The following is a 72,089-nucleotide window of genomic DNA, read 5'->3' as shown; positions in this document are numbered from 1 at the left end:
CTTGGCTTTCATAGACTTTAGAAAGGTAGGTCAGGATGGATATAGGACTATAACATTTTGGGTCTAGAGTGTCACCCCCTTTGAAGAGGGGGATGACCGCGGCAGCTTTCCAATTTTTAGGGATCTCGGACGATACAAAAGAGAGGTTGAACAGACTGGTAATAGGGGTTGCAACAATGGCGGCGAATAATTTTAGAAAGAGAGGGTCCAGATTGTCTAACCCAGCTGATTTGTACGGGTCCAGGTTTTGCAGCTCTTTCAGAAAATCTGCTATCTGGATTTGGGTGAAGGAGAGGCTGGGGAGGCTTGGGCAAGTAGCTGCGGGGGGTGCGAAGCTGTTGCCCGGGGTTGGGGTAGCCAGGAGGAAAGCATGGCCAGCCGTAGAGAAATGCTTATTGAATTATCGGTGGTGACAGTGTTACCTAGCCTCAATGCAGTGGGCAGCTGGGAGGAGGTGCTCTTGTTCTTCATGGACTTTACAATGTCCCAAAACTTTTTGAAGTTAGAGCTACAGGATGCAAATTTCTGTTTGAAAAAGCTAGCCTTTGCTTTCCTGACTGACTGTGTGTATTGGTTCCTGACTTCCCTGAAAAGTTGCATATCACGGGGACTATTCGATGCTATTGCAGTCCGCCACAGGATGTTTTTGTGCTGGTCAAAGGCAGTCAGGTCTGGAGTGAAACAAGGGCTATATCTGTTCTTAGTTCTACATTTTTTTATGCTTATTTAAGATGGTGAGGAAATTACTTTTAAAGAACGACCAGGCATCCTCGACTTGACTTTCCAGGGCATAGACCTGGAAAGTATGACAGAACTTTTCATCTCTGCAGTAGATTGCAACTCCTCCCCCTTTGGCAGTTCTATCTTGATGGAAAAATTTTGTAGTTGGGGATGGAAATCTCAGAATTTTTGGTGGCCTTCCTAAGCCAGGATTCAGACACGGCAAGGACATCAGGGTTGGCGGAGTGTGCTAAAGCAGTGAGTAAAACAAACTTAGGGAGGAGGCTTCTGATGTTAACATGCATGAAACCAAGGCTTTTTCGGTTACAGAAGTCAATAAATGAGAGTGCCCGGGGACACACAGGGCCTGGTTTAACCTCCACATCACCCGAGGAACAAAGGAGGAGTAGGATGAGGGTACGGCTAAAGACTATCAAAACTGGTCGTCTAGTGCGTTGGCGACAGAGAATTAAAGGAGCCGATTTCTGAGCGTGGTAGAATAGATTCAGGGCATAATGTAGAGATAGGGGTATGGTGGGGTGCGGGTACCGTGGAGGTAAACCAAGGCATTTTGTGACGATAAGAGAGGTTGCATCTCTGGACGTACTAGTTATGCTGGGTGAGGTCACCGCATGTGTGGGAGGTGGGACAAAGGAGGTATCTGAGGCATGTTGAGTGGGACTAGGGGCTCCGCAGTAAACTAAAACAATGATAACTATCCTATGTGAACTATGTGAAGCATTTATTTGGGCTGCAATCTGAGGTGCAGTTAACTCTAATGAATTTATCCTCTGCAGCAGAGACAACTCTGGGTTTCCTTTCCTGTTCTTGAGTTCTCAAAATTTTCCCGGATTGAGAGTGTGCAAAGCTGTCATCAAGGCAAAGGGTGGTTATTTTGAATAATCTCAAATATAATATATATTTTGATTTGTTTAACACCTTCTTGGTTACTACATGATTCCATATTTGTTATTTCATAGTATTGATGTTTTCACTATTATTTTACAATGTAGAAAATAGTCAAAATAAAGAAAAACTCTTGAATGAGTAGGTGTGTCCAAACTTTTGACTGGTGCTGTAAGTCAAAACTATAACTTGGACATTCAAGAACATTCACTGCCTTCTTGGTAAGCAACTCCAGTGTAGATTTTTGTTATTGTTATGCTGAAAGGTGATTTCATCTCTCAGTATCTGTTGGAAAGCAGACTGAACCAGGTTTTCTTCCAGGATTTTGCCTGTGCTTAGCTCCATTCTGTTTTTTTTTATCCTGAAAAACTCCCCAGTCCTTAATGATTACAAGCATACACATAACATGATGCAGCCACCACTATGCTTGAAAATATGGAGAGTGGTACTCAGTAATGTGTTGTATTGGATTTGGCCCAAACATAACACTTTGTATTCAGGACAAACAGTTAATTGCTTTGCCACATTTTTTGCAGTTTTACGTCAGTGCCTTGTTGCAAATAGGATGCATGTTTTGGAATATTTGTATTCTGTAGAGTCTTCCTTCTTTTCACTCGGTCAATTAGGTTAGTATTGTGGAGTAACTACAATGTTGTTAATCCATCCTCAGTTTTCTCCTATCACACCCATTCAAATTGGCAACGGAGATAGGAATGACGCCTGTATCTTTGTAGTGACTGGGTGTATTGATACACCATCCAAAGTGTAATTAATAACTTCATGTTTAAAGGGATATTCAATGCCTTCTTTTTATATTTTTACCCACCTACCAATAGGTTCCCTTCTTTGCAAGGCATTGGAAAACCTCCCTGGTCTTTGTGGTTAAATCTGTGTTGGAAATTCACTGCTCGACTGAGGGACCTTGCAGATAATTGTATGTGTGGGATACAGAGATGAGGTAGTCATAAAAAAATTATGTTAAACACTATTATTGCACACAGAGTGAGTATTATGTGACTTGTTAAGCACATTTTTACTCCTAAACGTATTTAGGCTTGCCATAACAAAGGGGTTGAATACTTATTGACTCAAGACATTTTATCTTTTCATTTTTAATGAATTTGTAAACATTTAAAAAAACATAATTCCACTTTGAAATTATGAGATATTGTGTGTAGGCCATCGACCAAAAATCTTAATTTAATCAATTTACACTTCAGACTAACACAACAAAATGTGAAAAAGTCTGAAGGCATAATACATCTTAATGACATACTAAGTCATAATAATGAGATACTAATTAATAATAATGAGACACTTAAGCAATAAGGCATGAGAACCCAGGGATTGTCGTGTGATATCTCCCAATTAAGGGCTGTTCTTGTCATGGTTCCACCTGTCACCAAAGGTTGGCAGAGACCGTCCTAGAGACATTTAATGACACTCAGGTGTGTCCAATTTACTCATTATGATTTCCCTGTTAAAAGAGGTGTGTTTTCTGTTGTCCTTTAAAAAAGCTTGAATTGTTTACCATGTGCGTTCATTTCCTGATTGAATTTTCGAGACTTAGTGTTTGTTGGTTTTTCAAGCGTACTGTGATCTTGCGGATTGAGTTGTAGGCGTGCATGGCCACACAGTCATGAGTGAACAGGGAGTAGAGGAGGGGGCTGTGTTGAGAGTCAGCAAAGTGGAGGTGTTGTTCCCACCAGGGGGCGGCCAGTCAGGAAGTCGAGGACCCAGTTGCACAGGGCGGTGTTCAGACCCAGGGCACCGAGCTTAATAATGAGCTTGGAGGGTACTATGGTGTTGAATGCTGAGCTATAGTCATTGAACAGCATTCTTACATAGGTATTCCTCTTGTCCAGATGGGATAGGGCAGTGTGCAGTACGATGGCATTTGCATCGTCTGTGGATCTATTGGAGCGGTAAGCAAATTGAAGTGGTTCTAATGAATTGATTTCAATAGACTGATTTCCTTATATGTACTGTAACTCAGTAAAATCTTTGAAATTGTTGCATTTTGCATTTATTTTTGTTCAGTGTAGTCATTCAGTATCTCAGTAAGATTACAGTAATATCCTGGGTCAAAAGGAAGGCACTCAGTGACCTTACAGTATAGATCCCTACCAACAAATTTACATTTTTACATTTTAGTCATTTAGCAGACGCGCTTATCCAGAGCGACTTACAGTAGTGAATGCATACATTTCATGCATTTTTTTGTTGTTGTTGTACTGGTCCCCTGTGGGAATCGAACCCACAACCCTGGCGTTGCACACACCATGCTGGTGTTGCAAACACCATGCTCTACCAACTGAGGTGTGTGTGTGTGTGTGTGTGTGTGTGTGTGTGTGTGTGTGTGTGTGTGTGTGTGTGTGTGTGTGTGTGTGTGTGTGTGTGTGTGTGTGTGTGTGTGTGTGTGTGTGTGTGTGTGTGTGTGTGTGTGTGTGTGTGTGTGTGTGTGTGTGTGTGTGTGTGTGTGTGTGTGTGTGTGTGTGTGTGTGTGTGTGTGTGTGTGTGTGTGGAGCAGGATCAGATGATGCAGGACTCCTGTTTACCCATGAATGAAGAATACATTACATCACACACAGTTTTTTCTAACATTGCAAAATGTTAGAAACACAGTAGGCCTATGAGGCAAATGAGAATGATCTGCATTCAACCCGTAATAAATCATTCAAAATTGTGTATGCCCACTAATTTATAAATTAGTAGACAATAATTTAACAACAGTTTACAAGCTAAGACAAATTACATGCTCTGATTTAGATTCACCCGATAGTAAAGTACATTTTAGATTTCTAAATTTTTACCAATTCATTTGAATGATTTCTATCAAAGACTCAAAACCTGTAGCTTTCGCAAAACAATTTCTCCCAATTTCCTCCAGCACCAACTGTATCTGAGGTACAGAGGGAAGGAGTGAACGAAGGAGGGAGGGGATAAACTGGAGGGTGAGGGTAGCTCCATTTCACACTAAGGTCTGTGCTAATTTGCAATCAGACACTCTCTTTGAGTTCTCTCTCCATGCCTCCAGACAGTGTAAATGGCAGCTGAGACAAAGCAGCCATTCTCTGGGGCCTGAGCGGCCGACCAGTCAGGGCCCTAGCTAGCTCGTACTTTTATTTCAGGCCAGTGCTCTCAGACGGAGAGCATTCTGGGACTGGAGAGAGCCAAGAGATGTCAATGACGGCCGAGGAGGCGGAACCAAAGCAGGACAAACTGCCATTCTCTAGCCCTCCCTCCCTCCTCACCAAAGACATGCTGCAGTGCCACACCCTAGGGCCTAGGCAGGCACTGCGTGTTCAGGCCTCTGGGGTAGTTCTACTCTTTTAACATCTGATATCCATGGTTATGTCATCAGGTTTTATAGCGCTGCTCTGTTACAATATCTGGTATCCAGGTCGTGGAGTTCTTCTGTGCCTCTTGGCAATGCAGTATTACATTATACACTGTCTTCACATTGAACTGACGTTGTGAGGGAGAGCTCACCTCTGGAAAATAATTATCCTTGTTTCAGAAATTTTTGCAGAATAATTTGCGAATCACTTTAGATATTATACAGCTTGTTCATGTTGAACTGATATTATGAGGGAGAGGTCACTTTATGTCAGAAATCTACACAGAATAAACTGCTAATCACTTATTTCTTTAGAAGAACAGGGTTGTTAGAGGCCTCCCAAAAACATCTTCTATTACAATAGAATAGAATATATCTTTATTAAATGGACCTGCATCTTTAACTTTTCCATACTACCAAGAAACCATCTGAAAGTCAAATATACCCATAATAAAAACATTTCATTAGGACTAAATGTGGCAGACTATGACAGAGGAGGCCTAAGCTTTCACTGATAAGGCAGTCATAAAGTTTGTCTGTGTGATTGTCGATAACAGCTCACCTGTGCGTGTGTGCATCTCCAGTGCTGTCATTGCGCTGCTATCTGTTGGGTGTTTGCTGTAGTTCTGTTGCCACAGCTAACAGGTGAATGATTACCCAGGGAGCCCCGACCGAGGGAGGGTTTCCTCAGGAACAGGGCATGGCCTGGCCATCAGGCTCAGCACACTGTGACAGATACAGAGACACAAGCAGAACCATGCATTGTTGGGCTGTGGTAACTAAGCCGAGTGGTGCAGCGGTCTAAGGCACTGCATTCTCAGTGTTAGAGGCTTCACTACAGACACCCTGGTTCAAATCCAGGCTGTATCACAACTGGCCGTGTTTGGGAGTCCCATAGGGCGGCGCACAATTGCCCCAGAGTCGTCTGTGTTTGGCCAGTGTAGGCTGTCAACAAGAATTTGTTCTTAACTGACTTGCCTAGTTAAATAAAGGTTAAAAACCTTCTGACAGTAAGTTTAACTGTCTGATGATAACATATTTTTCATTTGTGTCTATTTGTTATTGTTAGCAAGGGCAATGCTAGCTGTATGCTAGTCTCATACCTTTTTTGTAACATACATGTTGTGAACCATAGTGACATTTTGAGGTTTTGCATTTTAAAAGTAAATTGAGCGTGTCTAGCTCTAGCTGATGTAATAGAACTGGAAGACCTTGTAGCAGGGGTATTCAACTCTTACCCTACGAGATCCGGAACCTGCTGGTTTTCTGTTCTACCTGATAATTAATTGCACCCACCTGGTGTCCCAGGTCTAAATCAGTCCCTGATTAGAGGGGAACAATTAAAAAAAACACCGTGGAACTGGTCCAGATTTGAGTTTGAGGGCCTTGTAGGATACATGAGGTAGCACACCCTACTACCTCATCTCCATATTGTTATTTATCCTCTTGCTCTTTTGCACCCCAGTGTCTCTACTTGCACATCGTCATCTGCACATCTATCACTCCAGTGTTGATGCTGAATTGTGGTTATTTCGCCTCTATGGCCTATTTATTGCATTACCTCCCTACTCTTCTACATTTGCACACACTGTACATAGATTTTTCTATTGTGTTATTGACTGTACGTTTGTTTATGTGTAACTCTGTGTTGTTGTTTTTGTCACACTGCTTTGCTTTATCTTGGCCACGTCGCAGTTGTAAATGAGAACTTGTTCTCAACTGGCCTACCTGGTTAAATAAAGGTGAAATAAATAAATAAAATAAAAAACATTATGTTAAAAGAGTCACAGTCACAACCTGGCTTGTACACAGTGGTGTAAAGTACTTAAGTAAAAAATACTTTAAAGTACTACATAAGTAGTTGTTTATGTACTTTTTACTCCATACGTTTTCCATGACACCCAAAAGTTACATTTTGAATGCTTAGCAGGACAGGAAAATGGTCCAATTCACGCACTTATCAAGAGAACATGCATGGTCATCCCTACTGCCTCTGATCTGGCAGACTTACTAAACACAAACGCATCTTTTATAAATGATTTCTGAGGGATGGAGTGTGCCCCTGGCTATCCGTAAATTTTAAAAACAAGAAAATGGCCCCATCTGCTTTGCTTAATATAAGGAATTTGAAATTATTTATACTTTTACTTTGATACTTAAGTATATTTAGAACCAAATACTTTTAGACTTTTACTCAAGTAGTATTTTACTGGGTGACTTCCACTTTTACTTGAGTAACTTTCTATGAAGGTATCTATACTTTTACTCAAGTATGACAATTGGGTACTTTCTCCACCACTGCTTGTACATTTTAGAAAGAGTCAAAGTCATAGTTACATTTCATGCAACAACAAAAAATAACACACCCCGAACTGCATCACCTTTCCCTTGGACTGAGTCCCACAGGTTGACATAGTTTTGGCCTTCCTGCACTGGCTCTGAGGCTCTCTGGGGCTCTCTTACTCAACTCTACCCCACTCAACACAATACCCCTCACACCGATACTAACATACTACAATGCCAGGAATGGGTGCGTACTTGCAGAAACCTATTCAGAAACATCCACTGGCCTTAATTAATTCAATTTCTCCTGCTGCCAAGCCAGCAAAAGCTACCCTGAGTAGAACCTGAGGACTCGACTGGAGGGGAGTCGGTCTACAACTGCAAGCAAAGCTAAAAGTTCATCTTCATCTTATAATCGTATAGTCGTTATTGCAAAGGACAAGGGAATTGATAGGGTGAGTGACTGGGAGCATTATACCCTTGAGGTGACCCCACTAGTGCAGCAGCAAAGAGACACACACACACACACACACACACACACACACACACACACACACACACACACACACACACACACACACACACACACACACACACACACACACACACACACACACACACACACACACACACACACACACACACACACACACACACAGGTCTCTGAGCAACAGTGAGTGAACAGTACAATTACTGTATAGCTTGCCTCAGATGGCCACAAACATGCATTGACACGACATACCGCAGGGAAAATGTACTTCTTATACCACTGATAGTCAGGGGATCGGAGCATAAACTTTAGCATTGCAACAACTGCACAATCAAGCTACAACCCTGTCGGCCTGTGTGTGTGCCCTCATTTAAAAAGCAATGCTTTGTGTTGTGCTGCTAGATAGGGTAGCACAAGTTCAGCATATTTACACAGTAACTATCCATTGAGCTTAAACAGTGATGATTTTGAAGATGCACATAGGATTTTGTAGATAATAAAATTGTTTAGTTATTTGCCCTCTAGGGTTGTTACTACTAAGTCTGAAAAAATTATAGATGCTGCATTATAAAGCACTATAAATGTGTACATCTGTATTTGTCATTACATTCAGTGTGTTCTTTATAAGAACTAACTTAATACTGGGCTGCAGGGCTGAAGAGGAGCAGTGGCTGGAAAAGAGTTCCCCCTCCCCCTCCCTGCTTTCTCTGCCCGTCTCCCTTCCCTTTTCCCTCTCTCTCTTAGATCAAGGATCCGCCTGTCCGCTGTCCTCATGCGCTGGCTTCTTTTGCTCCACCCCTCCACACACCCTATCCCATTTCTACATGACATCATCACACATCTGTCGTCCCAACAGGGTGATGGTGACAAGGCCCACAAAATGACGAGCCTCTCTTTATCTATATTTGCCCCTCTAACTCTCTTTCCCTTTCCCAGTCTGGCTCTCTTTCTCTTTCACTCCCTCTGCCTCTCTCTCTCACTCTGCCCTCGTCTCTCCCTTTCACTCTCTCTCTGCCCCACCCGGTTTGTAATATCAACTTATTTCAAGCAGACCACCATAATCACATGCCCAAGAAGGCCAAGGTGACCTGCCTAAATTACCATCACCCTGTAGCACTCACATCTATAGCCATGAAATGCTTTGAAAGGCTGGTCATGGCTCACATCAACACCATCATCCCAGACACCCAGGACCAACTCCAATTCGCATACCGGCCCAACATAGCCACATATGTCACTAATCTCTATTGCACTGCCCTCACCCACCTAAACAAGAATGCTGTTCGTTGACTGCTGTTCATTGACTCCAGCTCAGCATTCAACAACATAGTCACCTCCAAGCTCAGGACCCTGGGACTGAACACCTCCCTCTGCAACTTGATCCTGGACTTTCTGACAGGCCGCCCCCCCAGGCGGTGAAGGTAGGCAACAACACAGCTGACCATCAACACGGGGCCCCTCAGGGGTGTGTGCTTACCCCTACCTATATGCCCACAGTTACCTCAATTACCTCGTACCCCTGCACATCGACTCAGTACTGGTATTCCCTGTATATAGCCATGTTACTTTTACTCGTTATTGTTATTTGTTATTCACTGTGTATTTATTCCTTGTGTCACAATTTTTTCAATCTTTATCTTAAACCCTGCATTGTTGGAAAAGGACCTGTAAGTAAGCATTTCACTGTTAGTCTACACCTGTTGTTTATGATTTAGCCAGTCTCTCTTTCTCTACTGAGTTGAGTACTGCAAATAATCAGGCTACATACATTAGCATGTCTGCTAGTGTTTTCTCCAACATGTGCTTTGAGAAGCAGAAAATGGTTGTTAAAATTAATACAAATTACCCGTTCAGCTAACCCCAGAGTTGACCCATGTGATTATAAGCAAGCTTAATCAGCACTAATGCGACATGACTCTTAAAACTTTTGCCTAATGGGTTGAGCCATTAGAACCTGCTAAAACCTGTTAAGGGTTGCAGTGTGTGTTAGAGAGAGAGAGATATTGTCAGTATGTTTCAACAAAGAAACCCAACCCTGTGGACTAATGGCACTCAGTATTTTCAAGAGAGACTTACAGAAATCTGATATGTTTGATTCCCAAATCCCCTATTTTGGGAACAACAACCAGTACATAATGGGGACCAACGATCAGTACATAAAGATAACTTCACAATGTAATAAAAATGATCTGTTATAAAGGGCCTTTACTTTTCCTGTCCTTGCTTTTGACATTTTGCCCCAAAAAGGGACACTGCAAATAAACGTTTGCACCTTGCAGATAATTACATAAAAAGTGATTTAAAAAAAAAAACTGTTATAACCACACCTTTAAACGTCCAATACTATTTTCAGGAAGTAATAATAAGCCTAGTAGCCTACACACAGTGGACAAACACTTATTCAGCTATGAACTGGTTAGTTGAGTATCAATAATACCGATGCTCACTCTTGCCAAGGTGGGAATCAAAATGGCGGAACCACTGCAGAGTCTCTCAGTGCGGTGCAGTGGTTTGGAGGGTGTTCGACATCATGAGCTCAAGCACTTTTTCTGCAGCAAATATGGATGAGAAGAGACCCCAGGTGGACATTTAGAGCATTGCTTTCTCACAGAGACAATCCAGAACTTCATTGGCATCACACACAAAGCAGACAATGTAGATCTTGACAAGAACAAATACATATCTATTTTAATGTGGAATATATTGAAATTCATGGGTACTACATTAATAAAATCAACAATAAAATATGAAAGTTGAAACATAAGTGAAAACAATGACAATATGTATGGTGTCGAGATAAGGGAGAAGCAAAATGCGGAAGTTTAGCCTATATCATCCGAGCTCAGCCATTCTTCAGGTTATTGTCTCCCTCTATTGGTAAAAACCATAAGGGAGCAGAAATTCAAAACTGACCTTAGATCAGTTTCTGGGGGCAACTCACTTCATCATACATCATGGCACCATTTTCTTTCTCTGTCTTGAACTAAGAAATGTCTGGCACAATGCATGCTTATCCCGCATGATGTTTTAAGATTCAAAGGACACTTTTGGAAACTTAAGACTTTCCACTCTGATTAACTGTAATAACAGTACAGTAAATAGTTGACTTACCAGTGAACTACACGTGCCTATGTTAATATCCAAGCTGTATCACATCCGGCCGTGATTGGGAGTCATAGGGCAGCGTATGATTGGCCCAGCGTCGTCCAGGTTTGGCAGGGGTAGGCCGTCACTGTAAATAAGAATTTGTTCTTAACTGACTTGCCTAGTTAAATAAAGGTTCAATATTTTTTTTTTAATGTTATATAAAGAGTAAATATTTTACATTGGCCAAATGGGGTCTTTCTTGAACATTAAAACCCTATAACAATTGCTTACTTGTTTCAAGATTGTTTGTTTGTGAATGCATCTAGGTCACATAAATGCTAGCACATGCACTTTACACACATGTACATTGTAATATTGTTGTATGGTGGTATTATACATTTTGTATTGTAGATATGTAGTGGTGTAATAATGTTATTTGATGTACTGTTTTCTATTTTGTTTTATGTGTAATGTAAGTGCCTTAATGTGTTTGGCCCCAGGAAGAGTAGCTGTTACCAGGGCAGATCCTTAATGAATACAAATACAAATCTGGAACAGGTTTCAAACTCAAAGTGATATTTAAAATGCATAAATCCTAGCAATAGCTTGTATGGAAAGGGTTAATTTCCATAGACATTTACATGCAGCATATTAAACAAAATATGTTGTTTCCTATTCCGTTCATCTGTTTTTAAAAAGCTTCAAGATGCTGCAAGGACAATAACGGGCCAATACATGGATTTGCGGGTGTTTTTTACCCTCTTAACATTGCAAAGATTTTCCTCTATCAGTTTTTAGGATTTCACAGACTGTCTAAATAGTGTAAATTTGAATTGAGACTGTTTTTTTGTGGGTACTATTTAAGTCATTTAGCAGACGCTCTTATCCAGAGCAACTTACAAATTGGTGCATTCACCTTAAGATATCCAGTGGAACAACCACTTTACAATAGTGCATCTAAATCTTTTGGGGGGGGGTTAGAAGGATTACTTTATCCTATCCCAGGTATTCCTTAAAGAGGTGGGGTTTCAGGTGTCTCCGGAAGGTGGTGATTGACTCCGCTGTCCTGGCGTCGTGAGGGAGCTTGTTCCACCATTGGGGTGCCAGAGCAGCGAACAGTTTTGACTGGGCTGAGCGGGAACTGTGCTTCCTCAGAGGTAGGGAGGCGAGCAGGCCAAAGGTGGATGAACGCAGTGCCCTTGTTTGGGTGTAGGGCCTGATCAGAGCCTGAAGGTACAGAGGTGCCGTTCTCCTCACAAGCTGCCAGTTGAGGACTTGCGAGGCATCTGTTTCTCAAACTAGACACTCTAATGTACTTGTCCTCTTGCTCAGTTGTGCACCGGGGCCTCCCACTCCTCTTTCTATTCTGGATAGAGCCAGTTTGCGCTGTTCTGTGAAGGGAGTAGTACACAGTGTTGTACGAGACCTTCAGTTTCTTGGCAATTTCTCGCATGGAATACCCTTCATTTCTCAGAACAAGAATAGACTGACAAGTTTCAGAAGAAAGTCTTTGTTTCTGGCCATTTGAGCCTGTAATAGAACCCACAAATGATGATGCTCCAGATACTCAACTAGTGTCACGTTCTGACCAGTAAAGGGGTAATTTGTTATTGTAGTTTGGTCAGGACGTGGCAGGGGGGTATTTGTTTTATGTGGTTCGGGGTGTGTGTTTATGTAGAGGGGTATTTGTTTAGAGTTTCCGGGGTTTTGGTCTATGTTCTATGTTAGTGTATTTCTATGTCTGATCTAGGGTGTTTAGTTCTATGTTTAGTTAATTGGGATTGGGCCTTCAATTGGAGGCAGCTGTTTCTCGTTGCCTCTGATTGAAGGTCCTATATATAGGGGTGTGTTTGTTATCGGTATTGTGGGAGGTTGTTTATGCACTGCTATATTTAGCCTGCATTACTGTTTAGCTGTCGTTCGTTTTTTCGTTTTGTTGTTTTTGTATAGTGTGCGTCATAAAATAAAGATGAGCATTCACGTACCCGCTGCATTTTGGTCCACTTCCTACGATGGCCGTTACAGAACCTCCCACCAACAACGGACCAAGCAGCGGAGTAAGGAGCTTCAAAGGAATTATATGGACTATACGGAAACTTGGACATGGGAGGAGATCCTGGACGGGGCTGGACCATGGCACCAGGCTGGGGAATATCATCGCCCACCGGAGGAGATAGAGGCAGCCAAGGCGGAGTGGCGCCGGTATGTGGCTCTATACACACGGTTGGCATTTAAGCCTGAGAGGCAGCCCCAATAAATTATTTTGGGGGGGGGCACATGGGTAGTTTGGCTGGGCCAGGGTTGAGCCCCAGGCCAACTCCCCGTGCTTATCGAAGGCAGCCTATTACTGGTCAGGTCCCGTGCTATGGAGTGATGTGCACGGCATCGAGGCCGAGCATTCACAAGTTGGTGTGCGAGGTGCCAGCGCCCCGCATTTGCCAGGGGGAGGCGGGCATCCAGCCAGTAAGGGTGGTGCCAGTACTGTGCTCAAGTCCGCCAGTGCGCCTTCACGGCCCAGTGTATCCTGTTCCCGCTCCTCGCACTAGCCCTGAGGTGCGTGTTTCCAGTCTGGCACATCCAAAGCCAGCACCACGCACCAGGCTTCCAGTGCGTCAGCCCAGTCCAATTCGTCCTGTTCCTGCTCCTCGCACTAGCCCTAAGGTGCGTGTCTCCAGTCTGGTACCTCCACTACCAGCACCACGCACCAGGCTTCCAGTGCGTCAGCCCAGTCCAACTCACCCTGTTCCTGCTCCTCGCACTAGCCTTGGGGTGCGTGTCTCCAGTCTGGTACCTCCACTACCAGCACCACGCACCAGGCTTCCAGTGCGTCAGCCCAGTCCAACTCGTCCTGTTCCTGCTCCTCGCACTAGCCTTGGGGTGCGTGTCTCCAGTCTGGTACCTCCACTACCAGCCCCACGCATCAGGCTTTCAGTGCACAGTCCCCGTCCAGAGCTTCCGACGACAGTACCCCGTCCAGAGCTTCCGGCGACAGTACCCCGTCCAGAGCTTCCGGCGACAGTACCCCGTCCAGAGCTTCCGGCGACAGTACCCCGTCCAGAGTGTCCGGCGACAGTGCCCCGTCTAGAGATGGCCTACAGTCCGGAACCGAGTGAGACGGCCTACAGTCCAGAGCTCCCAGAGTCACCCTACAGTCCGGAGCTCCCAGAATCGTTCTTCAGCCCGAGGTCTACAGCGAAGCGTTACAGCCCGAGGTCTACAGCGATGCGCTTCAGCCAGAGGCATTCAGCGGGGGTGGACAGGTTAGGTGTGGGAATAAGGCCAGAGCCTGAGCCACCTCCACAGTAATTGGGTTGGAGAGGGGGAGGTGTAGCACAAGAACCGTCGGTGATGGTGGCCACCCTCCATTCCCTTCCTTTAGTTGGGATTATTATTTTTTTTTATTTTTTTGGGGGGGGGGGGATTATTTTTGTTTTGTGTGAGGGGCATATGAGGTCTGCACCTTTGGGGGGGGGGGGTTACTGTCACGTTCTGACCAGTAAAGGGGTCATTTGTTATTGTAGTTTGGTCAGGACGTGGCAGGAGGGTATTTGTTTTATGTGGTTCGGGGTGTGTGTTTTATTTTATTTATTTCACCTTTATTTAACCAGGTAGGCAAGTTGAGAACAAGTTCTCATTTACAATTGCGACCTGGCCAAGATAAAGCAAAGCAGTTCGACAGCATACAAAAACGCAGTTACACATGGAGTAAAACAACATACAATCAAAGATACAGTAGAAAGAAATAAGACTATATACAATGTGAGCAAATGATGTGAGATTAGGGAGGTAAAGGCAAAAAAGGCCATGGTGGCAGAATAAATAAAGTATAGCAAGTAAAACACTGGAATGGTAGATTTGTTATTTGAAGAAAGTTCAAAGTTAAAATATAAATAATATGGTGCAAAGGAGCAAAATAAATAAAATAAATAAATAAAGTAGGGGAAGAGGTAGTAGTTTGGGCTAAATTATAGATGGGCTATGTACAGGTGCAGTAATCTGGTAGCTGCTCTGATAGCTGGTGCTTAAAGCTAGTGAGGGAGATAAGTGTTTCCAGTTTCAGAGATTTTTGTAGTTCGTTCCAGTCATTGGCAGCAGAGAACTGGAAGGAGAGATGACCAAAGGAGGAGTTGGCTTTAGGGGTGACCAGAGAGATATACCTGCTGGAGCGCGTGCTACGTGTGGGTGCTGCTATGGTGACCAGTGAGCGGAGATAAGGGGGGAATTTACCTAGCAGGGTCTTGTAGATGACCTGGGGCCAATGTATTTGGCAACGATTATGAAGCGAAGGCCAGCCAACGAGAGCGTACAGGTCGCAGTGGTGGGTAGTATATGGGGCTTTGGTGACAAAACGGATGGCACTGTGATAGACTGAATCCAGCTTGTTAAGCAGGGTATTGGAGGCTATTTTGTAAATGACATCGCCGAAGTCGAGGATTGGTAGGATGGTCAGTTTTACGAGGGTAAGTTTGGCAGCATGAGTGAAGGATGCTTTGTTATGAAATAGGAAGCCAATTCTAGATTTAACTTTGGATTGGAGATGATTGATGTGAGTCTGGAAGGAGAGTTTACAGTCTAACCAGACACGTAGGTATTTGTAGTTGTCCACAAATTCTAAGTCAGAACCGTCCAGAGAAGTGATGCTGGACAGGCGGGCAGGTGCAGGCAGCGATCGGTTGAAGAGCATGCATTTAGTTTTACTTGTATTTAGGAGCAGTTGGAGACCACGGAAGGAGAGTTGTATGGCATTGAAGCTCGTCTGGAGGGTTGTTAACACAGTGTCCAAAGAAGGGCCAGAAGTATACAGAATGGTGTCATCTGCGTAGAGGTGGATCAGAGATTCACCAGCAGCAAGAGCGATATCATTGATGTATACAGAGAAAAGAGTTGGCCCAAGAATTGAACCCTTTGGTACCCCCATAGAGACTGCCAGAGGTCCGGACAGCAGGCCCTCCGATTTGACACACTGAACTCTATCAAGAGAAGTAGTTGGTGAACCAGGCGACGCAATCGTTTGAGAAACCAAGGCTACTGAGTCTGCCGATGAGGATGTGGTGATTAACAGAGTCAAAAGCTCTGGCCAGGTCAATGAATACGGCAGCACAGTATTGTTTATTATCGATGGCGGTTACGATGTCGTTTAGGACCTTGAGCGTGGCTGAGGTGCACCCATGACCAGCTCTGAAACCAGATTGCATAGCGGAGAGGGTGCGGTGGGATTCGAAATGGTCGGTAATCTGTTTGTTGACTTGGCTTTCGAAGACCTTAGAAAGGCAGGGTAGGATGGATATAGGTCTGTAGCAATTTGGGTCAAGAGTGTCACCTCCTTTGAAGAGGGGGATGACAGCAGCTGCTTTCCAATCTATGGGAATCTCAGACGACACGAAAGAGAGGTTGAACAGGCTAGTAATAGGGGTTGCAATAATTTCGGCAGATAATTTTAGAAAGAAAGGGTCCAGATTGTCAAACCCAGCTGATTTGTAGGGGTCCAGATTTTGCAGCTCTTTCAGAACATCAGCTGAATGGATTTGGGAGAAGGAGAAGTGGGGGAGGCTTGGGCGAGTAGCTGTGGGGGGTGCAGTGCTGTTGAATGCAGTAGGGGTAGTTAGGTGGAAAGCATGGCCAGCCGTAGAAAAATGCTTATTGAAATTCTCAATTATAGTGGGCTTATCGGTGGTGACAGAGTTCCATATCCTCAGTGCAGTGGGCAGCTAGGAGGAGGTGTTCTTATTCTCCATGGACTTTACAATTTCCCAGAACTTTTTAGAGTTTGAGTTGCAGGAAGCAAATTTCTGTTTGTAGAGGGGTATTTGTTTAGAGTTTCCGGGGTTTTGGTCTATGTTCTATGTTAGTGTATTTCTATGTCTGATCTAAGGTGTTAAGTTCTATGTTTAGTTAATTGGGGTTGGGCCTTCAATTGGAGGCAGCTGTTTCTCATTGCCTCTGATTGAAGGTCCTATATATAGGGGTGTGTTTGTTATGAGTATTGTCGGAGGTTGTTTGTGCACTGCTATGTTTAGCCTGCATTACTGTTTAGCTGTCGTTTTTTTGTTTTGTTGTTTTTGCATAGTGTGCATCATAAAATAAAGATGAGCATTCACGTACCCGCTGCATTTTGGTCCACTTCCTACGACGCCGTTACACTAGTCTAAAGAAGGCCAGTTGTATTGCTTCCTTAATCAGGACAACAGTTTTCAGCTGTGCTAACATAATTGCAAAGGGTTTTCTAATGATCAATTAGCCTTTTAAAATGATAAACTTGGATTAGCTAACACAACATGCCATTGGAACAGAGGAGTGATGGTTGCTGATAATGGGCCTCTGTAGATATTCTGCAGATATCAAGCGTCCCACCTACTCAACAGCCAGTGGAATCCCGTGGCGCGATATTCAAATACCTTAGAAATGCTATTACTTCAATTTCTCAAACATATGACTATTTTACACCATTTTAAAGACAAGACTCTCGTTAATCTAACCACACTGTCCGATTTCAAAAAGGCTTTACAATGAAAGCAAAACATTAGATTATGTCAGCAGAGTACCCAGCCAGAAATAATCAGACACCCATTTTTCAAGCTAGCATATAATGTCACAAAAACCAAAACCACAGCTAAATGCAGCACTAACCTTTGATGATCTTCATCAGATGACACTCCTAGGACATTATGTTATACAATACATGCATGTTTTGTTCAATCAAGTTCATATTTATATCAAAAACCAGCTTTTTACATTAGCATGTGACTAGCATGTGACTAGCATTCCCACCAAACACTTCCGGTGAATTAACTAAATTACTCACGATAAACGTTCACAAAAAGCATAACAATTATTTTAAGAATTATAGATACAGAACTCCTTTATGCAATCGCTATGTCCGATTTTAAAATAGCTTTTCGGTGAAAGCACATTTTGCAATATTCTGAGTAGATAGCCCGGCCATCACAGGCTAGCTATTTTTTTTTATATATATATTTTTTGCATTTTCCAATTAAGAACATTCAAAACAAAAGTGAAAATATGTTAGACAACAAAGGACAAAGTGACGGTAACAGACGATCATAATAAAAAATTAAAATTATATATACGGGCATACATAATACATAAAAAACATACATGATACATAAATCATAATAAAATAAATAAAAATAATAATAATGAGACATTGATTCATATGGTCACCTGCTGTAAGCTACATATTATACATTACGTGTGAAACATTATATAAGAATTATATAGAGATTCAATCAATGTGATGTGAGGGGAGATTCTCCATATAGTCAATAAAAGGTTGCCAAATTCTGTAAAATGTCTTTAACTTATTCCTCAAGCATTAAGTGATTTTCTCCAGTGGGATACAACTATTAACTTCCGATAGCCACATTGCAACTGGCAGGAGGGAATCCGATTTCCATTTCAAGGCAATACATTTCTTGGCAATCGCTAGCAATATTTCTGTTAGCTTTATAGTATGACTTTGCCTAAGATTGGTGTTAGTATAGTTACCCAGTAGGCAGACCTCCGGGTCTAAAGGGAATGCAACCCCGTGGATTGAGGATATGGTATCGCATACCCCCTGCCAGAAACCATGTAGTTTTGAACACTGCCAAGTGGAATGGAGGAATGTTCCTTCATCTGAGCCACATCTAAAACATAGGGAGGAGATACCAGGGTTGAACTTGTGCAGTCTACAGGCTAGCTATTTTGACACCCACCAAGTTTGGTACTCACCAAACTCAGATTTACTCTAAGAAAAATTGGATTACCTTTGCTGTTCTTCGTCAGAATGCACTCCCAGGACTTCTACTTCAATAACAAATGTTGGTTTGGTTCCAAATAATCCATAGTTATATCCAAATAGCGGCGTTTTGTTCGTGCGTTCAAGACACTATCCGAAGGGTAAAGAAGGGTGACGCGCCCGGCGCGTTTCGTGACAAAATAATTCAAAATATTCCATTACCGTACTTCGAAGCATGTCAACCGCTGTTTAAAATCAATTTTTATGCGATTTTTCTCGTAAAAAAGCGATAATATTCAGACCGGGAAACCTTGTTTTCGTTTAAACCGCTTACATCTAGATGTTCCGCTAGCGGAACACCTGCTCCAATATCCAATGATGGGCGTGGCGCGAAATACAAATTCCTCTAAAATCCGAAAACTTCAATTTTTCAAACATATGACTATTTTACAGCTATTTAAAGACAAGACTCTCCTTTATCTAACCACACTGTCCGATTTCAAAAAGGCTTTACAGCGAAAGCAAAACATTAGATTATGTCAGCAGAGTACCCAGCCAGAAATAATCAGACACCCATTTTTCAAGCTAGCATATAATGTCACAAAAACCCAGAAGACAGCTAAATGCAGCACTAACCTTTGATGATCTTCATCAGATGACAACCCTAGGACATTATGTTATACAATGCATGCATGTTTTGTTCAATCAAGTTCATATTTATATCAAAAACCAGCTTTTTTACATTAGCATGTGACGTTCAGAACTAGCATACCCCCCGCAAACCTCCTGTGAATTTACTAAATTACTCACGATAAACGTTCACAAAAAACATAACAATTATTTTAAGAATTATAGATACAGAACTCCTCTATGCACTCGATATGTCCGATTTTAAAATAGCTTTTCGGTGAAAGCACATTTTACAATATTCTCAGTAGATAGCCCGGCATCACAGGGCTAGCTATTTAGACACCCACCAAGTTTAGCACTCACCAAAATCAGATTTACTATAACAAAAATGTTATTACCTTTCCTGTTCTTCGTCAGAATGCACTCCCAGGACTTCTACTTCAATAACAAATGTAGGTTTGGTCCAAAATAATCCATAGTTATGTTCCATCAGCGACGTTTTGTTCGTGCGTTCTAGACACTATCCCAATGGTAAATAACGGTCGTGCGCATGGCGCATTTCGTGACAAAAGATTTCTAAATATTTCATTACCGTACTTCGAAGCATGTCAACCGCTGTTTAAAGTCAATTTTTATGCCATTTTTCTCGTAAAAAAGCGATAATATTCCGACCGGGAATCTGCAATTAGGTAAACAGCCGAAAGAAAATAAAACACGGGGTCGACTCGGGCACGAGCATGAAGCCCTTTGTCCTCTGATAGACCACTTAGCAAAAGCGCTCGTGTGTTTCAGCCAGGGCTTTGAATTACGTCATTCAGCTTTTTCCCGGGCTCTGAGGGCCCATGGAAGCCGTAGGAAGTGTCACGTAACAGCAGAGATCCTTTGTAATGGATAGAGAGAATCAACAAGGGGAAGAAATGGTCAGACAGGGTACTTCCTGAACAGAATCTTCTCATGTTTTGGCCTGCCAAATGAGTTCTGTTATACTCACAGACACCATTCAAACAGTTTTAGAAACTTTGGAGTGTTTTCTATCCAAAGCTAATAATTATATGCATATTCTAGTTTCTGGGCAGGAGTAATAATCAGATTAAATCGGGTACGTTTTTTATCCAGCCGTGAAAATACTGCCCCCTATCCATAACAGGTTAAAGACTGAAAATGTAAACATGGTGGAGTCTCGTGCACGCGCGCCCCAGTCTCATTGTTCTCAGATCGACCACTTACCAAATGCGCTACTGTTTTTCAGCCATGGCCTGCAAAGTCATCATTCAACGTTCTGGCGCCTTCTGAGAGCCTATGGGAGCGTTAGAAAATGTCACGTTATGCCAGAGATCCCCTGTTTTGGATAGAGATGATCAAGAAGGCCAAGAAATGGTCAGAGAGGGCGCTTCCTGTTTGGAATCTTCTCAGATTTTGGCCTGCCAAATGAGTTCTGTTATACTCACAGACACCATTCAAACAGTTTTAGAAACTTTAGGGTGTTTTCTATCCAAATCAAACAATTATATGCATATTCTAGTTACTGGGCAGGAGTAGTAACCAGATTAAATCGGGTACGTTTTTTATCCGGCAGTGCAAATACTGCCCCCTATCCCCAACAGGATATTCCATTAAAAAAATCTGCTGTTTCCAGCTACAATAGTCATTTACAACATTAACAATGTCTACACTGTATTTCTGATCAATTTGATATTATTTTAATGGACAAAAAAATTGCTTTTCTTTCAAAAACAAGGATATTTCTAAAATCCGAAGAGGGTGGCCAGCAGAGATAGGTGGGATGGGTTGAGGAATGCTGAGGGTTGGGATGTGGAATTGGAGACAAGTGAGAGTGGAGTTGCTGAGAAGGGGTAGAATGATGGTCAAAGATAAAAGTATAACAAATAAAGTCAAAATAAAACATAATAAAAAGTATGTTTGAATGACACTGAGGGGCAGAGTTTTTACAGCTAATGCCGGTTTGCCTGAGGCTGATGCTGTACAGGTATTTGTACACATGCATATACACACACTCTCATTCAAATGCACACATACATGGACACACACACATGTAAATAGTGCCAGATATGCACTCAAACATATACAGTTGGCCTTGCTGTTATGATTTTAGTTGTCCTTGATGACCTTGTTTTCTGTTTTCCTTTGTCTCTTTCTTTTTAGTTAATTTTTTGGGTTGTTGGTGCATTGGAGTGGGTTCTTGGGGGGGGGGGGGGCTGTGGGAGGGGTATCGGATGGTTGAGGGGCAGCTCTTGGGGAACTGTGGGGGGATCTTGGATGGTTGGGGTCCCCGTTTTTGGCATTGTGGGAGATCTGTCGACGTGCCCTTGGGCAGGGTGTTGACCCGGGATGCTTCTGTGTGTCGCTCTGAATGGGAGGCTGTTGGATGACTGCTGTGGTGTAGTTGTTGAGCGGCTTCACTGCAAGTATATTGTATGTTTTGGATATTCAATAAAATACAATTTAAAAAAATTAAAAAGCCACTTGGCTTTATCGTAAATACTCCTTCATACCAACACCCCCATGGGTTAGTTTACTTTTCATCACCCATACTGTGTGTGTGTGTGTGTGTGTGTGTGTGTGTGTGTGTGTGTGTGTGTGTGTGTGTGTGTGTGTGTGTGTGTGTGTGTGTGTGTGTGTGTGTGTGTGTGTGTGTGTATCGTACAATCTCATTGGAGCAGAGGTGAGAACACACATTTTCTCCACAGATTCCTGACTGTTAGTTTATGCTTTATCCTTTTAATATGAATTATAAGCGGTGCCATGTGTTTATCCAAGCATATTACTGATGAAAAATGGCTCTGCTGTTTTGTAAAGGACAACAGCAAAGCCATCTGACCTTGTAAGGTCTTTTAGGATGTAAGGATGAGTTGAGATTACTTAAATGTGCTGGTTGGTCATATTATCTTTTCCTACACTGTATAGTATCGACATCTGTTTGGGGTGAATAGGATGAAAGTCAAGTGATATTTGGAGTGGTATCAGACAGAATCCCTTTATGGCACTAAACTTCTAACCCATAAAAGTCTTAGCAATTGTTCTATGATATCTACTACCTTAACATATATGATAACATGACCATCTAGCTTTTTGAGTCTCTATTTTAGGGCACCTGGGGGTATCAGAAACAAATGTGTCAAAGTTATTTGATGAAACCGGGGTGGATTTCCACTTTACACATGCAGGAAGTCCTAGTCCAGGGGTTACCAAATGTTTACTGCACCTTAAATTGGCACTGGAATATCCAGGGGTCCCAACATGATATCCCCTAGTTAATGCTGTGCCGGCTGTCCAGACACATAATAATGACATGAAAGCACATGCTTATAGTGTAAGGGGTCTTTAGTTGACACCAAAAGGTTGTATTATATACCCATTTGAAGAGAAAAAAGTAATTATTTTGTTTGGAAAAATTACAGATTTTCTCAGGGGACCCCATTTCAATTTCAGGGGACTCCACATGTGAAATGCCAAAAAGATAGATTAATATACATGGCAAACAGGGACATGGGGACAATCTCAATTACACACTCCTCACAAAAGCCAGAGGTGAGGTCCCTCCCCTCTGACCTTCTCCTGCAATGGGTTTTGAGAAGGAGGCAAGGAGAGAGGACATGAGGAGTATGCAATTGAGATTCTCCCATGGTATCCTACCTAAGTGTCACTATCCCTGCCCTTGGGTCAAGTTCTAAGAGAGGACAGAGTCCATCTTGCACCAAACAAAAGTTCTCTATCCTTTCTCTCTGGGGATGGATTGACATATTAAAGACAACTTACATTATTCGGTGAAGTTTTCCACCTGGTTGGAAACCAAAATGATTCGAATCCCTTCAATTTCTCCCCATCCCTCCCTTACTATGTAAAAATATGATAAGAAACAGATACCATTGTCCAGACCAGTCGAAGCAGTGAGTGCACTGCTTAAGTGCTGTCTTGGCTTTAGACATAGTGGTACACTAACAAGGGATACATCCTAAATGGCACCCTATTCCCTATATAGTGCACTACTTTTTACCAGAGCCATATGGGTCCTGGTCAAAAGTAGTGCACTATATAGGGAACAGGGTGCAATTTGAGACGCAGACAAGGCCTTTTGGAGGATTATACAAAACTGTCAGAGAGAAAGTTCCAGATACTCTGTGTATGTCTCAAATGGTACCCTATACCCTATTTAGTGCACTACTTTCGACAAGGACATGGTCAAAAGTAGTGCACTAAATAGGCAATAGGGTGCCATTTGAGATGCACACTTAGTCTGCTGTGTTTTGTGCGGGCCCTGATCAGAAAGCCAACAAAGTTATCTGTGAGATGTCCACTGGAATCAGAAGTAGGACACAAATTGTGTTTTACTGACAGGGGCTTTGTTGAAATGAAAGATATGAAAGCCTGGATTGAGGTGTTATCAGATAGAGAATGTTATCTAACTCTAAGGTGGTTCGTTGACAGGGTGAATCTGAGTCTTTGTGGTCACAGATAGTCTGTGACCAAGAGGTTGGCAAATAGGTTTTAGTAGGAAGGGTTTAGTGCAGTGGTTCCAAACTCCGGTCCTCGAGTACCCCAACAGCACACCTTTTTGTTGTAGCCAGACAAAAACACCTGATTCAACTCATTGAGGGCTTGATGATAAGTGGACATGTTGAATCAGGTGTGCTGTTGGGGTACTGGAGGAGTGGGGAAACACTGGGGTTGTGGTTTGCCTTGCCTGGCTCTTAAAAAGGGCGAATCTGAGTCTGCGTTCACACAGATAGTAGTCTCAGCTTGGTGTGGCTTTTCTGATCTGATATGAATAAAGAATGTGAGATATTTTTCTTCATTTTTTCTTTTATTGATTGAAACAAAGCATGCCTTTCATACTTGAATGACTGCTCAGTGCTCAGCTGGTCCAATATGTGCTAGCAGACCAAGATGAAGAGCACAACAGTCAGAGGATGTCTTCAACACAACACTTCACTAACATGACAAGACATCTCCGAAAAGGAGAGAGAAGAGACAACATGGGCGTACTTTGCCCTCAGTTATCATCCCATGAGAGAAGTATCCTTGTAAAACTGTCCATGCTTTGAAGGTTGTTTGAAACTAAACAGCACCATCCCCACACACTGAGATTTTTTACTCACACTAAGTTTCTAGGCAAACAAGCTGTTATTTGCATGGAACATCTTTAAAGGGAAGACTGTAAATATGTCTTTCTTTGTTTCTCATTCCCATCTGATATTCTAGAGTGCTTTTGGTGGTTTTATTTGCATGTCTTGGAAGTTTTAAACATGTGGTTAAAACATGGGCCTGTTTGAGAAGAATCACTCAGAGCTTAGATACAGTTTTGTCTTCATGAACTAGCAACTGATTCCTGACAAGATTAATACTAAGAAAAATAATTAAATAGCTTCTTTCTGCAGTGTGATGTGTTCAAGATCACAACTATTTTACCTCCTTGAAGTTGACAGTGATGGCAATGCATTCTACCTTTCAACCACATGAAGGTATCTTCAAGATCTAAAGATCATTGAGAGAGCAAGATAATTCATTGTATCCTGAATGTATCCTACATTATTTCTATGGTTGTTATTTAGGGATTGAGTGGTTGTATTGTGTGTCATCCCATGTATGTCCTACCTGTTTCCACAACAACCAATGTTATGGTGTCTCTTTGATCGATTGAAATGAACAGGACCTGTCATGCATGCCTTCACAAGCAATTGATGGTTTTACAATTGTTTTTACTCAATGAGACCTGTTGAAGACAGAATGTCCAGAAATATCTGTATCCTACCTAACACCATAATACCAACAATATAAATGCATAAAGCACAGATTTTTAATAAGACAGTATTGGTCACATGGATTCATTGATTGAATGAAAAAAATATATTTGGGAGCTAAATAGTTGAAGTCTCGTCTCTCTACCGTTGTCCCGTTTGGTTTTAACAGGGGGTGGGCGGTTTAGCACTGTCATACTCCCTCCATTGTGTCTCCCTCTACAAATGATAAAACAGTGTCTCTTGGGAGGCGAAAGCAGCACATCCCTGTTGTCCCGGAATCTAAAATCCACCACATCAGTCCAGGAGGACAACCACATTCACACCACTGCCGCCAAGAGATGACCCGTCCAGTCGCCGCTCCCGAAGCCAACGCTGCTACGGGGGGTTTGGACCTGCATAGCACCAACGCTCCGCCGACTGACCCCAAGAACAAGACGCGACTAACCCAAAGAAGGGAACAGAGATTTTTTTGATACGAACACCCAGGACTACTTATCTTCTAAAGGAATTATCTAGCTAATTTCCTTTTTCCCCCTCACTAAAGCAAGCAGCGGTAGTTGTGTTCAATGACACCATGCTCATTGTCTCGTCCCGCAGTGCGCTGCTGTCCGTCTACTATCCCCAGATCTTCCTCATCCTCACCAGCGGTAGCTACCTGTAGGTTGGCACGTGCTTTTTACCCTTCTCTCCAATAGGTGCTTGTAGAGAGAGCCATGTGATGGTGTGCATTTGTAAGCTCTCTTTACATTTTGAATCTCTATTATACACTAATTTCATTAATTTGTTGATTAGGACATTTACGCACGTGAAAAGTATGTGTAGTGTGAGGTGTATAATGTAATTTCACTATAAAATGATCAACTCAAATAAGCTATTGGAACTTATATAATAGCCTATTGTAAAATACTGGGAAGGTATTGGCCTTTACATTAAATTGTTGGTGCAAAACAACAAATATCTGTTTGGTTTTGTGACTGAAAATAGAATATTAATAACAAAACCCATAAGAAAATATTAATAACAAAACCTATAAGAAAACCACTTAACAAGAATAAAAACGTTTAATGAACATTTAACATGTCTGTTGAATAGCTTAATTTAAACATTATTTGACAAAATGTATTTTCCAACAACCTAAAAGTTGTACAGTCAATGGAGAGCTGCTCCAACTTCCCAAACTGACAAATGAAATTAAGTCAATATTTTGATGGATTTATAAATGACTTGTTATATTCACAGTGTTCAATAACTAAATTGATGAAATTACCTGACTAGTAGGATTTACGCATTGCAACATGACCATGTTCCAGACATGCTATATTTCTAAAGCAACATATGGAAAAGAGCAACATGTCGCTGGATGACATCCTGTGTTCTGTAGACAGTAGGACTGCACAACTGGTTATTTCGTATTACATTAAAAGACCCATGCCCTCACAGAACGAATGATTACTGCACAGATATGTCTCATACTTGTACAGACAGACCTGACCAATACCTAAAACAGCCCTTGTTGAGGTTCATGGCTTTAGATAAAATGTGGGAATAAACAGCTATTAGTCAGAGTTGGTTTGTTGTCTGTTCTTCATCGGCTAACCATTGCTTGCTTTTGTGCATTTTAAAACCTGATTCAGTGACCCGAAGTAAATCTTACACACAGTGGTCCTTTAAAATTTATGAGGGTCAAGTTGCAGGTTTTGCTTGTTTATCTGAAGTTAGTATTTAACGTGTTTATTTGTCAGTCTCAAAACATAATCAATCAAGTGTAAACCAGAAGTTATTGGCAAATACAAAAGAGAAATTGGCCCATTACTGTGATTCGGCTCATTTTCAGGGTTACGGCAAGCCACACGAGTCACGCTCCCCATCCCTTTCTCTTTTTGTAAGAGGGCGGTGGAGCAGGGTCGTTCCTAACTGACTCAGATCTATAAGGTCACAATAAACAATCTCAGTGACCTGTGAGCTTGTCTCGAACCAGCTGTGTGTCTTAAATCAGCTGTGTGTCTTAAGTGCTCTATCTAGATTGGTAGCGAAACTACCTGCGAGCCAAACCAAAACCTGACTGATGTGAGGGAACACTATAGCCCATGGGGGGGACCTGTAGAATCTGTAGCTACAGTCCGTGCCACGCCGACTCTGCCCCGCCAACTCTATGCCTTGATGATTAACTATCTCCCTCTCTCTCCCCTCCCATCTCTCCCCCCCATAGGGCGCTGTCCTCGGTGGTAGCTTTGGGCGCTAACATCATCTGCAACAAGATCCCTGGGCTGGCCCCGAGACAGCGCGCACTCTGCCAGAGCCGCCCGGATGCCATCATCGTCATCGGCGAGGGTGCCCAGCAGGGCATCAATGAATGCCAATACCAGTTTCGCTATGGCCGCTGGAACTGCTCCGCCCTGGGCGAGAGGACCGTCTTTGGACAAGAGCTGAGAGTAGGTCAGTCTACCTGCTGCAATTAGTCTAGTCAAACGCACATAACTTGTTAGGGGGTGCTGGGCTGAAGAAAACTTGTAGGGACAGTTTCCCAGAAGCCGATTAACCCTATTCCTGGACAAAAAAACAATTTTCGATGGAGATTGCCCACTGAGCTTGATTTTTAGTCCAGGACTAGGCTTAATCTGTGTCCGAGAAATAACCCTGTATAGATGAAGTACGACCCGCAATGTTGTGGGTCGTACTTCATCTCTACTGTACATTCTCTACAGTGTGGCTGCTCCACACTGAGAAGGATATAATAATAGTTTATGATGATGATGCAGTGATTGCATCAGAATGCCCACCAGATGAAGCATTGGTGAGAGGTGAGCAGCTGATTGTGCCAACTGGGCAGAATGAGAAGTCACTGGCTTTTCCTTGCCCCGATGAAAACGTATAGGTCTACTGTCAGTGACTAGTGCCTAACTCACAGTCCAACCAATGCAGTCCAAGGTGCATGACACAAAGCATAAGCTGGATATCTAAAACAAATCTGATCAGCCACTCTTACAGGAAAATGAAAGTTCAATTAAAGTTGTTTCTGTTGAACTTCCTTTTTCTTCCCAGTGGCTATATTCAGGCCAGGGCACTGGTTACAGGAGATGTTATGGTCGTCAGTTCAGGGCAATACAATTTGGTGAAGGTGGGAGCGACAGCTATCATCATGGCCAATTTGGTTGTTGTAGTGTGTGCGGTGCTACTCCTGCAATAGAAGCAACGATGAGAGGTTCACAAACTAGACTTCCTCTTCATTAGAATGAAGAGTGAAGCTCTATGGTTAGTGAAACTACTTCAGTGAAATCTTCCAGTGAGAATATTGTTCTTTCACCATCATCCTCCTTCAATAACCACAGTGAATACCGTACTTTTACTCCATAATATTAGGCATACGGGAACAATTGAAACTTGAAGCCGTGTTGCTAGTGTCCTGAAGGGGTTTCAATCATACAACAGTCAGTCCTACATGTGACCTCATTGTGTAGAAGTTTGTCCTGCTTCTGGGCTTGAGTTTGGTTTTTGGCATTCATTCTTACAACACTGACTGTCCTAAATACAGTAGATCTATATTAATTATTGTGTGAAAATTAACCAGAATGTCCTTAGAAGTGCAACCTCTCCTAACTATCTATACTCATAATCTCTAAACATCGCTCTGATTTGGTTTTAGTCAGCATTCCCCTATTTTTTTATTTCCCACAGCACACCAGTGGTATTGGTCTTAATACTCTTATATAAGTTGTCTATCACTCAGAAATGTTTTGTTGCGGTCTCACTGTGGTTTGGGAACTGTGTTTAATCCAACAGCTCTGGAAACAATCACTTCTCTCACAGACAGGCGGACTGCTGGATCCAGGATTCATTTAGTTGTTTTATTAGAGGAAAGGAAATTTATCTATTCCTCTGTTCACCGTGGTGTATTAGGGTTATGGTGTGCTAGGTGGCTAATAGGGACACTCAGCTTGTCCCTCTACTGACTGTATATGTTGGGAGAGATTGATATGGCAAGAACTCTGTCGATCTACTGGGAAGTTATGGTAGGACTCACCTCTTGGGTTGTTGTTGGTAGTGATGAAATGTTAGATGTGTCATTCACAGGGCCTGGACAGGCTCATCCTATGGTCAATTGATCCATTCGAGTTCATGCATGTATAAAGGCATCACGGGTGTCAAGAAGTTCCTCTTCAAACACTTAATCTGATTGACCTGCAAGGACAGGGAACATACACCATAACTATTGAGTGAGACCGGAGTTTCTGTCTTGACCACAAATCCAGGTCAGCTACAGCAGTTAGAATACCCACAACAATGGAACCAAGCATGCATTACTCTACAATCAAAACACATTTTATATGCTGGGGACAACATTTGGCAGCTCGAGGAAAACCTTCACTATTCTACATTTACTGAAAGGTCAGTTTCCCTGGTTCAGACTGATGAGAGAAGACTTCAGAGTTAAAGTTATGGATCAGTGAGCCACAGAGCTAATGGGATCTACGAGTGAGTTTGTCAGGTTGGAGAGAAGCCACCCCATTGCCTTCCACTAGACAGCATGCATTAATACTCAGGTTGTTGAGGAGAATGGAACCCAACATAGTATCTTGATTGAGGCGGGAAATATCCTATTACAAGGACAACGCAATTGTAATGTTATATACAGTTGAAGTCGGAAGTTTACATACACTTAGGTTGGAGTCATTAAAACTCATTTTTCAACCACTCCACAAATTTCTTGTTAACAAACTATAGTTTTTACAAGTTGGTTAGGACATCTACTTTGTGCATGACACAAGTAATTTTTCCAACAATTGTTTACAGACAGATTATTTCACTTATAATTCAATTCCATTGGGTCAGAAGTTTACATACACTAAGTTGACTGCGCCTTTAAACAGTTTGGAAAATTCCAGAAAATGGTTTTAGAAGCTTCTGATAGGCTGCTAATTGACATAATTTGAGTGAATTGGAGGTGTACCTGTGGATGTATTTCAAGGCCTACCTTCAAACTCAGTGTCTCTTTGCTTGACATCATGGGAAAATCAAAAGAAATCAGCCAAGACCTCAGAAAAAAAATGTGGACCTCCCCAAGTCTGGTTCATCCTTGAGAGCGATTTCCAAACGCCTCAAGGTACCACATTCATCTGTACAAACAATAGCACGCAAGTATAAACACCATGGGACCACGCAGCCATCATACCGCTCAGGAAGGAGACGCATGCAAATCAATCCCAGAACAACAGCAAAGGATCTTGTGAAGATGCTGGAGGAAACAGGTACAAAAGTATCTACATCCACAGTAAAACAAGTCCTATATCGACATAACCTGAAAGGCCGTTCAGCAAGAAAGAAGCCACTGTTCCAAAACCACCATAAAAAAGCCAGACTACACATGGGGACAAAGATTGTACTTTTTGGAGAAATGTCCTCTGGTCTGATGAAACAAAAATAGAACTGTTTGGCCATAATGCCCATTGTTATGTTAGGAGGAAAAAGGGGGAGGCTTGCAAGCCAAAGAACACCATCCCAACCGTGAAGCACGGGGGTGGCAGCATCATGTTGTGGGGCTGCTTTGCTGCAGGAGGGACTGGTGCACTTCACAAAATAGATGGCATCATGAAGTATGAAAATTATGTGGCTATATTGAAGCAACATCTCAAGACATCAGTCAGGAAGTTAAAGCTTGGTCGCAAATGGGTCTTCCAAATGGACAATGACCCCAAGCATTCTTCCAAAGTTGTGGCAAAATGGCTTAAGGACAACAAATTCAAGGTATTGGAGTGACCATCACAAAGCCCTGACTTCAATCCTATAAAATATTTGTGGGCAGAATTGAAAAAAAAGGAGGCCTAAAAACCTGACTCAGTTACACCATCTCTGTCAGGAGGAATGGGCCAAAATTCACCCAACTTATTGTGGGAAGCTTGTGGAAGGCTATCCGGAACGTTTGACCCAAGTTAAACAATTTAAAGGCAATGCTACCAAATACTAATTGAGTGTATGGAAACTTCTGACCCACTGGGAATGTGATGAAATAAATAAAAGCTGAAATAAATCATTCTCTCTACTATTATTCTGACGTTTCACATTCTTAAAATAAAGTGGTGATCCTAACTGACCTAAAACAGTGAATTCTTACTTGGATTAAATGTCAGGAATTGTGAAAAACTGAGTTTAAATGTATTTGGCTGAGGTGTATGTAAACTTCTGACTTCAACTGTACAGTAATTCATTTCCTTTCCATGCTGTAAATGTTAATGTGTTTGTTCTGAAATGGAAAGCGGGCCATTTGAAAGTCTCTTACGGGTATTTATCGTTGCTTTGACAGTGTAGTTTGACAGAATGATCAATGGTATAGCAGATGTGAGAATGTATCATGTGGTTGTGGGTCTATAACCCATGATAAGTTACCACCACCAGCTACAAAAACAATATAGTAATGTTCACTTAACATTTATCTAGCATCTTTAAGCGGATTTGTGTGTTTATTAACTTCTTATAAATAATTTACAAGACGTTACATTACATTCATAAACAACTTAGAGTGAAGGTAGTGAGTTCAATAACGCTACATTGTAAGCTATAGAATGACAAATGTGTTGGCTGAAGCAGAAACCAACTGGCACACATTAAGTGCACTTATAGATAGGATAATCTACACTGAACAAAACTATAAACATAACATTTAAAGTGTTGGTCCCATGTTTCATGAGCTGAAATAAAAGATCCCAGATATTTTCCAAATGCTAAAAAGATTATTTCTCTCAAATTTTGTGCACAAATTTGTTTACATCCCTGTTAGTGAGCATTTCTCTTTTGCCAAGATAATCCATCCACCTGACAGGTGTGGCATATCAAGAAGCTGATTAAACAACATGATCATTACATAGGTGCACCTTGTGCTGGGGACAATAAAAGGCCACTCTAAAATGTGCAGTTTTGTCACACAACACAATGCCACAGATGAGCATGCAATTGGCATGCTGACTACAGGAATGTCCACCAGAGCTGTTGCCAGATAATTTAATGTTAATTTTTCTACCATAAGCCAAGGCGGCTTATGCTAGAGAAATTAACATTAAAGACTCAGGGCCTCATTGGAGGCCAATGCCATTTTAGAGAAATTGGCAGTACGTCCAACTGGCCTCACAACCGCAAACCACGTGTATGGCGTAGTGTTGGCGAGCGGTTTGCTGATGTCAAATCAAAATCAAATCAAATTTTATTGGTCACATACACATGGTGAGCGGATGTTAATGCGAGTGTAGCGAAATGCTTGTGCTTCTAGTTCCGACAGTGCAGTAATATATAATCTAACAATTTTCCAACAACTACCTAATACACACAAATCTAAAGCGATGAATGAGAATATGTACATATAAATATATGGATGAGTGATGGCCGAGCGGCATAGGCAAGGTGCAATAGATGGTATAAAATACACTATATACATATGATATGAGTCATGTAAGATATGTAAACATTATTAAAGTGGAATTATTTAAAGTGGCATTGTTTAAAGTGACTAGTGATCCATTTATTAAAGTGGCCAGTGATTGGGTCTCAATGCAGGCAGCAGCCTCTCTGAGTTAGTGATTGCTGTTTAACAGTCTGATGGCCTTGAGATAGAAGCTGTTTTTCCGTCTCTTGGTCCCAGCTTTGATGCATCTGTACTGACCTCGCCTTCTGAATGGTAGCGGTGTGAAAGGGCAGTGGCTCGGGTGGTTGTTGTCCTTGATGATCTTTTTGTCCTTGATGATCTTTTTGTCCTTTATGCGACATCGGGTGCTGTAGGTGTCATGGAGGGCAGGTAGTTTACCCCCGGTGATGCGTTGTGCAGACCTCACTACCCTCTGGAGAGCCTTGCGGTTGAGGGCGGTGCAGTTGCCGTACCAGTTTGTTAGGGTTTTGGGTGACAAGCCAAATTTCTTCAGCCTCCTGAGGTTGAAGAGGCGCTGTTGCGCCTTCTTCACCACACTGTCTGTGTGGGTGGACCATTTCAGTTAGTCTGTGATGTGTACGCAGAGGAACTTAATCAATCAAATTGATTTATAAAGCCCTTCTTACATCAGCTGATGTCACAAAGTGCTGTACAGAAAACTTTCCACCTTCTCCACTGCTGTCCCTTCGATGTGGATAGGGGGATCCTCCCTCTGCTGTTTCCTGAAATCCACGATAATCTCCTTTGTTTTGTTGATTTTGAGTGAGAGGTTGTTTTCCTGACACCACATTCCGAGTGTCCTCACCTCCTCCCTGTCTCGTCATTGTTGGTAATCAAGCTCACTACTGTTGTGTCGTCTGCAAACTTAATGATTTGAGTTGGAGGCGTGCATGGCCACGCAGTCGTGGGTGAACAGAAAGTACAGGAGGGGGCTGAGCACGCACCCTTGTGGGGCCCCAGTGTTGAGAGTCAGCGAAGGGGGTGGCCCGTCAGAAAGTCCAGGACCCAACTGTACAGGGAGGGGTTGAGACCCAGGGCCTCCAGCTTGATGATGAGCTTAGAGGGTACTATGGTGTTGAATGCTGAGCAGTAGTCAATGAATAGCATTCTTATATAGGTATTCCTCTTGTCCAGATGGGATAGGGCAGTGTGCAGTGTGATGGCGATTGCATCGTCTGTGGACCTGTTGGGTCAATGTTGGGTCAACGTTGTGAACAGAGTGCCCCATGGTGGCTGTGGGGTTACGGTATGGGCAGGCATAAGCTACGGACAACAAACACAATTGTATTTTACTGACAGCAATTTCAATGCATAGAGATACGGTGACAAGATCCTGAGGCCCATTATTGTGCCATTCATCCGCCGCCCAGTTCTTCAATGGCCTGCATACTAACCAGACATGTCCCCCTATTTCCTTTTATGAACTGTAACTCTAATTGTTGCATTTATATTTTTGTTCAGTATATATACACTCTATAATACTATAGTACATATACTACTATAGTAATACTATAGTACATACAGTAGTTTGTTCTGTATCTGCTGTACAGACACAGATACAGTAAGGCTCCTCTGGTCAACCAGCAGATGTCACTTGGGTTTTATCAGTGGAGTCTTACCCAGCCCACCTGTTAAAAATTAGGGCTCTGATGAGAGTCAATTAGACAGAGACTATCAAATAAGGAATGGTAGGTATTTATTAGCCTGTTACAGGTTAATTACATTAGACTAGTATAAGGCCGAACTGCAGTCAAGTCACCTAGTAATGTAAAGTGTGGATGAATTTTGTTGTAGTGGGCCACAAGCCTTTCATTAGGCCACAACATAAAATACTATACTGTATTGTAACATAAACTCATACTCATACTATGCACTACAACTCACCTAGGACTAGTGCAAGATAACTCTTTGCCGCTCTCTCCCTCTCTCTCCTCCCCAGGTAGCCGAGAGGCGGCGTTCACCTATTCCATCACGGCGGCTGGCGTGGCACATTCGGTGACAGCGGCGTGTAGTCAGGGCAACCTGAGCCAGTGTGGCTGCGACAGGGAGAAGCAGGGCTACCATGACCAGGAGGAGGGCTGGAAGTGGGGAGGCTGCTCAGCCAACATCAAGTACGGCGTGGAGTTCTCCAGACGCTTCGTGGATGCCCGAGAGATCAAGAAGAACGCCCGACGTCTGATGAACCTGCATAATAATGAGGCAGGACGAAAGGTAAAGTGACTGACACTGCTTGTCTTGTTGTCTGGGGTTTTAAGACACCTAACAAACATGTAGTTGTTTCTGTAGTGATCTAGAATATCAGACAATAGAATATAATACAACTCAATCAGGAAAGTATACTGAACAAAAATATAAATGCAACATGCAAAGTGTTGGTCCCTTTGTTTCATGAAGTGAAATAAAAAGATCCCGGAAATGTTCCATATGCACAAAAAGTGTATTTCTCTCAAATTTTGTGCAGAGATTTGTTCACATCCATGTTAGTGAGCATTTGTCATTTGTCAAGATAATCCATCCACCTGATAGGTGTGGCATATCAAGAAGCTGATTAAACAGCATGATCATTACACAGGTGCACCTTGTGCTGGGGACAAGAAAAGGCCACTCTAAAATGTGCAGTTTTGTCAGACAACACGGATGTCTCAAGTTTTGGAGGAGGGTGCAATTCGCATGCTGACTGCAGTAATATCCACCAGAGCTGTTGCCCTATATATAGTATAGTATGTCCAACCAGCCTCACAACCGACCTCTACATCCGGCTTCTTTACCTGCGGGATCGTATGAGACCAGCCAACCGGACAGCTGATGAAACTGTGGGTTTGCACAACCAGAGAATTTCTGCACAAATTGTCAGAAACTGCCTCAGGGAAATTCATCTGTGTGCTCGTCTTCCTCACCAGGGTCATGACCTGACTGCAGTTCGGCGTCATAACCAAGTGGGCAAATGCTCACCTTCGATGGCCACAGGCACGCTAGAGAAGTGTGCTCTTCACTGATGAATCCCGTTTGTTTTCTCTGGATTGATGTGTATGACAGCGTGTTCCAGTTCCCAGCAATATCCAGCAACTTCGCACAGCCATTGAAGTGTGGGACAACATTCCACACGACACAATCAACAGCCTGATCAACTCTATGCGAAGGAGATGGTTTTCTGATCCACGCCCCTACCTTTTTTTAAAGGTATCTATGACCAACAGATGCATATCTGTATTCCCAGTCATGTAAAATCTATAGATTAGGGCCTAAGGAATTTATTTCAATTGACTGATTTCCTTATATGAACTGTAACGCAGTAAAATCTTTGAAATTGTTGCATTTATATATTTTTTCAGTGTAAATATAAGTTCAGAGGAGACTGCATACTAGTTTAAAAACAAAGGGTTTCAGAATGTGTGTGTGTGAGAGAGCACATGATTGTGTGCCTGCCCATGTGTGGGTGTGTGTGTGAACTCGCCCCTGTGTGTATGTGTGTGTGTGAGCGGAGGGAACGCAAGGCCGGGCAAACCGGTTGCCAAATGGAGTCCTGCCATAACCCTGCAGTCCTATTCATTGAAATACAGAGCATTAAGTCAGGATACAGGATATTATTGCAAAGTCTCTCTCTCTTCCTCTCTCGGTGGCAGCCCCCAAAACCATGCTGCTGCACCACTGCACACACTGAACCAACCTAATCAAGAGCCAATTCCCCTAACTTGATAGCAGGGCAGATCAAGAGCAACAGGCTTGATACACTGATACACTCGTACATGATAGGCTAGTAGGCTACAGTACTGGCCACCCAGTTAGAAGTTTTTAATTCCTATTGACAATGCATCTAATGTCAACACTGATAGATATTGCTTTGTGTTAGAATTTTCTATTATTTTTGGGGGAACATTAGTCTACATAAACATTTCAGATTTGGTCACAACTAAACTCACATTTCTGGCCCTCGCTACATATTCTGGCCCTCACTACATATTCGTCGCCAGACCCACTGGCTCCAGGTCATCCATAAGTCTTTGCTAGGTAAAGCTCCGCCTTATCTCAGCTCACTGGTCACGATAACAACACCCACCCATAGCACGCGCTCCAGCAGGAAAATCTCACTGGTCATCCCCAAAGCCAACACCTCTTTTGGCCACCTTTCCTTCCAGTTCTCTGCTGCCAATGACTGGAACGAATTGCAAAAATCGCTGAAGCTGGAGACTTATATTTCCCTCACATACTTTAAACATCAGCTGAGCAGCTAACTGATCGTTGCAGCTGTACACAGCCCATCTGTGAATAGCCCACCCAATCTACAGTGAGGGAAAAAAGTATTTGATCCCCTGCTGATTTTGTACGTTTGCCCACTGACAAAAAATGATCAGTCTATAATTTTAATGGTAGGTTTATTTGAACAGTGAGAGACAGAATAACAAAAAAATAATCCAGAAAAACGCATGTCAAAAATGTTATAAATTGATTTGCATTTTAATGAGGGAAATAAGTATTTGACCCCCTCTCAATCAGAAAGATTTCTGGCTCCCAGGTGTCTTTTATACAGGTAACGAGCTGAGATTAGGAGCACACTCTTAAAGGGAGTGCTCCTAATCTCAGTTTGATACCTGTATAAAAGACACCTGTCCACAGAAGCAATCAATCAATCAGATTCCAAACTCTCCACCATGGCCCAGACCAAAGAGCTCTCCAAGGATGTCAGGGACAAGATAGTAGACCTACACAAGGCTGGAATGGGCTACAAGACCATCACCAAGCAGCTTGGTGAGAAGGTGACAACACTTGGTGCGATTATTCGCAAATGGAAGAAACACAAAAGAACTGTCAATCTCCCTCGGCCTGGGGCTCCATGCAAGATCTCACCTCGTGGAGTTGCAATGATCCTGAGAACGGTGAGGAATCAGCCCAGAACTACACAGGAGGATCTTGTCAAGGCAGCTGGGACCATAGTCACCAACAAAACAATTGGTAACACACTACGCCGTGAAGGACTGAAATCCTGCAGCGCCCGCAAGGTCCCCCTGCTCAAGAAAGCACATATACATGCCCGTCTGAAGTTTGCCAATGAACATCTGAATGATTCAGAGGACAACTGGGTGAAAGTGTTGTGGTAAGATGAGACCAAAATGGAGCTCTTTGGCATCAACTCAACTCGCCGTGTTTGGAGGAGGAGGAATGCTGCCTATGACCCCAAGAACACCATCCCCACCGTCAAACATGGAGGTGGAAACATTATGCTTTGGGGGTGTTATTCTGCTAAGGTGACAGGACAACTTCACCGCATAAAGGGGCGATGGACGGGGCCATATACCGTCAAATCTTGGGTGAGAACCTCCTTCCCTCAGCCAGGGCATTGAAAATGGGTCGTGGATGGGTATTCCAGCATGACAATGACCCAAAACATTTTTGACATGTGTTTTTCTGGATTTTTTTATGTTATTCTGTCTCTCACTGTTCAAATAAACCTACCATTAAAATTCTAGACTGATCATTTCTTTGTCAGTGGGCAAACGTACAAAATCAGGAGTGGATCAAATACTTTTTTCCCTCACTGTACCTACCTCATCCCCATATTTTTTTTATTTAGTTTTCTGCTCTTTTGCACACCAGTATTTCTACTTGCACATCACCATCTGCTCATCTATCACTCCAGTGTTAATTTGCTAAATTGTAATTACTTCGCCTCTATGGTCTATTTATTGCCTTACCTCCTCATGCCATTTGCACACACTGCATATAGACTTTCTTTTTTTTCTATTGTGTTATTGACTGTACGCTTGTTTATTCCATGTGTAACTCTGTGTTGTTGTTTGTGTCGCACTGCTTTGCTTTATCTTGGCCAGGTCGCAGTTGTAAATGAGAACTTGTTCTCAACTAGCTTACCTGGTTAAATAAAGGTGAATTTTTTTTTAATCAAAAATGTATAAAAAACTGTCAACTGCGTTTATTTTCAGCAAACTTAACATAAATATTTGTAAATGTAAATATTTGTATGAACATAACAAGATTCAACAACTGAGACATAAACTGAACAAGTTCCACAGACATGTGACTAACAGAAATGGAATAATGTGTCCCTGAACAAAGGGGGGTCAAAATCAAAAGTAACAGTCAGTATCTGGTGTGGCCACCAGCTGCATTAAGTACTGTAGTGCATCTCCTCCTCATGGACTGCACCATATTTGCCAGTTCTTTCTGTGAGATGATACCCCACTCTTCCACCAAGGCACCTGCAAGTTCCCGGACATTCCTGGGGGGAATGGCCCTAGCCCTCACCCTCCGATCCAACAGGTCCCAGACGTGCTCAATGGGATTGAGATCTGGGCTCTTCGCTGGCCATGGCAGAACACTGACATTCCTGTCTTGCAGGAAATCACGCACAGAACGAGCAGTATGGCTGGTGGCATTGTCATGCTGGAGGGTCATGTCAGGATGAGCCTGCAGGAAGGGTACCACATGATGGAGGAGGATGTCTTCCCTGTAACGCACAGCGTTGAGATTGCCTGCAATGACAACAAGCTCACTCAGATGCAGTGACACACCGCCCCAGACCACGACAGACACTCCACCTCCAAATCGATCCCGCTCCAGAGTACAGGCCTCGGTGTAACGCTCATTCCTTCAACAATAAACGCAAATCCGACCATCACCCCTGGTGAGACAAAACCACGACTCATCAGTGAAGAGCACTTTTTGCCAGTCCGGTCTGGTCCAGAGACGGTGGGTTTGTGCCCATTGACGACGTTGTTGCCGGTGATGTCTGGTGAGGACCTGCCTTACAACAGGCCTACAAGCCCTAAGTCCAGCCTCTCTCAGCCTATTGTGGTTAGTCGGAGCACTGATGGAGGGATTGTGCGTTCCTGGTGTAACTCGGGCAGTTGTTGTTGCCATCCTGTACCTGTCCCACAGGTGTGATGTTCGGATGTACCGATCCTGTGCAGGTGTTGTTACACATGGTCTGCCACTGCGAGGACGATCAGCTGTCCATCCTGCCTCCCTGTAGCGCTGTCTTAGGCCACATCTGGCCACATCTGCAGTCCTCATGCCTCCATGTCTAAGGCACGTTCACGCAGATGAGCAGGGACCCTGGGCATCTTTCTTTTGGTGTTTTTCAGAGTCAGTAGAAAGGCCTCTTTAGTGTCCTAAGTTTTCATAACTGTGACCCTAATTGCCTACCGTCTGTAAGCATTTAGTGTCTTAACGACCGTTTCGCAGGTGGATGTTCATTAATTGTTTATGGTTCATTGAACAAGTATGGGAAACAGTGTTTAAACCCTTTACAATGAAGATCTGTGAAGTTATTTGGATTTTTACGAATTATCTTTGAAAGACAGTGTCCTGAAAAAGGGAAAAAGGTTTCTTTTTTTGCTGAGTTTATATAACTCAAACCTAAATGATAAACTGTCATCTGTCAAATGTGTCCGCTAAATATATCCGCAAGACATCAAAACTTAAATCGCACATGAAACCTCAGTACAACGTTATACAGGTTCTGGTTACATGAGAGTTCTGGTCGTTTATTCTGTCCATTGTGGTCCTTAGGAAGGTAAAGTTAGTAAGAGAGTAGAGGCTTGAACCATAAGTTATTTTCCCTTTATTTTTATTACATATAGCTGGCATCACTGTCCAGTTGGGGGATTTGAAATATGTAGTCCATATGGACTTTAGGCTATATTGCAGGGGATGCCCTTAGTTAATAGACATAATGTATTGTAGAACTGTTGAATGAATGGAATATACAATTTGTGGATATGTGGGCTGGCCTAAACTCTTTCATACAAATCTCCAATTCACATCACTGTGAATTAAGTAGTGAAGATGTAACTCTTAAGAGTGTGCTTCCGAACTCAATGACAATGGCAGCATGTGTCTAACTAGCCTGATCCACCATCCTCACCGCTGGTCTCAGTTTGTTTCACTTCACATTATCACCTAATTTGTGTAGAGAAACAGAATGTAAGCTCGTGAGATCAGGATGGATCAATGACATTACTCTCAAATACTTTAAGCTACCTACACACAACTATTCAACATTTGGGATTTGCCAACTCTTACTCAAAGCATGTATCTAACCCTCGGGTCATGTCAACCTTTTCCAAACCTTGTATCCAACCCTCTTCTCTCCTCTCCCTCAGATCCTGGAGGAGCGTATGAAGTTGGAGTGTAAGTGTCACGGCGTGTCGGGCTCCTGCACCACCAAGACCTGCTGGATCACCTTACCCAAGTTCCGGGAGATTGGCTACATCCTGAAAGAGCGCTACAGCGAGGCGGTCCAAGTCGAACCGGTCCGGGCCTCCCGTCTCCGCCAACCCTCCTTCCTTCGGCTGAAGGAGGCGCGGGGCTACCAGAAACCCACGGACACAGATCTGGTCTACCTGGAGAGGTCTCCTAACTACTGCGAGGAGGACACGGCGACAGGGAGCACAGGGACGCGGGGGAGGCTGTGTAACCACACGTCACCCCATACTGACGGCTGCAATCTGATGTGTTGTGGTAGAGGCCACAACACCCACCAGTATACCCGCGTGTGGCAGTGCAACTGCAAGTTCCAGTGGTGCTGTTTTGTGAAGTGTAACACATGTAGTGAGAAGTCTGAGGTGTTCACCTGCAAATAAAGGATGGATGGACGGCCAGATGGATGGAGGAGGGGGACGGAGGGATGAAGGACGGAGCTGGGAAAAGGGACAAGGCAAGGCCACGAGAGAGGATACAAGGAAGGAAAAAAGGATACTAGGACGTGGACTTAGTGGGGAAAGACTTCAGGAGGGACTCTACAGAGTGGACTTGGAAAATTGTTCGATTCTTCACGGCTTCATTTTGCACATTGGACGTCCTATTTGATTTTAAAGAACAAAGAAAAGATTAAATGTACTAAAATGACAGAGAAAATACTTTGAGAAGTAGGCAAATAATGTTCTTCTTATGTGCTGACTGGAAAACTGTGATGCAGATATACTATGTGTTACAGGATATTGATGAAGTGCAAGGATTGTGGTTGTTCATTTTTCTGTCTCCAACCAAGCAAATCTGTTATTGGAAACATTGTGGACCCAAACTTTATCAAGTGCAGTTTTCACCTCCTCAGTAACACTGCTCAAAAAAGCAAAATAATCTCGACATCTGAAACAGGGAAGAAAAAACCCCGGATTAACTGACATAATTACAACCTCAAACTGGAAACGGTACATCAGCAAAGTGCCTTTTGACTGCGATGCGAGATGGATGGAGAGAGAAAGGAGCGTGGTTTCAATAGACTGACGTTGAAATGGTGGTGTACCTTGACTATCCAGTCACACTGTAATTACAATGCCGTCAGAAACCATTCACACCCCTTGATTTTTTTGTGTAGTGTTACAAAGTGGTATTAAAATGGATTTGTAATTTCCTGTCAACGATATACACAAAATACTCTATAATGTCAAAGTGGAAGAAAAATTCTAACATTTGTAGAAAACTCATGAAAAATAAAACACGAATACATCTTGATTAAATAAGTATTCAACCCTCTGAGTCAATACATGTTAGAATCACCTTTGGCAGCGATTATATCTCTTTCTGGGTAAGTCTCTAAGAGCTTTCCACACTTGGATTGTGCAACATTTGTCAATAATTTTATTCAAAATTCTTATAGCTCTGTCAAATTGGTTGCTGATCATTGCTAGACAACCATTTTCAGGTCTTGCCATAGATTTTCAAGCAGATATAAGTCAAAACTGTAACTCGGCAACTCATTCACTGTCTTCCTGGTAAGCAATTCCAGTATAGATTTGGCCATGTGTTTTAGGTTATTGTCAACAACAACAAAACATTTGATGAAAATGTAAGTTGCTCTGGATAAGATGTAAATGTAAATGTTGAAAGGTGAATTAATCTCCCATTGTCTGGTGGAAAACAGACTGAACCATGTTTTCCTCTAGGATTTTGCCTGTGCTTAGCTCCATTCCATTTATTTTTATCCTGAAAAACTCCCCAGTCCTTAACGATTACAAGCATACACATATGATGCATACACCACTATGCTTGAAAATATGGAGTGGTACTCGTAATGTGTTGTATTGGATTTTCCCTGAACATAACACTTTGTATTCAGGACATAAAGTGAATTGCTTTGCCACATTTTGAGCAGTATCACTTTAGTGCCTCGTTGCAAACAGGATGCATGTTTTGGAATATTTGTATTCTGTACAGTACAGGCTTCTTTCTTTTCCCTCTGTCAATTAGGTTAGTATTGTGGAGTAACTACAATGTTGTTGATCCATCCTCAGTGTTCTATCACAGCCATTAAACTCTGTAACTGTTTTAAAGTCACCATTGGCATCATGGTGAAATCCCAGAGCGGGTTCCTTCCTCTCCGGGAACGGAGTTAAAAATGACGCCTGTATCTTTGTAGTTACTGGGTGTATTGATACATCATCCAAAGTGTAATTAATAACTTCACCATGCTCAAAGGGATATTCAATGTCTGCTTTTTAATTTTTTTTTACCCATCTACTAATAGGTGCCCTTCTTTGTGAGGGATTGTAAAACTTTTCAGAAAACAGAATTCCACTTTGACATTATTATGGGGTAATCCATTTTCAATTCAGGCTGTAACACAACAAAATGTGGAAAAAGTCAAGGGCTATGGATATTTCCAAAAGGCACTGTATGTTTGAACACTGAAAATATATGATTTATGTTAAGATATCTTCAAACTAAAAGGTCTTATAGTATGGATAGCAATGTTTAATATATCTTTTTTTTTCTCTTTGATTGCTACTGAAGTTTACCAGAGTTAGTGTGGCATTAAGCATAAAGCCACAACAGTAGAGTACAAAACATTTTTCTGCAATTTTAATTTTCTTAAATCTGTGCATTTCTATCTATTGTCAGTAGCATGTCTTAGTAGTTATCTTATTATTTTGCGCTCACCATCCCTCCTCAATTCATTGGACATGGTTTTAACATGTTACTAGGTGAATTGGTGAGTGCTGCACTGAATCATTTTACCAAAAAAGCCCAACAAAGCAACCCGTTCAAGCCCATACAAAGGAAAAAGAAAACATGTCCCTATTTCGGTCTCAATTCCAACATGGGGGGGGGGGGGGGGGGGTAATTTTTCCCATTCTGAGATGATGCGGTGTAAGCGTTATGGAGCCCCATGTGCAATACACTGCACATACCCACAATGCCAGAAACATGGAATTTCACTTTCGCTCACCCCTTGCATTCAGGTCTATACCAGCAGAGTTAAAGGCAACCTGTCCTGAGAATAAGTATTTTGTCTAACCATATAATACAGCTCTATGGAAAGAGGGCAGGGGCCATTGCGCTATTTCAGGCATCAACCTTCTATGTATTCAGCGATTGTTTTATTTAGGCTTTATATAGCTAAAAAGCAAAGAATATATTTTTATATGCATTATATATGGCACTTTGTTTTCATTCATTGTTTTTAAAGATTTGAGAGCTACAAATTATTCTGAATGATTATTCTGTCTCTGATTTATTAAAGTTGCTGAAGTGTACATAGACCATGTGTTCGACAATTAGCCCAGATTATTTTATTCTCAATATGAAGACCATAATTCTCTATAGCTCCTGGTTTACTTGGTGGATTATCAAGAAATGCGTCGGCAAAATGTTAAGTATTAAGAAAATAAATGGATGTTACTGATCCAGTGTTGGATGTCTGCTATCATGAGAAATTATTACTTAGCTTTTAGACCATGCAGGATTGTGTGCACCACAGACAAATGGATAGTTATAATTTTTCTAATAAAATCTGAGCCTCCTTTAGTGATTTATTGGGTTTCCTGTCCAAACTACTGTACCACTGTCTTTAGACACAAAAGCATAATTCAATTTACACAAGACTGACCCATTCTCTCTGAAAAAAAAACCCTGAACATTTGTCACACAAAACTTTTATTCAGCAGCTAAAGTTACAATCATCCATTATACAGAGCTTGAGTAGTATGGATATAATTTGTGAAGAATACCAGTACAGAAGGCACAGGAGGACAGAGTTAAGGTTTGAGTTGTGAAATGGCTGATCTTGATGACACCTTTCAGTCCTGACTGCGGTTGGACAGCTGTTTACTCCTGACCCTGAAGTTGTTGAATAGACGGCTGTGACTGCCACCGCATTCAGCCAGCCTGACACTCTCTGTGCTTTCCTGTGTTTGAAAAGCATTGCTGGCAGCCGCTGGAGCAGAAGTAAAGGCTGTGTTTTGTTAGCCGTCTGAAATGCTGGGGACCGGAACCGCATAAGCTCCCCTCACTATACCCAGCGGATTGGGAAAAGTCAACCCGATTGTTTCAATACATTTTGTCATTAAAAAATAAGGGACAGAGTAAATAGGGCGGAGCGGCGAGTGGGCCGGGTGATTAAAGCAATGTATTGTTGAGGTGTCAGGAACGGTCAGCTTATTCAGTGGAAGGGGTGGGGGGGTGGGGTCGTTCTGCAAGCCAATACTTCTGGTCTGATTCACACGCACTGCCACTCACACTACCTGTTCTCTGTCTACAAACACATATACTACCACTTACACAACGGCTCACTGTCTACACACTGCCGATCACACTCAGGCTGTCTGTCCTCTGTCTAGCTGGCTGCTAAAGATCCACACACTAGTCAAAGTACACACACACAGTAAACAAAGCTGCCACATAACATAGATTAGGTTATTGAAATGTGTAAGGAAGTTGACGACTGGTGTTGTTGGTTGGAATACGTAACAAATATGTATCTAAAATGTAACTAAGGTTTGTTGTTGTAAAGAAACATGCGGTACCTGAAGGACAGGAATGGTCCTATGTATCATTGTTATTATCACCAAAAGCCAAAACAGGGTGGTAAAAGCAGATATTGTGCAACGCTTATAGCAAGACAATCAAAATGCATTCCCTGAGCAACATCCTTAGAAATGGAGGGGGCACCCTGTATCGTTTGGTTAGCACCAATAAATTGGTTTTAAAAAATTTGTGTGGAAACGAAAAACATTCTCCAGTCAAAATGCCTGAGGTTTCCATAAAATGTGAGAATTCCAGAAGCTAGCTTGAAGTCAGATCAACATTCCAGTCCAGTTCGTTAATGTTTTGGTCATTCTCCCGCTTTTTGTTGATTTCCGCAAAATTGATTGGTTTTGGGATTAGAGCCCACCCCCTGCCGATGTTAAGAGTCTCCCTCAGAGGGGTGAAAGGGCAGGAAACAGAGTAACCCTTTGTTGGATGATTAAACCCCAACACTATATCACAGATACCAGCAGGAGTCCACTTGACTTCATTTCCCTTTACTTAAGAAACACAAAAAGTGTTAAAATAACACCACTCTATACTTTTAAATAAGGGCCCCTCCTACGCGTTTTCTGTACCATAACAAATCTCAGCAGAACATTGGGTCCAGGCCATCCCACAGTTTAACCAAGGCTAAAGCTAAAAAGAGCTAGAGCTAAAAAGTAGTGCACTACCAGAGCAAAACAATAGTGCACTAAAAAGTAATGCAGCACTATATGGTGCAGCACAATATAGTCCTTAGAGTTTAAGACACCTTTAAGGGTCCTTTGAACAGGGTTTGAGCAGCACGTTACCATCTCTCTCCTCTACTCTAAAGCCCATGGCCCTCAAGGCGGAGTCATCGGCCACCCCGCGACATTCTAGAGCTGCCACCAGCTCCTGATTCTCCAGGTTGTGTTCTAGAATATTCCGAGTGGCAAAGATGGCCCACTGGCTGATGACTGGTGGAGAATCAACAGTTAAGGATTACATATACATTCATGGCATAAAGAGAGTGAGAGTTAATCTTATTTTTTTACTATGGGAGAGGAACAAGAGGAATGTACAAACTAGACTCTCAAAAGCTTTTTTCTACACATAACTACCCACAATGGTTGGTCTCCTACACATTCACACATACTCCCTTTCGACCACAAATCACAGTAAAGTAACACTAACCACCACTCTGAATTAGCTACCACCATCCCACTGTACAGGAAACTATCAGTACAGTGAGTGAGTACTGTGTCCATTTTGAATGACAAGGAAGCGACCCAGCCTCCCGCCCCCTCTAGTCCTTCCTCTCCATATATGCCCAGTCAGCATCTGTGACCAGGCCATATAGCTGTGGCTGAGACCTGGGCTCAAATAGTATTCTAAATCACTTAAAATACTTTATCTGTGCTTGATTGAGCTTGGCTGGCTGAATGGACCAATAGAATAATCTCAAACCGGCAAAGCCCGCACAGCTACCCACGGGGCACAGACATAATTTCAACATCTAGCTTTGGTTTACATTAGGTTCAGTTGTCAACTTAAGGGAATTTTACTTGAAATCAACAAAACATTTAATGTCATTGGATTTATATTGACTTTTCAAATCTAATCAGTTTTTCACACCGATTTAATTTTTATCTTTTTAAATTGACTTGGAAACAACGTTGCTTCAAACAGTTTTTGCCCAGTGGGTCTGGCTATGGCCCACCTGAGAAGAGCAGAGGGAGCTCAACAGTAACCGTCGATGACAACTTCCTTCCTGAGGGGGTCAGGGGGAGAGTGGGGCTCAGATGAATAGCTCATCGCCTGGTGAAAAGACAAGCTGACACTGTGCCCTGACCGGCAGCTAGTCCCTGGGGGGTGGACGGAGGCAGACACAAACTAAGCTGCCGTTCTGTCAGTACCAACATCCACTAACAGTATAAACATGATGGATACACGACGTATACTGTATAATTATTCACCAGTGACTTGTATGTAGACATACACTCCCCTACATTTATTTGGACAGTGAAGCTAAAATGTTTAATTTGGCCCTGTACTGCAGCATTTTGGATTTGAGATCAAATATTTTATGAGGCAAAAGTACAGAATGTAACCTTTTATTTGAGGGTATTTTCATACATATCTGTTTTACGTTTAGAAATGAATGCACTTTATGCATCTTGTCCCCCCATTTGACCGTGTCATAAGTATTTGGACAAATTCACTTAGTGCATAAAATGTAGTAATTGGTCCCATATTCCGAGCACACAATGACTACATCAAGCTTGTGACTCTTCAAACTTGTTGGATGCATTTGCAGTTTGTTTTGGTTGTGTTTTGGATTATGTTGTGCCCAAAATAAATGAATGATAAATAATGTATTCTGTCATTTTGGAGCCACTTTTATTGTGAATAAAAATATAATATGTTTCTGAACACTTCTACATTAATGTGAATGCTACAATGATTACGGATTATCATTAATTAATCGTGAATAATGTGTGAGAAACTTACAGATGTACAACGATCATGCCCCCAAAACACACTAACCTCCCACAATTACTAACAACAGGGGAAGTTAACATTTTTGGGGGGGTATGAATCTTTGTTCCTCTGTAACTTTCTCTTACTCATCATTATTCACAATTTATTCAGAACTATCCATGATCAAGGCAGCATCCACATTAATGTAGAATGACATTCATGTGGACTGAAGCTCAGTTCTGGGATTTTCTTCTACTCCAAAATGAAAAGAAAATTCAATGCTGACACCATCTAAAATAGAATTTCCATCTCCAGAAATGAGCCTAATAACAGATTGGTAAAAAAATATGTTTAACCTGTCTATATAAAGGTCCCACAGTTGAAAGTGCATGTCAGAATATACCATCCCATCCCTGGCAACATCCCTACAATGAAGTATGGTGGTGGCAGCATCATGCTGTGGGGATGTTTTTCAGCGGCAGGGACTGGGAGACTAGTCAGGATCGAGGCAAAGATGAACAGAACAAAGTACAGAGAGATACTTGATAAAAACCTTCACCAGACCTCTCAGAACCTCAGACTGGGGCAAAGGTTCGCTTTCCAACAGGAGAACAACCCTAAGCACACAGCCAAGACAACACAAGATGTCTCTGAATGTCCCGAAGCGTGGGCCAGCCAGATCCCGGACTTAAACCTGATAGAACAGAGACCTGAAAATAGCTGTGCAGCAATGCTCCCCATCCAACCTGAGAGCTTGAGAGGATCTGCAGATAAAAATGGGAGAAACTCCCCAAATACAGGTGTGCCAAGCTTGTAGTATCATACCCAAGAAGACTTGAGGCTGTAATCGCTGCCAAAGGTGCTTCAACAAAGTACTGAGTAAAGGGTCTGAATACTTATGTAAATGTATAAAAAAATATATATTTAATCAATTTTAGAATAAGGCTATAACCTAACAAAATGTGGAAAAAGTCAAGGGGTCTGAATACTTTCTGAAGGCACTGTATATCATCAGATGTGCTATTAGCAATAAGCATTATCACCTGTAGCCCAACTGATGCAGCATCGTGGCTATAAATACATAGGCTGAAGCATGGTTTGTCCATTTGCATTTCCCCCACTGGTCACACCATCCTGATTATTAAATTATTATTAATAATTATTCATTATTTTTCACTGAAAAATAAATGTTGTTTCTATTACAACGCATGTCATTGCACTTATAAATCGCCATTGCCCCTTTAAGAGCTCTGTTGTGCAGTTATACCTAAACCATGCCCAAAACCCCAGGTGTAATATTTTAGGAGTAGAGAAATAAACGTGGTAGCAATGAAAAGCCGGGATCCCCCTCTTTCTTAATTAACAAAGGCCATTGCATTAAAGAATTGTTGTGCATTGACTGCTTATCAGAATACATGTTTCCCTCCCTATGGCTCTCACAACTTGAATGCGCCTCGAGATGAATATTTATCTGGCATAGAACACATAACAAGCTGATTAGGTAAATAGGCAAACTATTCTACTATGGGGTGGTCTGATTTTGTTTTACAACATTACATGGCAAAAATAGTAGCACTTGAAAGTTACATCCTGAGTGATAAAGTACAGGATTTGAATTCCTTTGCCAGCAGCTATAAGTAGGATCTACACTGATCTCAAAAACAACCTCCCCAGAATCAATATGACAGAAATCCCATCACAGCAATGGAGAACTTTAACTCCTGTGCATCCAACAAGTTTGTAGAGCCATTAGTCATTGCATGCTAGGAATATGGGACCAAATACTAAACTTGACTAGATGCATTAAGTGCAATACCCTCAAATAAAAGATAACATTCTATACTGTCGCCTAATTACATTTTTTATGTCAAATCCTAAATGTTGGATAATAAAGACAAATGTACACATTTTAGCGTCACTGTGTGTCCAAATAAATACGTAGGGAGTGTATACAGTAACATATCTATCATTCACCAACATTGACTTATGGTAGATAAACGTACACATCAGCCACCAGAATTACTTACAGGAAAACAAAAAGGAAGATACATAAAAGTAGAAAGATCATTAGGTTAACATCCATCCACAGTGGCTTATAACATGATAGTTACATGACTAGTATAATTTATTCACCAAAGGGACATTAGATTCTAGACGAATCAAAAAGGATACAGGGATTGTTACTGTCAATACTGCAGTTGTCCATAATGAGAGGAAGACCATCCAGTTTCCTAACCTGGAAAAATACAAAAAATATAATCAAAGCAAACATATTTACAATGCAAAAAACTAGTTTCTCATCCAAACACAGTAAAAAAACACTAGTCTCCCTAATTATTCTGTTTGGCTTGAGTCTATGGATAGGGCCAATTTAAAACAATGCTGAGATGGTGATTTTCCTCATGCAAGAAGAAGCTGTTTAAGTGTTGTTTCTCCTTGGTTTATATAGGACAATCTCAATAACTAACCAACATCTATGTCCCGATCAGCCAACATTGAGGTCCCTATCCTTAGGAAATCCCTACTACCATGGAAAATAGCCATGTGTGGCTGTGGGTTGGTCTAAAGCTGTCACAACGTGTTGCACTGGTCTCTGTCACCCATCTAATTATATAGGTTAATTTACATACATGTGGTTACTCTGCAAATTGATTGGTAGAGTCATGAATGGCCATAGCAAGAGAGAAAATGCTGAGTTAGCTACTGTAAGTGTGCACTTTTCGTTAACTAAAAATATAAAATTATGAACTTAAGCCTATATGTAAAAAATACTTTAATCAAATATTATCCAATTAAATTATTATTAACCAGCCTGGAGCCGGCGAAGGTTAACTACTATGATTCTCAAGGGCCTTGTAAAGTGGGAGCAAGGTTTTTAAGCCAATGCAAGTGGACACATGCCAGTTTCCCCCCATTCCTCTTATTTTCTATTAAATGTGTTTATATCACAGTCAGTGATAGCTGCCGATAGCTGGGGTGGAACAGATAATGAGTAAGGAATGTTTCTCTTTCCTCCATTAATGTAATAATAATACCACCATGAGGAAGCCAATATGGCTCAGTGCCACGATGGACTCAAAAGCACGTATTCTCTCTCTGGTGTGACCCAGGAAGCACAGATACAGCATGAGGAGATTACTGTATGTGCTATTTAACTCAAAATGTGTCTCAAATGACATCATATTCCCTTTAGTGAACTACTTTCGACCAGAGATGATTAGAATAGGAAGTGTCATTTTACATTTTCACAATCTCCTTGCCTGACCTTTTACACATGCTTTTTGACCCTTGATCTGTCCTTTCCAAGGATTAAACAGCTCTTTTAGACACTGAGAAAGCACCCTAAGGACTTATTTAAGGGTTCAAAAGGAGTTTGCAAATCCTACTCTGAAAGGATGCGCTCACAGACAAAACCTGTGGAGGGTGAGTAAACTTCAAAGCCTGGGATGAAATGTGGTTTATCAATGGTGTTGCATCACCAGAAAGTCAGTTATTTAATCTTCGACCCCCACACCCATGTTTTGTCTACTATCTGCACTATATCTGTGCCAGCTGTATGCCTGTGTGTCGCTACTGTTTGTCTGATGTCTGCTGCTGGTGGCAAAACATATTTCCCTCATTGGGGATCAACACAGTATATGAATTTGTTTGTTTTTTCATTCTTTCATACATCCATCCATACCTTGTTCTGGTTGGCAGTGTTTCCGTGACAGAGGTTTCCTATGAGACGGATGAGATGTGCCTTGAAGCTGACAGAGGGAGAGGAGGAGCAGTCTCCTCCCTGAGCCAAGGAGAAGTTCTGAGCTGCAGTGAATACGTTCTTACTGGTCTTCCCCAGAGCATGGACCTGCTGCAGGAGATCTGTAAGAGGAGAAAGAGAGATGAATAGGAGAACACCACACATTTTACACAAAAGGGGATACAGTACCAGAATATCAATTAATCAGTCACATTTACTTATAAAGCCCTTTTTACATCAGAAGTCGGACAAAGCGTCCAGGGCCCAGGAAATGACAAAATAACAATCAGTGAACAGAAAAAGGCAACAGAGAACATAAAGGCAAAATGATCAATTGGACAGAGAAATCTGTTCTACAGAAGAGGTGAGAGGTATTCCCCTGCCTCAGGTGTAGTATCAGAGTCCTGCTGATGATAGATGCAATTATTAAGATGTGACTGCTGTTTCAATGTAACAGCGTCTCTCTCAACAGAAGGGCATGAACCTGCTGGTACTTTAACTGACATAGTTCCGTTCCAACACAGTAGAACTATGTCACTGGATTTGTAGTGATAGTGTAAACTCTAAACTGTGGTCCACCTTCTTTGTCATGGACATTTGAGACAGTGTGACATGCTGGTGGTTTTTACAACAAAAAAAAACTGCCATTTATCAGGGCTCTAATGTCAAAAGACTAAGCGTCATAGGTAAAATGTTTTGTAAACTTCCAGTTCAATAGACCTTGGTGTACTTATTTATTTACCAACGGTAGACTTGAGGAGGTCAGGATGGTTCTGCAGGAACATGAACTGTTTGTGATCAGAGGTCATCTCACAGAGAACATCTAACAGGCTGATCACAGTCAGGGCCTCCTTCAAAATACAACACAAAATCAATCAACCAATAAAAAAAGGCAATCTAAAATGTCACAGAAACAGCAATAGCAGAAACAGTCAGATACCCAGGCTATGGAACAGGTAATTTATACAACCAATCGGATCGTTGATACCTCATTGTCTGATTCGGAGGCGAGTGTGAGCACGGCCCCACATCGCTCCTGGAAGCAGGATGCCAGGAAGGTAGCTACGGTGGGGGGGATCCCACAATCCTCAGAGTCCTCCTCTCCCAACTGAGCAGAGATCAGCTCCAGCAACGTAACCCTGCAGCTCCATCAATATTTATGTAATTAACTGGATTTATGTACAGTCGTGGCCAAAACTTTTGAGAATTACACAAAGATTAATTTTCACAAAGTCTGCAGGTTCGGTGTCTTTAGATATTTTTGTCAGATGTTACTATGGAATACTGAAGTATAAATACAAGTATTTCATAAGTGTCAAAGGCTTTTATTGATAATTACATGAAGTTGATGCAACGAGTCAATATTTGCAGTGTTGACCCTTCTTTTTCAGGACCTCTGCAATCCGCCCTGGCATGCTGTCAATTAACTTCTGGGCCACATCCTAACTGATGGCAGCCCATTCTTGCATAATCAATGCTTGGAGTTTGTCAGAATTTGTGGGTTTTTGTTTGTCTACCCACCTCTTGAGGGTTGACCACAAGAAACTCCCCAGACCTTAATCCCATGATTAAGGTCTGGGGAGTTTCCTGGCCATGGACCCAAAATATCGATGTTTTGTTCCCAAAGCAACTTATTTATCACTTTTGCCTTATGACAAGGTGCTCCATCATGCTGGAAAAGGCATTGTTCGTCACCAAACTGTTCCTGGATGGTTGGGAGAAGTTGATCTCAGGGGATGTGTTGGTACCATTCTTTATTCATGGCTGTGTTCTTAGGCAAAATTGTGAGTGAGCCCACTCCCTTGGCTGAGAAGCAACCCCACACATGAATGGTCTCAGGATGCTTTACTGTTGGCATGACACAGGACTGATGGTAGCGCTCACCTTTTGCAGAATATCAGTCTGTCCCTGATGTTTTTCCTGGAGAGAAGTGGCTTCTTTGCTGCCCTTCTTGACACCAGGCCATCCACCAAAAGTCTTCGCCTCACTGTGCGTGCAGATGCACTCACACCTGCCTGCTGCCATTCCTGAGCAAGCTCTGTACTGGTGGTGCCCCGATCCTGCAGCTGAATCAATTTTAAGAGAAGGTCCTGGCGCTTGCTGGACTTTCTTGGGTGCCCTGAAGCCTTCTTCACAATAACTGAACGGCTCTCCTTGAAGTTCTTGATGATCCAATAAATGGTTGATTTAGGTGCAATCTTACTGGCAGCAATATCCTTGCTTGTGAAGCCCTTTTTGTGCAAAGCAATGATGACGGCATGTGTTTCCTTGCAGGTAACCATGGTTCAGAGGAAGAACAATGATTCCAAGCACCACCCTCCTTTTGAAGCTTCCAGTCTGTTATTCGAACTCAATCAGCATGACAGGGTGATCTCCCGCCTTGTCCTCGTCAACACTCACACCTATGTTAACGAGAGAATCACTGACATGATGTCAGCTGGTCCTTTTGTGGCAGGGCTGAAATGCAGTAGAAATGTTTTTTTGGGGATTCAGTTCATTTGCATGGCAAAGAGGGACTTTGCAATTAATTGCAATTCATCTGATCACTCTTCATAACATTCTGGAGTATATGCAAATTGCCATCATACAAACTGAGGCTGCAGACTTTGTGAACATTTATATTTGTGTCATTCTCAAAACTTTTGGCCACGACTGTACAGTAGAGCTTTTCTAGAAGATCAATGTAAGGAGGAAACTCATGTCAATCACACATTTGGGACCATCAAAAGGAGAAAGAATTGCTCACTTTGGGTGTAGATATACTAGTTTCTAAGTATTTGCGAGAGTAGTTAGATTCTTTAATTGGATAAACTAGATGGAGTTACCTCTCCTGATGGCTCATCCCTGCATACATGTTCTTAACGAGCACTGAGGACTTGAGGAAGTGCTGGGTAGCAATCAAAACCCTGTCAAAAATATGTACCATACATGTTTATATACTGTGTGTATATATAACACACACAGCAAACCCCATCTCCCAAACCCAACTACAACCCTCAGAGGGTACCTACGTCCAGTCCAGTTCTGACTGAGTCCTACACAGCTCCATGACCTTCAGGGCCAGGTGGATGTTCCGTGGATGAGCCAGTTGCTCCACCTTGTATTCATCTAGACAGGTGTGGAGCACCATGGAAGAGTAGCCCACTGCCCTTTCATCATCCACACACAGCAGGGCCCTGTGATCAAAGACAACACAGACTTGACTTATCACTCACACCTATAAGATCCCTGCAAACACAGACAACACAGACAGGTGTGGAGCACCATGAAGGAATAGGCCAATGCCCACTCATCATCCACACCCAGAAGGGCCCTGCAAACACAGCCAACATAGAAATCAAAATTGATGATCTTCAGAGATAGATGGGATGGGTTGAGGGTAGTTGAAGGATGGGATTAAAAACAAACTAAAAGATAACTACTGCAAAATACTTTGTGTCTGTAAATTGTATATATTATGTATAAGCCTAAGTATTGTTGTCCATTTGTGTACTCCAATTAGGGGAGGGGTGGTAGGGTTAGGGGAAGATAATGAAGGAATACAATTGTTTGTAAAAATCAAATAAAAACAGTCAACACATCAGTAACTTCGATCCAGTCTGGTACGATTCGCTGACACTATGCTTTCATGCATAAAACCCGTAGATTGCTGCTTGTAGGCCTAAAGGATCAATAAAGATGAAGTCCTAATGTGAATTGTGAAAACCATGTAAGGCTCGAGCTTAATTCTTTCACGTTAATTTCCCATACATGATTTGCATATAAGGTCGAGGACTTGAGAGGTGAAACTGATGAAGGGCCCAAGTACTTACAAGAGAAGATCTGGAAAGATGAGCGTCCAAATGTCATCTTTGCAGAACTGGTTATCAACAGCAAGGTTTCCAATGAACTGTACCCCACATCGAAGTGCTAGATCAACGATAAAGTGCAGAGAACAACAGTCAGACATGTATAAGAAGACCATTAAGAGAGATGTTAAGAAATGTTAAGAATCCTATTAAATTTGAACCATTACTATACAATATGCTACAATTGTTTTACAAGTAAGCACACAACTGAAAATATCAGGAGATTACACATATTCTCTTCAGCCATAGGAGGGACAATAAAACAATCACCTTCAAAGACGTAGTCAGTGTTCTCAGACTTCAGTTTCTGAAGCATGTCTAGGATTCTGATTGACAGGTCAATAGCACCAAGTGACCTGGATAACAAGGTAGGTTTGCTTATGTTTTAACCAAACCACACACACAACCGGACAGAGGGGGCAACACTTCATAACAGGGAAACTGTTAGATAGAACACCCCCAGGATTTTGAAGTGTAAATTCCTGTGAAAACAAAACTACGGACGTGGATGTGCTTGGTAATGTTATTAACTCTTCCTTGACTGTGAGTGTGTGAGATTGGATTAGAGTGTCTGGTAAATGAACTAAATGTAGGCCCAATGTAAAACATTTGTGTGCATGCTTTTGTGTGCGTCAAGGAAACTGGATTCAATACTGACTGCAGCCCACCTCATTAGGGACTGGTTGCGTGCACACTGTACACAGCCATTCCTCTGGGCTCTGAAGCATGCTGCAGTCAACTGCAGGATCAGCTCTTCAACCTCTCCACCTGCAGCCTGGATCTCCTCTGATAGCTTTGACAGGATCTTCATTAGGCTCCTGAAGGCTTCCTCCTCACTGCGGTCTCTGTGAACACGAACACACACACACACACACACACACACACACACACACACACACACACACACACACACGTGTAGCTTTTAAAATTGTCAAGTGAAAACTGAACACAGAAGACTTGAGAATAATGGATCATACAGAAAAAGAGCAAAGTTTCATTTATACAGACAAAATCAGGACATGGGTAACATGATGGCTAGCTGCTACTCCTGAGCTTGCCTCGAACTGTTTAGCTGAGAACGTTTGCTAGCTAGTTAGTTAGCCACATTTAGCTACATAACTCTTCCCTTTGCGCACCTGTAATCCTGAATTCGTAACGCATTTGTCAGTGATTGTAAAACAGGTAAATGTTTTTCACGGAACTTCTCAGCGAGAATTTCATTCAATAATGTTGGAAAATCCACTCTAATCCATGATTCCAAAGCGGGTTCCGCCATGTTTGTTTGTATCGCTCTCCAGTGTGGGTGGGACTTCCGTGTTATATTTTGTTGTTTGATACGATAAAACCAGGAAAGAGGCGGCGCTAGAAGGATATTTCAGCGTCATATCAATACTCATGTAAACCTTCTAATTGCGATGACATCAGCAGTTTAAATGATTGGATTGGTTTTAGTTTTTTTCACATTAGAAATAGACATAGGTAGCTATATGTACATAAAAGCAAAGCACATGCTACAGATTATTGTGATCATGCCATAAATTGACCCTAGCTAGCACATAATGTTCTGAGAAACCATGTTTCTTACAGCTTGGTGAGAGCGTGGTTGTCCGATACTAATAACAATTAGAATATATTTATTTTATATAGCGCTTTTTATACAGAATCTCAACGTCGCTTTTAAAAAAACTAACAAAAACAAAGACACAAAAATTCCCCTTTATAATAAAACATTGCATGCATCTATAATTACATTTGCTTATGGGATTTTTTTTTTTGAGGGGGGGGGCAGAGTCTGGAAAAACATTGGCCTTTTACAAACGCATTTAATGCAATTTTCTATCATTTACATGATAAGACATTTGCATTATATTTTTTAATACCAAACAAATTACCAAAATGAGTGGCTACTCTGACAGTGCCAAACTGAGCAATAAAAACGACCTGGTCTTGAACACAAACAATAGCCCAGTTCAAGACACAGATTGTCCAAAATTTGAAAAAAATATATAGGCTATAGCAGGCTACTAAATAAACTTTCCAGTGGCACTGCCTCACCCAATGTTGAAGACGAAGTTTAGGCTCATCACCGTTGATGGCTATTATTATATGACCATGCTGGTCATTTATGAACATTTGAACATCTTGGCCATGTTCTGTTATAATCTCCACCCGGCACAGCCAGAAGAGGACTGGACACCCCTCATAGCATGGTTCCTCTCTAGGTTTCTTCCTAGGTTTTGGCTTTTCTAGGGAGTTGTTCCTAGCCACCGTGCTTCTACACCTGCATTGCTTGCTGTTTGTGGTTTCAGGCTGGGTTTCTGTACAGCACTTTGATATATCAGCTGATGTAAGAAGGGCTATATAAATACATTTGATTTGATTTGATGTGCTCATGCCAATAAAACAGACAAATTAATCTTATTTTTCAGCAGTAGATGTTTGGAAAGCAAACGTTTTTCACGCGATAGCATTTAGAAATTTGTGAAAGACAAATTGACAGCTGCAACCAACCAAATAAATATAAATCCTAAAATGACAGTTCCCAGTCAAATAAGGATTGCCAGCCATTGTTAGTGTACCCATCAGTTTCACAGTCAAATTACCAGGGTTAGAGGGTCCAATACCCTTCTATGGAGTAGGTCCTATACACTCACCAGCTATTTTATTAGGTTCACGAAAATGGATCGCTCCTACAGACATTGAGTCACGTGGCCTTGGCTTGCTATATAAAGCAGACAGATTGGCATCGATGCATTCAGTTGTTGTTCGATTGGACATTAGTATGGATAAAACGAGTGACCTAAGCAACTTTGAGCATGGTATGATCATCGGTGCCAGGGCTTTTCACACACAACAGGGTTTAGGTTTTACTGAAAATTGTGCGACAAACAAAAAACATCCAGTCAGTGGCAGTCCTGTGGGTGAAAACAGCTCGTTGATGAGAGAGGTTGAAGCAGAATGGCAAGAATCATGCATGCTAACGAAGCGCCACAAACAGACAAATAAAGGTGCAGTACAACAGTGGTGTGAATAATTTTCATTTTACCTTTATTTAACTAGGCAAGTCAGGTAAGAACAAATTCTTATTTACAATGACGACTTACCCCAGCCAAACCCTAACCCTGGACGATGCTGGGCCAATTGTGCTTTACCCTATGGGACTCCCAATCACGGCCGGTTGTGATACAGCCTGGAATCAAACTAGGGTCTGTAGTGACGCCTCTAGTACTGAGATGACTTTTACGCCACTTGGGATACACAACTCCTCAATCCTTGTCACGGATGGGCTATTGCAGCAGACGACCACACCGGGTTCCACTCCTATCAGCTAAAAACAAGAAGAAGCAGCTCCAGTGGGCACGCACTCACCAACAATGGACAATTGAGGAGTGGAAAAACATCACCTGGTCTGACGAATCCCATTTCCTATTGAGTCAGGATTTGGTGTAAGCAGCATGATTCCATGCACCCATCCTGCCTGGTGTCAGGCTGGTGGTGGTGGGGAACTGGTATGGGGAATGTTTTCTTGGCACAGTATGGAGGGTGTACAGTGTGCGGAGGGTGTCATGCAATTGCTGAGCCTCCGGAGAACAAATTAAGCTCCGTACTGCATCGCTGTGCGCCTTCCAAATTTTGTAACAATGCAGAGGGCTCTGTATTGCTCCGCAGTGACATGATTGGTTGACGTTAGGTGGGGACGGTACGTTTTGTATAAACACAAACTCACTTCCTTGACAAATTTCTTCACAACAGCTCTGCTCTGCGAAGCGCAAGAAGTATGAATGCCCTGACTTCTGCAGAGGCCGCATCGCAGTAAATGCTGTAAGACCAATACAGATGCCAGATTGACCGTAAATTGTCTTTTAGTGCTTGTGATAAACCACAGCAATTTTTTACAAGCTTATTGTTCCTCTGTGGCTAAATTATGCTATTTGGTGTAGTATTTTCAATTCTTTTATTTATGTTGGTTCAGGCAGGAGTAATATACTGTTATTTTTGGCTAAATTATTGACATTTAATTTCAGTAAACTTACTAACATTTATCAGAGGGTGCTGCAGCCACCCCAGCACACCTATGTGTATGAATCATATCAGAAGTAAATAGTGGCTGTCTTAACAATGGTACCCTAGTAGGCTCTTTGATATCACATGCACTTACATCAGTCACATTAAGACTACAGAACTGTGTACAAGCCTAAGTTACTGCAGAGTACAACGTAACACAAACTGGCAGGACACTTTCTTCCACGGGTGTCCAACAGAGCTATCCCAAGGCCACGCCTCCAACAAGCCACACCTCCAGATCCTCTAATAGGCTGCCGCTGCTACATTGCCCCCACCTAAGGGGTCTGTCGTCCCTGACAACCACGAAATCCAACACAAAGTCATTAAACCTGGACGGGAGTCTTCAGCAGCGGCATTCTGATTGCTGTAGGGGGTTGCTATCCTGACCTCGAGACGGGTGCTAGCGGCGACAACGCCCTGGTGGCCATGTGGAAGTCCCATTCTGACCTTGCCCCCGAGTGAGGAAAACACTGCCTTGTCTGATGGTCCAGATGTGTGAGGAGGAGTAACCTTCCTGCTCCCTCTTCAGGTTTCAAAACGATAGGTGGTCCAAGACACTGTCAATCAAGTGAACAACGCTTGTCTCATTGGTGCTTAATGATGGCTGACCTTCATGGGCTAATTGATGTGATGTGTAGCAAATACGTAATGTAGAATGATGAAACATGTTTGGTTGTCTTCTAGTGTCTGAGGATTAACAAAAACTGAATTTGACTGGGTTAAACACCATTGTTCAGATTAGATTTCATAAATTGTTGTGTTGCAAGTTGAAAGAGTCGGAATTCATGCAAAACGCTGTATAAAACAGGGATCGTGTTAGGATATAGATATTTATTTTATCAAACAAAACTATGCTATATTTAATCTCCGGACCCTCAGGATGACAAATCAGACCAAGATTACTGAATGTAAGTACATTATTTACCACCAGAGGTGAATATATCAAACCAATTGCATTGATAAAAGTGTTTTGTTGTTATGCATTATACTCAAACAATACCATGGTACTTTTTCACTGTAATAACTACTGTAAATTGGAACCTGCAGTTAGATAACAATCATTTAATTTTTCTGACAATATAAAACATGTCTATGTCCCAGATTGTTGCCTGTTGTTTACAACACCATTCTAGCCACATATCGCATATTAAATGGCAACTGTCATGATTTCAGGACACTGATCCTGTACAGTAGTTAAGAGTACAACATAAGAGATGACACTTTCTCTTAAGGGTCTACAACAGAGCTAACCCAAGGCTACGCTTCCAACAACCCACACCTCCAGATCCTGTAATAGGCTGCCACCACTACAATATGTCTATAGTCACAATGCATCAAGCTGTTCTATATTTGGCACGTGTGCTGCCCAAATTGTGGCCTTCCCGACTGTAAGTGCTTGTGATAAAACAATCCACAGCAATTTTTTTGAAGCTATTGATCCTCTGTGGTTAAATCATGCTCTCTTCTGTAGTATTTTGTATGATTTTATTTATTTGTGTTCAGACAGGAGTACCTTAAATGCCGAGTCTCAAAGTATGGTTCGAAATGTATTGAATGACCTGGAGGAAAATGGGGGAGGGTCATGCTTTTTCAATTTCAGTTAGGGGGTGGGTTTAGTCTTTTTTTAAATCGAGTCCAGGGGAGGGTAATGTAATATGTAATTGATGAAATTTCAATATTTCTCATTGTTTTAAAATGAGTTGCTTATTAAGCTATATATCGATGTGTGCCCGATGCCGCCCCTCAACTCTGATTCTCCGGTGGGTGTGCAATGTCAAGTGCGCCTAAAAGCTATTTAGTGTGGTCCAGGCACGTGCAAAGGTAGGGCTCTACCTGTGCAGAGCACATGCCCATTTGCCCTTCCAGTCTCCAAAGCGCCCTTTTCGTTGGTAGTATAATTTCCCCACAAATGTTATTTGTATATATTTTTTGCCGTTGTTGTTCTGAACCCACTGCCCGCAAGTCATCGTTAAATTCTCATTAGTGCGTCAGACCTAAAAAGCTGTGCATCTTGATTGTTGACCAATGACCATGATCAGCATTCGAGCTCAAATCCAGCATATGCAGATTAGTGACCAAAAATAACTTTTCCCTGGCAAAAACAGAGTAGGCCTATGTTTATCATACATAGAAAATACAGTTAGCAAATCTACTACTGACTAATCTTTGCCAATAGGCTCCTGGCGATTTAATTGATAATTTTCAAATAGGCCTAGTTTGGGTGCCTACTGACTATATGTCTATATATAACATTGCACTGCCTACAGCGCATTTGGAAAGTATTGAGACCCCGTGACTGTTTCCACATTTTGTTACATTACAGCCTCATTCTAAAACTGATTAAATTGTTTTCCCCCCTCATCCATCTACACATAATGACAAAGCGAAAACAGGTTTTTACAAATGGTAAAAAATCTCTCTGTACTTTGCTCTGTTCATCTTTCCCTCGATCCTGACTAATCTCCCAGTCCCAGTCCCTGCCTCTCAAAAAACATCCCAAAGGCATGATGCTACCACACCCATGTTTCACCGTAGGGATGGTGCAAGACGTGACACTTGGCATTCAGGCCAAAGAGTTCAATCTTGTTATTCATGGTCTGAGAATCCTTTAGGTGCCTTTTGGCAAACTCCAAATGGGCTGTCATGTGCCTTTTACTGAGGAGTGGCTTCCGTCTGGCCACTCTACCATAAAGGCCTGATTGGTGGAGTGCTGCAGAGATGGTTGTCATTATGAAAGGTTCTCCCATCTCCACAGAGGAACTCTGTCAGAGTGACCATCGGGTTCTTGGTCACCCCCTTGACCAAGGCCCTTCTCCCCCGATTGCTCAGTTTGGTCATGAGAAACATGATTATCTGGTCTGATGAAACCAATATTGAACTCTGTGCCAAGCGTCACATCTGGGGGAAACCTTGCACCATCCCTACGGTGAAGCATGATTGTGGTAACATCAAGCTGTGGGGATGTTTTTCAGTGGCAGGGACTGGGAGACCAGTCAAGATAGAGGGAAAGATGAATGGATCACAGTACAGAGAGATCCTTGATGGAAAAGTGATCTAGAGCACTCAGGACCTCAGACTGGGGCGAAGGTTTACCTAACAGGACAACGATCCTAAGCACACAGCCAGTACAATGCAGGAGTGTCTTCGGGACAAGTCTCAGAATGACTTTGAGTGGCCCAGCCAGAGCCCGGACTTGAACCCAATCGAACATCTCTGGAGAGACCTGAAAATAGCTGTGCAGCGACACTCCCCATCCAACCTGACAGAGCTTGAGAGGATCTGCAGAGAAGAATGGGAGAAACTCCATAAATACAGATGTGTCAAGCTTGTAGCGTCATACACAGAAAAATTGAGGATGTAATCGCTGCCAAAGGTGCTTCAACAGAATACTGAGTAAAGGGTCTGAATACGCACAGTACTAGTCAAAAGTTTGGACACACCAACTCATTCAAGGGTTTTTCTTTATTTTTACTATATTTGTACATTGTAGAATAATGGTGAAGACATGAAATAATACATATGAAATCATGTAGCAACCAAAAAAGTGCACCCTTTGTCTTGAAGATAACCTTGCACACTCTTGGCATTCTCTCAACCAGCTTCATGAGGTAGTCATCTGGAATGCATTTCAATTAACAGGTGTGCCTTGAAAAAGGTAATTTGTGGAATTTCTATCCGTCTTAATGCGTTTGAGCCAATCAGTTGTGTTGTGACAAGGTAGGGTTGGTATACAGAAGATAGTCCATATTGTGGCAAGAACAGCTCAGATAAGCAAAGACAAACGACAGTCCATCATTACTTTAAGACATGAAGGTCAGACAATGCAGACAATTTCAATCACTTTGAAAGTTTCTTCAAGTGCAGTCGCAAAAAACATCAAGCACTATGATGAAACTGGCTCTCATGAGGGCTGCCACAGGAAAGGAAGACCCAGAGTTACCTCTGCTGCAGAGCATAAGTTCATTAGAGTTACCAGCCTCAGAAATTGCAGCCCAAATAAATGCTTCACAGTATTCAAGTAACAGACACATCTCAACATCAACTGTTCAGAGGACACTGCATGAATCCGGCCTTCATGGTCGAATTGCTGCAAAGAAACCACTACTAAAGGAAACCAGCATGGCTACCACAGCATTCTGCAGAGATACGCCATCACATCTGGTTTGCGCTTAGTGAGACTATCATTTGTTTTTCAACAGGACAATGACCCAACACACTTCCAGGCTGTGTTAGGGCTATTTGACCAAGAAGGAGAGTGATAGAGTGCTGCATCAGATGACTTGGCCTCCACAATCACCCGATTGTGGAGGCATAACTCTGGGTCTTCCTTTCCCACTAAGCGTAACTCTGGGTCTTCCTTTCCTGTTGCGGTCCTCATGAGAGCCAGTTTCATCATAGCGCTTGAGAGAATACCAAGAGTGTGCATAGATGTCATCAAGGCAAAGGGTGGCTACTATATTTTGATTTGTTTAACACTTTTTTGATTACTACATGATTCCATATGTGTTATTTCATAGTTTTGATGTCTTCAATATTATTCTACAATGTAGAAAATAGTAAAAATAAAGAAAATGAGTAGGTGTGTCCAAACTTTTGACTGGTACTGTACATTTGCACATAAATGTGACTTTTTCTAATCATAGTTGCACACCTCATGTAGCCTAGCCTCATGTAGCCTAGACTCATGTAGCCTAGCCTATGTTTTAATAATGTTTGTATCACAACTAAAGTGGCCAAATGACTTCTTACAATTAAGCACATTAAATCGCTTTACAGGGGGAAGATAATTTTCACCATAAAAATGAACTTTTATAATAAAAGCATTAGATGCATAATTGCATTTGCGGTCACTTTTGATAATGGTGTTCTCCGCTAATGGAACATTCAAGCTTATAGTCTACTACCATGTGTGCATTGCTGCGCTTATAATGTGGAGAAATAACCTAATAGTTTATCAACATTTTAAGCTAAACGTCCTGATCTGTTGCGTCAGCCACATTGCACAAAAAAGGTTTTATTTATTAATTTGTGATCTATCACATCCCACAACTGTCCCAGACTATGTTTGGAATATTTATTTCTTGCACGGAATAGAATAGGTTGACCTTTGTACTATGGGTTATAGTAGATTCACTGTTCGTTAGTGCTCTTGCTGTTCGTTAGGCCTACTCATATTGTTGGCTGATGAAAAGTAAATGTGGATAGTTCTTCCAATATCTTCAATATACACCTCGGAATTAGATAAGGACACGCGCAGTTGGGTCCCCGATGTGTCTGTCTTCACTTGTATCCTGTGAGAAAGACCCGATAATGTGCTGGAGCAAGCAGCACTTAGGGAGAAGCGCACAACGTCCACTGGCCTCAAAAGGCATGGATTTTTTAGTGTGTACAGCCTGTGCAAAAAAACAAATCAGAGCTCGTGCCTTTCAAGCAACTTTTTTCAAATCATTATTAGTCGCATCATGCAGCCTTACAATGTATTAAAAATCAAAACATATAGCCCAACGTTTGTAGAATAACTAAAGTTACATTAATAACTCTAAATGAACCATATAGGAGTATCTATTTCTTTGTTAACCACTCAACACGGAATAGCCGCATGTGCATACACCTTCAAATCATTTGGAGAAAATACCCTCTCCATTTTATTCAGCTTTGTTCAATTGTATTCTTCATACTATAAAATAATGCCACAGAATTCTAAGCAAATCTTGTCTGCTAAATGAACTAGTGTCGCCCACAGCCATTTGGCATAGCCATATCAGGACCTAACATAAGGACAACTTAGAGTATGCTATTCTGTTCTTCTGAAAAACACTACATTTTCTTCATATCATGCTTCTTTAGACCTTTCTAAAATAAATTGATTTATTGTGAAGGTGTAGGCTATATAACATGGATTTAATATACTTTTTAAAATGTAGATGTTCCAAAGGTTTGCATCAGTGGCTTGAAGGCTATGTGTGGAAGCCAGGAGATGCTAAATGTATTTATGTTAATTAACGGTCAATTACCGTGAGACCGACAGTTAATTTCTGACAAAATTTAATGACCGGGGTATTTTGTGACCCCCTCCTCTATAAAATCTCTAAATCTATTTCAGAAATTCTATAAATCTGTTTCAGAATTAAGACAGAATAAAGTGTCTCACGAGATTAACCCCCCCCCCCAAGGTTTTCTGAGCTTGCAAGGAGTGTTTGGCCGTGCCAATTTTGACTTGTTACCTTTGAGAATCCATAGATTCTTCCAACCCCAAAATTGGTTCCACACCCGTCGCCATGTAACATTATCTGGGTATTGTTACTGATCCTATGGTCAGAGACATGGGAAGTAGTTGTATCACTTTCGATTCTGCCTGTTACCCTGCTTAATGTAATATTTTTCCTGTCATAAATTTTGCCTATTTCAAGCTCCTTTGCCCCGCTACACTCACTCTTCCAATAACCATTGGCCCCACACCTAAAACAGAGCTCTGACACTCTGCACCTTGGGATAGATTCACTGCCCTTTCCTCCCTGTTTCTTTGTCTTACCTTGGCCGTTAAAACCACTGTTGGTGACTTTCACTGTGGCTTTATTAACCACACGCACGGCTGCGAAGTGAGTGGAATTAGATTCCACTCTCAAAGTCTCCTTTTACTATCTCATCCAAGTGAGAATGTTGGTCCACTAACCCTTGATAACAGGTTTCAAACCTGCCAACCAAGCACACTTACAAATTCTATTAATGTACTCACATACCCAGTTCTCTCGATGCTGAGTACATCTACAAATGTTGTTAATGTCAGGGCGGACCAACATTTTTCCAATAGCTGTCACAAATAGTTAAATTTGAACCTGCTAAGTTGCTGGATCGCATGCCTCACAGGTGGACGACCAGGCGGGAGTACAATAGTTTCCAACTAATTGTGCCAACATCGTTCTTGGCAATGGGGATGGGACAACAGGATCATAACCACCAGCGTGGAATTAAAAAATGTGTCCCTGTCTCCTCAGGAAACGGATCAATTCCTGACCCTCTTTAACCGGGTCAGGCACCCCTTTATTATGCTACTTATTTGACCAATACTCAGCGGCTGGTGTTGGTGTTGAATTTGGATTCGTGTGTAGTTTGGCCATCTGGCAGTATGGGGTTCCCTCCTTCTGGGCGTCTCTGCCTGGTATACTAAGTCATCGCAACTGCATGAGTACGAACCGGGCACACCTTTCTATAGTTTCCAGGATCTATGATCCAGTCTGGGACTACTATGTCTGGATTGGTGAAACGTTCCTCTTCTGCCTCTCTCAACCCGTAATGCTCTTTTTCCTCTATAAGAGTGGGATATAGTGGAGACATGACCAATTTAGCCTGGGATACTTGATATCCCGGGGAGAACGGTGGGGAAGGTTCTCATCAAGGATTTGCCTGTAGTTGGACTGCGACACCACTTTGTCTCGATATTGACTTTTTGCCTGTTTGATTGCCTTGTGGAGGGAATGACTACTCTGTTTGTATTCTGCCATATTCTGGCTGTCGCTTCATACTCGTCGCCAAACCCACCGGCTCCAGGTCATCTACAAGTATCTGCTAGGTAAAGCCCCACCTTATCTCAGCTCACTGGTCACCATAGCAGCACCCACACGTAGCACGCACTCCAGCAGGTATATCTCACTGGTCACCCCCAAAGCCAATTCCTCCTTTGGCCGCTTTTCCTTCCAGTTCTCTGCTGCCAATGACTGGAACGAACTGCAAAAATCACTGAAGCTGGAGACCCATATCTCCCTCACTAGCTTTAAGCACCAGCTGTCAGAGCAGCTCACAGATCACTGCACCTGTACATAGCACATCTGTAAACAGCCCATCCAACTACCTAATCCCCATACTGTATTTATTTATTTATCTTGCTCCTTTGCACCCCAGTATCTCTACTTGCACATTAATCTTCTGCACATCTACCATTCCAGTGTCTAATTGCTATATTGTAATTACTTCGCCACCATGGCCTATTTATTGCCTTACCTCCCTTATCTTATCTCATTTGCACTCACTATATATAGATTTCAATTTTTTCTACTGTATTATTGACTGTATGTTTGTTTATTCCATGTGTTACTCTGTGTTGTTGTATGTGTTGAACTGCTGTGCTTTACTTACTGCCAGGTCGCAGTTGTAAATGAGAACTTGTTCTCAACTAGCCTACCTGGTTAAATAAAGGTGAAATAAAAAAAATAAAACATTTCTCTGTCACCTTGCTATGGTTAAATGTGATGGTTTGTGCTTTCAGTTTTGTACGAATGCTGCTGCCTATCCATGGTTTCTGGTTAGGGTAGATTTATAGTCACAGTGGGTACAAGACAAAAGGTTTAAGTGCCTTTGAACAGGGTATGGGAGAAGATGCCAGGCGCGGCAGTGCTGCTGGATTTTTCACACTCAAAAGTTTACCGTATGTATCTTATAATTGTCTACCACCTAAAAGACATTCAGTCAACTTGACACAACTGTCGGAAGCATTTGAGTCAACATGGGCCAGCATCCCTGTGGAACGCTTTCGACACCTTGTAGAGTCCATGCCCTAATTATTTGAGGCTGTTCTGAGGGCAAAGGGGGTGTAACTCAACATTAGGAAGGTGTTCTTAATGTTTTGTCCTCTCAGTGTAAGTCCCTAGTTACCACAGACACAAATCGTAATTATGGCTAAACCCTAAACCTGACTTTAAACCTAACCTTAACCACACTGCTAACCTTATGCCTAATCCAAACCTTAAATTAAATCAACGCTAATTTTGTTTTCATTCATTGATAGCTTAAGCATTTTGGCCACATTGAAAAAAACATCTTTATATCGGAGTTGTGCCTACAGGAGTATTTTCTCTCTCATTGTCTAGAATTGTCCCACCTGATCTCGCCTTTTCCTGCCTGCCTTCCATCTTTCAGGACATGTATTACTTCCAAGTAACCAAATGTGCTATCTGGAAGGTAACTCCAATTTGCCTGACATAAGAAGTCTGATCCCACTTCTCTCAGACATCTGCCACCCATCCACATCAAACACTGATACTTTCAAAGGGCTAGTAGTACTAGGGGATCAATTTATCTTTATTCCCTAGACAAGTTGTGGGACAAGTGCTTCAGCTGCAACAACAAAGAGAAACCATGTTCTTTGAATTTTCATGTGTGTGGCAGAGTATTTTGGGTATGTTGATTTTCCAGTCTGTGGTTATTCTGTGTTGACTTTGGCCTTGGGTAGAGAAGCACTGGTAAAAGTCAGTTAATTATGGGAGGGACAAGGTATAAGACTAAACCTCCTTAGCCCAAGTCCTGAGCAGCTAATATAGTAAAAAAAAAAAAAAGTGCTGCTAAGTTACACAAAAGTAGATTTTGGTAGACAGAAGGTGCTCTTTGGTAAAAGGGGTAAATTGGTCATCAAAAAGGAAGGAGGACCAAGTCACTCTTCATATAATTAATTAAAAAGCCTTTGTTTGTGTGGCATGTTTACAAATAAAGGCATTTTAATTAATTATATGAAGAGTGCCTTGGTCCTCCTTCCTTTTTGATGAGCTAATAGATGGTGTTCTAACAGTAACCAAACCCTATAGCATGATATTCACTGGTCTTTTAAGAAGCAGAAAGATTGGTAGTGCAAACCGGTGATATTGTAAAAACATTGGAACTGTACATCTATACGTTCTCAATTTTTTTGCTGAATACTGGCTATAGTCGAAGCGTAATCTGCGACTGTTCTGTTTTTGTCTTTTTGGGTTCGGGGGGTTGTATGTGTGGAAAATGTTTTTGTTAGTTGTCCTTTTTGAAAGTAATAAATATGTGTAAAAATAAATATTGGAAGTGTAGGTTTCTAGCACCAGTGAAAAGAGGACATCCAACCTTCTGAGTTAGTCAGTTTGAAAACGTCTAATGCATAGTGTTGGCAAATGTATGAGCTGCCTTGTAGTTTCTGGTCAATTCACCCACTGTCAAAGTACACAGATACAATAAATGTATAGCAATATGTTATAACCCAATGATGAAAAAAAAAACATTTACAGTAAATACAGTTTCTATTCCACAGTAAGATGGAATGGATCAAAGTAGGTAAACCATGTGTTCACGGCGTCAACAACAATATTCATAGCTTCATTTTTTATCATTATGGTGTTCAAAATGAATTTCTCACATTCTGGTATTTACACAAATCTATAGAAGTTATAGTTATAACGTTATACAATTCCACAGGTTAACATTTCATCACAGTGGCACACGTGTATTGATCATTTACTGTTTGTTTCTCATTTATCAAAACTCTGAGATGAAAATGTGGACGAGAACAATATTCCAGTGAGAGATGACGTCTTAACGTAGTTTATTGCCAACTCCAGGATGACATTCAGAGGGCCAGTGATGGGCTTCACCTGCTGAACAACACCTGAAGATCACACAAAGACAGAAACTTTAACCTGGATAGGAGAATAACTCTGGTTACACATTTAGATAACATTATTTTGAGAGCCCCTATACTCATGTACAGTACTGCTCAATACACTATCAATAGAATATACAGTTGACATGTTACTAATGGTCTATTGATAGTTTGTCAGAAGTATAGGGACTCTCAACTTAAACATGCAAAAGGGGCCCATTGGAATACTTCAGTTTGTATTTTGGCTGAATCTCCTCACATCTGGGTTTTGTCTTCTTGTATTATCCCCTAAGATAAAAAAAAAAACACCTCTGGCTTCTGATGCAACCAAGAGGGACACAAAACTAAGTATTAGCCTATCTGAAAACCAGAGGAATTTAGGGAGGCTTGTTTAAATTAATATGTGATTGTAAGGGAGCAGACATTCCCCGTGTTTATGTTCCTGTTCAGTCTATTTCTCTCAGTTGAACCCTGGTGATATTCCAGCTTGCTTGGATATTGCCAAAGAGAAATTAGGGCTGAAACTAGCATAAGAGTATTCTTACTCACTGAAGTTGTTCTTCACATGTTCTTCAACATTCTCTCTCTGTTTTGAATGACTGCGTAGCACTTGACTCTCTCTACTCACCCATAATCATGTCATTTTGAGAGCGCTTTACAACATCGAAAGAGAACTGGTTGTCATCGGCCAGGATGTCAAAGAAGACATCAGCAGATGTTGAGAAGGAAGCTGGGTTGGCAGGTGCGATGGTACTCAGAAAAACAATCGGTGTTGTTCAAAGGTAGAATAAGAGGTATGCAGATTATGCTTTCAAAACCCCTTAAAGAAATTATATGGTTCACCAACTACATTCAGCTAATAACCCAGTTAGCACAATGTTCTGAGAACCAAATGTTTCTTAGAGCTTGGTGAGAGCGTGGTTGTCCTATGGTTATTTTGCATACAACCTTCCCACCTGTTTCTGGAATTGGTGCAGGATGGTTGCTTGGCTTTGGAACATTCACAGCACATTTGAATGTGAATTCTCATTTAGGTTCCACCTCGAAGAATAATACATATTCAGGAATTGGGGGGTGGGAACGTTGTGGTGATTTCCATGTATAGCAGAGAAATAACAAATAGGGCACTAACTGACAGATGTTAGTGTAACTAGCTAGCATGCTAACTTTAGCCAGCTAATGAAAGTTGTGAGCACCATTTCAGTTAATACGGGCATAGTGTAAGTTAAAATAATTATTTCAGAAAAAGAGACAACCAGCCTACCTGTAAAGAGAGGAGTCTCAGATAAACTGTGCCTATACAAAACTGTTGGCATGTTGAGGGTTGAAGTTTGCCTGACACTTGCCGTTTGATAATTCCAGTGAAACCATGTCAGATTCCAAACATCATTAATATTTGGACATGCACACGATCAAATAGCTATATTTTGTTGTCCCTGTTATCAATTCAGCAAGCTAGCTAGCTCCAGTGCCTTCAGAAAGTAGTCATACCCCTGGACTTATTCCACATTTTGTTGTGTTACAGCCTGAATTCAACATTTATTAAAATTGTTTTTTTCCCCCTCACCCATCTTAACACAATACCCCATAACATGTTTTTAGAAATGTTTGCCAATTTATTGAAAATTAAACCCAGAAATCTAATTTAAATAAGTATTCACACCCTTGAGTCAATAAACCTTTGGTAGAGAGCTTGCCACACTTGGATTGTGCAACATTTGTCCATTATTCTTTTCAAAATTCTTCAAGTTCTGTCAAATTGGTTGTTGATCATTGCTAGACAACCATTTTCAGGTCTTGCTATAGATTTTCAAGTAGATTTAAGTCAAAACTATAACACGGCCACTTAGGAATATTCACGTTCTTATTGGTAAGCAACTCCAGAGTAGATTTGGTCTTGTGTTTTAGGTTATTGTCCTGTTGAAAGGTGAATTCATCTCCCAGTGTCTGGTGGAAAGCTGACAACCAGGTTTTTCTCTAGGATTTATTTTACCCTGAATAACTCCGTAGTCCTTAATTAACGGTTACAGGCATTGTCACAACTGTCGTAAGGAGTGGACCAAAACACAGCGGGAAAATGTATACTCACCTTCTTTTTTATTTGAAGAAGGAAAAAAAAATAAACACGTACACAAAACAAACGACTCCAAACAGTCCCGTCAGGTGCAACAAACACTAAACCAGGAAATACTACCCACAAACCCCCATTGAACAAACACCCCTATAAATAGGACCTTCAATCAGAGGCAACGAGAAGCAGCTGCCTCCAATTGAAGGTCAACCCAATAAACACCACATAAAAATAGACCAACTAGAAATAACATAGAAATACACTAACATAGAACATAACCCAAACAACCCCGAACCACACTAAACAAACACCCCCTGCCACGCCCTGACCAAACTACAATAACAAACAGCCCCTTTACTGGTCAGGACGTGACAAGCATACTCATAACATGATGCATCCACCACT

At 41.9% G+C, this 72,089-nt stretch overlaps 2 protein-coding genes across 2 annotated transcripts; one reads left to right on the top strand and one right to left on the bottom strand.

Moving 5' to 3' along the window:
- Positions 1-25,415: 25,415 nt before the first annotated feature.
- On the top strand, positions 25,416-41,111 carry wnt7ba (wingless-type MMTV integration site family, member 7Ba). Its single transcript, XM_029742637.1, has 4 exons — positions 25,416-25,610; positions 27,163-27,389; positions 34,304-34,575; positions 40,482-41,111. The coding sequence occupies exons 1-4, from the start codon at positions 25,528-25,530 to the stop codon at positions 40,959-40,961; spliced, it is 1,062 nt and encodes a 353-aa protein (XP_029598497.1). The 5' UTR covers positions 25,416-25,527; the 3' UTR covers positions 40,962-41,111.
- A 3,125-nt stretch (positions 41,112-44,236) lies between these two features.
- On the bottom strand, positions 44,237-56,475 carry atxn10 (ataxin 10). Its single transcript, XM_029741989.1, has 11 exons — positions 56,292-56,475; positions 55,824-56,000; positions 55,426-55,511; positions 55,120-55,216; positions 54,319-54,483; positions 54,133-54,213; positions 52,296-52,446; positions 52,050-52,158; positions 51,251-51,429; positions 49,741-49,804; positions 44,237-46,064 (listed from the first exon to the last, which is right to left on the bottom strand). The coding sequence occupies exons 1-11, from the start codon at positions 56,429-56,431 to the stop codon at positions 45,880-45,882; spliced, it is 1,434 nt and encodes a 477-aa protein (XP_029597849.1). The 5' UTR covers positions 56,432-56,475; the 3' UTR covers positions 44,237-45,879.
- Between the last annotated feature and the right edge of the window lie 15,614 nt (positions 56,476-72,089).

The sequence above is a fragment of the Salmo trutta genome, chromosome 40, assembly GCF_901001165.1.
Source record: "Salmo trutta chromosome 40, fSalTru1.1, whole genome shotgun sequence".
Taxonomy (NCBI): Eukaryota; Metazoa; Chordata; class Actinopteri; order Salmoniformes; family Salmonidae; genus Salmo; species Salmo trutta.
The sequence above is the reverse complement of the archived record's forward strand: the minus strand, read 5'-3'. Positions and strand labels throughout refer to the sequence as shown.

Coding starts and splice junctions, on each gene's coding strand:
- wnt7ba (XM_029742637.1), top strand. CDS start 25,528: ATGCTCATTGTCTCGTCCCGCAGTGCGCTGCTGTCCGTCTACTATCCC. Junction 25,611..27,162: donor CTCACCAGCGGTAGCTACCT/GTAGGTTGGCAC, acceptor TCCCCCCCATAG/GGCGCTGTCCTCGGTGGTAG. Junction 34,576..40,481: donor ATAATGAGGCAGGACGAAAG/GTAAAGTGACTG, acceptor CCTCTCCCTCAG/ATCCTGGAGGAGCGTATGAA.
- atxn10 (XM_029741989.1), bottom strand. CDS start 56,431: ATGGCGGAACCCGCTTTGGAATCATGGATTAGAGTGGATTTTCCAACA. Junction 56,001..56,291: donor TTACGAATTCAGGATTACAG/GTGCGCAAAGGG, acceptor TCGTGTTCACAG/AGACCGCAGTGAGGAGGAAG. Junction 55,217..55,425: donor CACTGACTACGTCTTTGAAG/GTGATTGTTTTA, acceptor TCGTTGATCTAG/CACTTCGATGTGGGGTACAG.